We start from the raw sequence: 72,089 nt of genomic DNA on the forward strand, positions 1-72,089 counted from the left end.
ACACTTACAGCAACCTGAAGCAGAGTTGCCTCAGGCAATCTCAGATCCATGAGAATAAATAGCTGATATTTTAAGCTACTGAATTTTCAGATGGGTTATTTATTTATTTATTTGTTTATTGTGTGTGTGAGGAAGATTAGCCCTGAGCTAACATCAGATGCCAGTCCTCCTCTTTTTGCTGAGTAAGATTGGCCCTGGGCTAACATTCGTGCCCATCTTCCTCTACTTTATATGGGATGCCGCCACAGCATGGCTTGACAAGTGGTGCATAGGTGCATGCCTGGGATTTGAACCTGTGAACCCAGGGCCACCAAAGCAGAGCATGCTCACTTAACTGCTGTGCCACCGGGCCCGCCCCCAGATGGTTTATTTTTTTAATCAGGAAAACTATCAATATTTTGCAAAGAAATGTGTTCCAAACAGTGACTTTTCCTAAAGAAGTGAATTTATTTTAAATGAAAAAAAATTTCCTACATGAAAGATCAAAGTTTCCTTTAATAGATGACTTACACTGCATTGATGATTTAACAGTGTACAAACAAGGATCATAGGTTTTTTTAAATTAAGACTGAAAGATCAACGTAAATACCAGTGGTGGGTGGGTGGGTGGGAGAGTGTTTTATAGCCCAAACTCCAATATTCCAGCTCTATGTCCTGTCCTGCTATTATAATTTGTAAAAATCTTAACTACACTGTGATTTGAGTTTTTGTAACTTCAATGATGTGTTAGAGGACAATGAGTCTTGGTTTGAAGAATTTGTTGTATCCAAAGGCAGGAATAGTACTCGACTATGGTGATTAAATACATAAAATGATTCCTTAATGTGTCAAATATCTTATTTTTTAGTTCTGAAGTGGCATTCATGTCTTTAAGCTCCCCTGCAATATGAACTACAACAGAACAGGTGACTGCAAAGTCCAGAAGTGTGTGAAGAACTATAGGTATTGGCAGTGATTCATCTCTTTTTAAAAAGTATATATATTTACTTATTTTTATAATGCAAAGCAGATTTATTTGAATGCACAACAAGGAGGATTAGGATACCAGATAAAAAGAAAAGCAGTCTTCAGGCAAATGGAGATCACGCCTTTTAAGTAGCTGACTTTGAGACATACTATAATGGGAAGACTTGCTGTGCTGTTTTCAGAAGTTGAGTTTCTTCACCTGATGCCTCAGCAGGCTTTTCAAACAGGTCTTCCCACTGGACCAGCTCTTCTATTTCCTTCTCATCAGCAATTTGGTATTCCAGACAGTCCATGTTCTTCATCTGTTCACCCAGGAACTCTCCCAGGAAATCTAAGAGATTAGTTTCACTGTTCTCAGAAGCCAAGCTCTTCAGGTCCTACAGGACCTTGCTTAACATGTTCTCCAACTGCAGAGCAGACTTTAGGGTGTGTATGCCACTGAGAGTTCTCTGTCAGGCCTCTTAATAACCAAAGGCAGACACTACCTTCGCGTTTTCTTAGCCATCTTAGGAATTGCTTTGCACGTTCCCTCTTGACCTCAGCCTGCTCCTCGAACAATGTGGCAAAAGAAGTATTTCCATCTCCTTGTCATAATAAGAGGCCATGGATAAATAAACATCACTGACGTACAGCTCATTAGATGCTACTTGATTAATAGCAGCCTTACAGTCTTCAAGGAGGGGGCCCTGGAACTGGGATTCAGGTGGTCTGTTATTGCGGCAATAGCTAGCTCTTGCAATTATGTTGTTCAAATCTTCTATATCCTTCCTATTATTCATTTCTTTTTTCCTATTAATTTAATTCACAGAAATGCATTTGGTCATTGCATTTATCAATGTGTCAAAATGTTATCTTTCTATAGATTTTATATTGGCTCAACTGTGTTTCAAATTTGTTACAAAAATTTTCAGATATACTGGAAAGTTGAAAGAATTTTACATTGAACACTCATATATTCACCACCACGATTCCATAACTAACATTCTAATCTACTTGTATTTCTGACGTATTTATCATACATAAATTCTTCTAGCCATCCATTACCCATTTATTTGACACGTCTCAAACTAATTTGCAGATATCAGTATACTTTTCCTAAATATTTCAACATCTAGAGTTCAATATTTGTTTATTTTCTTTTTGTATAAAATTTACATATAATGAAATATATAAACATATTTTTATATATTTATATATATTTATATATTTTATATATTTAAATATATTTGTATATTTACATATTTAGTGTACATTTGCTGAATTTTAACAAACACTAACACCTATATCAAATTCTTACCAAGATATAGAAGCTCAATGTCAGTCTAGAAAGTCAACTCCTGACTTCACCCTCCGACACTCACTGTTCTGATTTTATGCATTATAGATTTATCTGCCTGTTCTAGAACTTGATATGAAAGGAATCATAGAGTATATATCCTTTATACAAAGCTTCTTTCACTCAGAATAAAGTTTTTGAGACTCATCCCCATTGTGGGTATACCAATAGTCCATTCCTTTTAATTGCTAAGTAGTAGTATGTTCTTTTTTATCTTTTTTGATAAACTTTGCCTTTTTATTTGTTTACTTAGTTTGCTAACATTTAATGGAATTATTGATATTCATAGTTTTAGGTCTATCATTTTTCTATGGGTTTTCTGTTTGTACTGTCTGTTTTTTGATGCTCTATTTCATTTTTCCTTTTTTTTTGGATTGAACGTGTTTTAGAATTCTGTTTTAACTATATATCTACTTTTAAGTTGTACACCCTTTTTTGTTATATTTTTAGAGATTACTTTAGGGATTAAAATATGCATCCTGGAATTTTCTTAGTCTAATTAGATATTATATTGTTGCTGGTTCCACTTTGATAACTTGTGTTTGAATCAAATGATTTTTTCTAGCATAATTATTTGAGTGAGGTTTTCCTGAAGGATGGGCCAGTGTTATGTTCCAGGCTGGTGAAAAATATTTTTGGTCTCCAGATTGGTGTGTGTGAGAAGTTTATTAGCTTTTACTTATCCAAAATTATTGAGGTTAGCAACTGGCAGGCAGCTCGCAATGACGTGAAGTGCCTTGCGTCTCTCCATGGACTAACCTGCAGTGTAGATTGTCTGTGCAATTCCTCATTCATCCTTCTCCATTTTTTCCTCAAAACAGAGCCAGGCCCAAGGAAGCTCCCCCATCAGCCCAGGCACCCTGCTGCTATTTTTGCAAACAAGAAACTACTGCTTTTGAATCTCAATTGCTCCATCTACTTAAGAATATGCTGCATTTATTGCTTTTTAATTGAGTTTTACAACCAAAAAGGTCCTCTTTCTTTATCTCTACTGGTCTTCACTGTTTACACAATCCTCTCTCCTAGTGAATAATTCAGGTTTGCTTGCTGATACATCTGAGATTTTATTTATTTTTATTTATTTTAAAATGGACTTTATGTTTCTATTTCTTACCCTCTTCGTTGCCTCTGGATAATTGTCAAGAAAAAGAGGGAGATACTGATTATACTCAGCCATACTAAACACAAAATTCACCCTCCCAGTAACTTTCTTTCCTCTTGTTTTATTTTCTTTATTGCATGTATCCCTATTTAAAATTTATGTATTTTTTAAATTTCTGTCACCCCTACTTGAAAGTAAACTCAACAAAAATAGCAGTTTTGACTGTCTTGATCATTTCTGCATCTGCAGTGCGTAGAATATCTCCTGACATTATAATTAACAAATATTTGTTGAAATAATAGCAGTTCAGCAGGAAATATCTGTTTAAAACCTATATTTTCACCTACGCATGACTAATTTTTCCTAAAAACATGATTCACTTCCAGTTGGTCACACGAGCTATAGGTCTAAGGAGTTTACATAAGTTTATTTTTAATGTGATACACACACAACAATAAAAACACTCATGATTTCTGTGAAATTTCTGTGAATTCACAGAAATCATGAGATCGTATAAGGCAAGACTTTTAAAAGAATCAAGTTGCATTGGATTTAATAAAAATATTAAGTAATGGAATGGGTTTATATGGATAAGACAAAACTCATTAAAGTGGTCTGGGAATAATGGAAGTTTGGAAAATACGACCTTGATTCATATATTTAAACAAGACATGACTAGGCCATACCAGACTGGGACTGGAAATCAGGTGGTCTTTTCTTAATCATTCAAAGTGCAATGACTTCAGTCTCCTACCTGGCCAGACAGCCTTTCCCCATGACTTCTCTTTCCAGAGATCCCTGATCAGCCCCGTCCCTGCTGCTGTTTCCCTACTGCCCCAGCCAGGAGAGTGGGAACTCACACGGGCTCTTAAGGCAGCCTCACACTGTCGACCTAAAGAAGACACGCAGGAGGAAGATGGCGGGTGTTGTGCTTGTTTTAATTGGGTTTAGTTTCTTTTTTAAAGGAATAGCAGGCTTGAGAAGGGTCGGCAGAGATGCGTTGGATTTTGAATACGTTTCTAATTTTTTTTCTCTGCTTTCCCTTCGGGCACAGATTCTTTCTCAAGATGAGACTTGCTCTCAGATATCTCTGCTAAGGACGTGCATTTGAAGCTTCTCCCACACTTTATTCCACACCTCCTTCTTTTCCCCGCAAGGATAAATTATTTATCTGAATAGTCACATTTCAGGATAATGACTGTGATTACCTAAAAGGCTTACCAAAGAGCTCTGCCTTCAGGCGTCGAGAAGACCTGTTAATAATAAAGCTGTGCTTAATTTCTTACTTCTTGATGTTCCTTGTGTGTGGAGCTCTCTTAGAAAATCTCCAGGATATCCAGCTAAACAATCCAGAGAGCAGCACTAATTCTAATAAAACTCATGGTGAGTTATAGAATAATAATAGTAACTATCAATGTAAACAAAAATTACTATTTATTGAATGCTTGCTGTGTGTTGGCGATTGTGCTATATACTTTTACATGCAATATATCATTTAAATATACGATCCTTATGTTAAGCCTATGAGGATATTGCTTTTCCTGGTTTACAGAACAATAATTTGAGGTAAAGAGAGATTAAATGAGTTTTCAAAGTCACATAGACAGTGAACATTGAACTCAGGGGTCATCTAACTCAAAAATTGAGGTTCTTTACCATGTGTTAGGAATGAAATGCTTTGAAAACTTTAAATGAATATCAATTATAAGGGGGTGTGATAGTTAATTTTATGTGTCAACTTGGGTAGGCTATGGTGTGCAGTTATTTGTTCAAACACTAGTGTTAGATGTTGCTGTGAAGGTATTTTGTAGATGTGAGTAACGTCTACAATCAGCTGACTTGAAGTAAAAGAGATTACCCTTGATAACGTGGACGGGGCTCACTCAATCAGTTGAAGGCCTTTAGAGGGAAAACCAAGGTTTCCAGGGGAAGAAGAAATTCGGCCACAAGACTAATATAGAAATCCTGCCTGAGTTTCTAGTTCACCATCCTGCCTTACAAATTTCAGACTCAAGGCTATAATATCAACTACTGCCTGAATTTCCTTCTTGCTGGACTGCCCTGGGAATTTCAGACTTGCCAGTCCCCACAGTTGTGTGAGCTAATTCCATAAAATAAACGTCTATAGGATATATACATATATTCTATTGGTTCTTCAGGGTCCTGAAGAACCCTGACTGATATAGGGGGCATTCACACCTACCCTAACTTACATCATATGCACAGCTAACACTCAAGGCAAGGTGTAGATCAAAAACCTGCTTGAAATAGCTGCCATAACAGAACCCATAAGTGATATCTTCTTATGTTACGTGTTGACTCATGCTGGCCATTGTAAACCAAAGAAACTTCTTCATGCATACTTTCAGAAATCCTAGGCTCTTCTATTCCTTGAAACTACACATGCCTTTAAGATTCTAGGCAACTTTAAGGATATCACCTTAGATTTCAAAGGATAAATAAAACTCCCCTGGACCACTCCCATTGTTCCAAGGCTCCACACACACAGGCTCCCAAATTCTTCTTGATTGAGGTAGATTCAGTTGTCTTTGATGAAACCTCATTTGAGTACCCCAGGAGAGGTATTTAAGTATTGTACATTTTACTTTCCTAGATGGTCTTTAAATTCCCTGCCCTTCTAGAGATTCTGAGGATCTATGAGGAATCTTTGTAATGATTTGTTGGGGTTTGAAGAAATCCACTCCTCCTTTTTCCTTCTTAAGTTCTGAACTAATTAGATTGACTATAAAATACAGGACACTCAGTTGATTTAAATTTCAAGTAAGGAATGAGTAATTTTTTTAGCATAAATATGTCTCAAATATTGAATGAGACATACTTATACCTTAAAAAATTGTCATTTATTTGAAATTCAAATTTCACTGTTTGCTGTACTTTTCCTAAATCTGGCAACACTTACTAGTAATTGAGATATAAAATTACAGAGTAAATCAAGCAGGAGATAGAACAACCCATTTGCTATTGATATAATAATCAATAATATTGATAAAATAATAATTTCTAGAGTTTTGACTTTAATTTTGATAAGAATGCTATAATAAATTATAGTCATAAAAACCAATTTAAAGAACTTTGGCTTTTCCAGGTTGCATAGTTCAACAGACATTTTACCTAGAGCTGGTGAGGTTTGATGACAGATAACACTTTTTTAACTTAAAAAATAATAATTTTAAAAAATGGAAATTGTATAGAACATAAAGAAAAATGGTATCATCCATAATTTTAACACATATGGGTAAACATTATTAGCATCTTGGTGTATTTCCCTCCAGTCTTGTATGTGTGGGTGTGCATATGTGCATGTATGTACATTTACACAGAATGGGATATAGATATGCTAGGGAGAGTGAAGAATTGGTTACATATTCCCTCTGTTGCCTTCTGTCAATCTCTCCTGCTCTAAAATTTATCATGTTTATTAATTTTTCTTCCCTAATACCTGAGTCACTGGCATATCGGGACTTTAAAAAGAAAGACTTCTCAAATGAAGGAAGGGCAGGCTCTTATGAAATGTTGAGTCAGAGAAGAGTGAGGGAAACTCAACAACAATCACTCACTGAGTGGCTAGAATTCTGCTTCACACAACCGTGTGTTCAGTAAGCGGTACCAGCTCAAGGGCTGACACAAGACATAGTGAATAATCACCAGTACCAAGTACTGTTTCCACCAATAGACACTTTGACCACACGAGGAAACCATGATCCAGGTAGTTTTCCTGCATTTTACTTGGATCTGATGTATTTCTATGCTGATTCAACTCAATGAAACTAAATGGCCTGAAGGGCCACACAATATAAATTTTGAAACTATATATATGTTTTTTATTCAACATACATTGATTAGAGCCCTCCTTTGTTCCAGAGACAGAGCTAGACAGTGGATATCCAAAGGAGGAAAAATACAACATGGTTTTTGCCGCCATGGAATTCCAGTTTTGTGGAAATTAAATTTGATAATAAATAAACACAAAATATTGAATAAGAAATATGGAAAAATAAAGCAGGTGCTATGGAGAATAATAATAAGAATTTTAGTTTGGGGGAGTCAGTGAGGCCTCTCTGAGACATAACTGGTGGTGCTGTTTTGAGAGAGGGAGGAAAGTACATGTAAGATAAAAGGGAGCTACAGAGGTGAAGAACCCAAAATGGGAAAGAACTTGGTGTATTGGAGGCAGTGAAAGACTAACGTGACTGAATCTTCGGTGAGAAGGGAACATGGGAGAATAAGATAAGGTTGGAAAGGCTATAGGCCATATCACAAAATATATTACAGCTACATTAATGATTTTTTATTTAATTCTAAGCACAAGAGTCATTGCTTTGTTGTAGATATCACTAATGTTATCAGAATATTTTTCTTAATAATAACAGTATAAAATGATGCACTGTAGACAGCTTAAAGAAACTCAGACCAATGCATTAAGTAGAAATATAAATTCTATAGTCCTTTAAATGGAAAAGTTCCCTAGTTGTCATAAACAGATTGTCTATATTTTCTCTTGTAAAAGACAAGCATTTCTGATTCTTTGAGGCATTTGCTTAGTATTTTAAATCATAATAAAAAGACTAAATAGAATTAAATCTTTAGGTTTGGTGTCCATATTATGCAACGTGCCATATAGTTGCTTTTATAAATACTCCATTAGTTATTAATAAACTTACTAAAATCCCATTCTAAGTCTCTTTCTTAGGTATATTTGTTTTCTTTTTTATTATCTAACTATATTTTTGTTAATGATTTTGGCAATTATATGTTAAAAAACTGAAGTCAAAAATGATTATAACTAGGGAAACCTATGAGATGAGAGAAAAATTTAGTAGCAATTTATAAAATCTGTATTGAATGCTATCTCAAGCTGCAAACACCAGAGTAAAATTAAGGCATAGAAAGAGTAGAAGTTGGACGATGTTTTGGGATCAGAATCAAGCTTGGAGCAAAAAGCCTATTCACCTACACCAGACGTGAAGGCCAAGATGGAAAATATATCATCTTGTAAGCAAGTACATGAATTAACTTATTCAATTCAGAACAAGTGATTTAACCAAGTTAGACAACATAAAGTAACTTCAGCCAAGAGAAGACTAGATATTAACTGTAACAGAGCCTACAAATATCAGCCAAGTTAAAAACTTGGGAGCAAAGTGTTAAGACTGCTGGCATTTATATGCATGTGTAGACCTTAAAAGTTAGAAGTCAGAAAATATTCTGCAGTAAGAACACTATAAACATACTGTGTAATACAGTTCTCTGTTCTGATAAAAGCCTCTTTTGATTTCAAATGTTTTCCTTGAGCAAATATTTGCTAAAGGAGACAGAATTTCTTGACTATGTATATAACGTACACAGTGTGTGGGTATTCCTGCAGATGAATGCAGGAACCCGTCCATAACTAGAAGTCATAATAGTGGGAGGGGTGGTACCCACAATAATATTTACCTCATTTTAAAACATGGTCTGTCTTTAACAGTATGATACTGTATGTTTAGTCTAGGTTCTTACTATATCAGGAGAATTCCATAAGGCATATACCCCAAGTACAGTGCCTGGAATATAGTAGGTATGTAAAAAATAAGGCAATTTAGTGAGTGAATTAATATGTTAATCTTTTTTATTGTGGTGAAATGAAAAGACTGAATATTTATTTTTTTAGATTTTTTTTTTTTTTTATTTATTCAGTTTTTTCCCCCCAAAGCCCCAGTAGATAGTTGCATGTCATAGGTTCACATCCTTCTAGTTGCTGTACGTGGGACTCGGCCTCACGTTGGACGGAGAAGTGGTGCCTCGGGGCGCTCCCGGGATCCGAACCCGGGCCGCCAGCATCAGAGCGCGCGCACTTAACCGCTAAGCCACGGAGCCGGCCCAGAATATTTATTTTTTTAGAATAGTTTTAGGTTTACAGAAAAATTGAGCAGATGGTACAGAGATTCCCATGTTGCCATTTCATCCCCCATACACATTTCCTTTATTATTAATATCTTGCATTAGTGTGGAACATTTTTTAGAACTAAGGAACTAATATTAATACATTACTATTAATTAGAGTCCATAGTTTACATTAAAGTCCACTATTTGTGCTATACAGTTCTATGGATTTTGACAAATGCATAATGTCACATATCTATCATTACAGTATCATGCAGAGTAGTTTCCCTGCCCTAAAAATCTCCTATCCTTCACCTATTCAGTCCCACTCACTCTCTCTAAACACTTGGCAATCAATGATCTTTTTACTTTTTCCATAGTTTTGCCTTTTCCAGAATGTCATATGGTTGGAATCATGCAATATGCAGACTTTCAAGATTGCCTCTTTTCATTTAGCAATATGTATTTAATTTTCCTCCCTGTTTTTATGGCTTGAGAGCTCATTTTTTAAAATTTTTGAATAATGCTTCATTGTATGGATATACCACTGTTTATCCATTCACTTTTGAAGGATATCTGGATTGCTTCCAGATTTTGGTGATTACGAATAAAACTGCTACAAACAGAATATTCCCAATTCCTCCATCCCGCATCTTATAACATTGCTGTCATTCATTTTACTTGTCCATATGCTATAATCACCTAAGACATTATTGCTATTATTATTTTAAACAAACCATTATCTATTAAATAAAAAATAAGAAAAATAAAAGATTTTATTTAATCTTCATTTATTCCTTTTCTTATGCTGTTCCTTTCTTTATGTAGATGTAAGTTTCTGACATATATCATTCTTCTCTCTAAAGAACTTGTTTTAATACTTCCTGTAAGGCACATCTGCTGGCGACAAATTTCCTCAGTTTATGTTGGCCTGAAAAAGCCTTTATCTCTCCTTCACTTTTTAAAGATATATTCAATGAACACATAATTCTAGGATTTGGGTTCTGAAGTTTCCCCCAACACTTTAAATGTTTCACACCATTCTCTTCTTGCTTGCATGGTTTCTGAATAGAAGTCTAACGTAATTCGTATTCTTGTTCCTCTAAAGGTACGTTTCCTCCACCATTTAAGGATTCTTTCAAGATTTTCTCTGTCTTTGGTTTTCTGCAGTTTGTGTATAATATACCTGGTTGTAGATTTTTTGATATTAATCTTTCCTGTTTTCCTTTAAGTTTCCTGGATCTGTAGTTTGGTGTTTGTCAATAATTTTGGAAAATTCTATTAATGTTATTTCAAATATTTCTTCTGCTTCTTTTTGTCTTTCTTCTCCTCATGTTTTCATGATACATATGTCGCATCTTTTGCAATTCTTCTACATTTCTTGATATTCTTTCTTTAAAATTTTTTTCACTCTTTGCATTTCACTTTTGGAAGTTTCTATTGGCATATCTTTAGGCTCATTGATTCTGTGTCATGCCCATCACAGGCATTCTTCATTTCTATTACAGTGCCTCTCATTTCTAGAATTTCCTTTTGTCTCTTTCTTAGAATTTCTATCTCTCTGCTTATATTACCCATCTGTTCTTGCTAGTTGTCTACTTTTTCCATTAGAGTCCTTAACAGATTAATCATAATTGTTTTAAATACTTTACCTGATAATTACAAAATCTATGTCATATCTGAATCACACTCAGATACTTGCTTTGTCTTTTCAGACTGGTGTTTTTCTTATCTTTTAGCATGCCTTGTAATTTTTTGTTGAATGCTCGGCATGATGTATTGGGCTATAGGCACTTTAGGCTTTTAGTGTGAGATTTTATGTTTACCTGGTTAGGAGTTGGGTTGTGTTTAATGTTTGCCATAGCTGTAGTGCCAGAGCTTCAGTTTTCTCTAGTTTGCTTGCTGGACCTTTTCTTTCTATTGCCTTTGAGTTTCCTTAAGAACTCCTTCTTAAATAGAATCTGTGTCTTAAAACTCTCTCAGCTGTAATCTGTTATTTTTATATTGAAGCCATGTTGATGTGGTGGTAGGAAGTCGGGGACAGTAAGCATTCTATATTCTTTTGATTAAATCTCAGGTTTTTAGTGGACCTTAGTCCCTGGGATTTGATCTCCAGAAGCAGTCTTTAGCCCTTTTTCCCCTCTCTCTCTTTGTGTGAGACTAAAAGGCTAGCAGAGGTCAGAGTTGACTGATTATCTTTCCTTCAAGTCAGATAGGGCATTGGTAGAGTAGCTTCCCATTGGGCAGGCCTTTGTTAATTTTCCGTTGGTCATATTGCAAAGTATTTACTAAAAACAGTAGAAGAGTGGCAGGATTAAGAAAATATACAGAAAAGAATAAAATAACATTAACTAGAGTGAAAAATGATGGAGATGGAAAAAAGCAAAATGAGTTTCAATGCATCATAATTATTATTTCAGAAAAATGATTACAATGGATTAAACAGAAATAAAAATTTAAAGGTATGAAGAGATTTGTGCTGAAATTAAGAATAGTAATCAATCTGGAAGTCAAAAATGTACCTTCTTCTTCTGGAACAATTGATGTGGAACTGTAATGGCCAAGCCATCATTTGGTGATGTTACCAAGGTTCAAAGTTTAGAAAACATATTATGAGCCTCCAGAGAGGAAAAGCAAGTGACCTAAACAGTGGAAAATAATTAAGCTGGCTTCAGACTTTTCCATTGCAGCCTTTAGTGCCAGAAGACAATGAAGCAATGTCTCAATGTTCTAAGAAAAATGTGACCTAACAATATCCTCCCAAAAAATTTCTCCTTAGAGTAAAAAGTTCACAGGCATTTTCAAATATATAAGGACTCAGAGAATCCAGCACATATGAGATCTTTTGGAAAACAAAAATTGGAAGTGAAAACAGCTAAAAAAGAGTTGTATCAAATTTGTACAAAAATGAGCCAGATGTGTGAAAAAAGAATAGATCATCTGTATTAAATATCATTGTATCTATATCTAAGGTTAAACCTCAGGGACACAGTATTGTTATAATGGGACAAAGAATGGTCTGGATCCAGATCTTTATATTATAATTTCAGCTCTGACACATTTTAGGTGTATAATCTTGGGCAAATTAATAATAGTAACTATTTCATAATGTTATTATGAAGACTAAATGTGTTATGACATGTAAATAAAAGTACAGGAGACATTATAACCCCTTGAAATATCTTAGCTAAAGTAAGCTAACAAACAGTGTGTATTCAGATAATAGGAAAAATTGTTATCATTCTCTGCAAAGTAAAAACATAACAATATTAGATAGTGGGGAGAAGTGTAAATGTAAATAAGTACCTATAAATTTGAAACATTTTAAAATGATTTAACTCAATATTTTTCATAATTGTTAATCTTTCAATAGATAATTTTGAACTAATATTTTTTGTGGTGAAATCTCTATCTGACCTTCACCAATTCCTTCACTTAAAATTCAGTAAATTTTTCTGATATTAAACACAAGTAGAGTTAAATATTTTAAATAAAATATATTATAACATATTTTGTAATATTATTTATATCTATATCATCTCTTTTTTATCTTTAGATATGCAGAGATAACATTTTGAGTAATAAGCATTTGTATGATTATTTTCCTTTTTTCTCAAAACTTAATTATAGTCCTTGAATTTTTATAATGATGAATATGTATAATATATTCCATGATAATAAGCTTTGTAAAGAGATGCAACGCAAAAAAGGCAGGTAAAATGTAAAAATTCAAAGCTCAAATTAGGATAAAATAAGCATTAACAGTGTCTATAATTGTTATTTTAATTATTACTAATTAATCATGAGTAATGTGAAAATGATACAGAAAACATAGTATACCATAAGCTATACATGAGGCAGAGATTTAATACTATCATAGCATCTTGTTTATCAAAGATGTGTTGATATCTTACTATTCACTTGGAAGACAGATAAGAATCAGAAATTGAGCAAAAGAAGCTTCAGCTCAACCAAATTGGTTTCAGAAAGTCCATGCACTAAAGTTAAAGACTTTTATACTCATGATCATTCATTCTTCTTTTACTAGTCTCTGCTGGGAAGCACCCTTGACTCCTTTTTCAGTCCGTTGCAGGCTCACAGATAAAGCATTTGGCCAAAGGCCTAAGTCAGTTCATTAATTTATTCAACAAATGATTTTTGAATGCTTACTATGTGCTATGGACTAGAAATGCAACAACAAATAAAATAGAGAAACCAAGTTTTTGTGGAGATAGCATTCTGGTGGAGAAAATAAACTAATAGTTTATGCAATAATATAGATAGTTATAAGTGTTAAGTTATGAAGAAGTTGGTCCTCTTTTAGAAAGAGTCGTCAGGGAAAGACTAACTGAAGAAGTAACGTTTGAACGGAGCCTCGAATGAGGTGAGGATTTAGCCAAATAGATACTGAATTCTCGACACCATTGTTTTTTGGTTTTTGGGGTTGTTTTGAGTGATGAGCATGTGATTTCATCAGAATTAATAGCACAAAGGGAAATCTTTTCTCAAGTTATTAAAACAAAGAATTCCCCTCTTCCTCCCTGGATTTTAACCTGAAATCATGTAAGATATGGAGCAGATGTAGCCACCTCCTCTGTTTGGAAGCCTACTGAGAATGATGTCAACCAAAAGGAAGTTTTCTGGAAAGAGAGAAACTTGTATTTTTCAGTTACTTGGGTCAACGAATTCCCTTTTTCCTAAGTCAGTTTGATTTTTGGTTTTCTACACTTCTATCCAGAGGGAGTCCTAAATGGTATGGAAACTCAGATCCTTATCAAAAGTCTGTACATATATCTTTCTATGTGACACAAAAAGTCTTAGCAGCAAATAAACATAAAACCTGGCTGCAACAGGCCCAAGGGCAATGGCTTGAAAAGCGTCACTGAATAGCTTGGCAGTTAGCTGGAATAGAAAAATGTAAACAATGTAATAAAAAAATAGAGAAAGGACATAATTTAGCATGTTAACCAAGAACCAGTTATCATAAGTGCAAATAGTCCTATGTATCTTAATTAGAATAGCCCAAGCAAATCATAATGGTTTATTAAGTAATTATTTATTATTTTGACTTACTGAGTATTTGCTTCATGCAATCAATTGTTAATTGATTCATTCATTCAATGAACACTGAGCACGAATTGTGGGCCAAGGACTATTTTAGACACTAAGGATACAACTGTGAATATGACCGGTAAAGTTTATGTATCATGGGGTTAAAATTCACCTGGGAGAGACACATATAAGAACAGAAAAGTATAACAACAGATCATGGCAAGTGCTATGGAAGAACAACTGTGATGAGGCATTATAGTGTAATGGGAAGGAAGAGGGTCTGCTCTGATGGGGAGGGGGCCAGGGAAAGCCCTTTTGATATTTATGCAGAAAGATTAACAGTTTATAAAATGAGCCAGCTGTTCTAAAATGAGGACAACAATACCTAGTGCAACATTTTGGGGAAACAATGACCTGGTATGATCCAAGGACAGAAAGATCATCCCAATGACTGTAGCAGAGTGACTGAGGGAGACGTGCTTGATCTAAGCTTGGAGAAGTAGTAGGCTCTAGCTGATGGGGAGCTTTTTGGCACATGGCTCAGGAGTTTTACTTTTATTCAAAGAGAAATATGAATCTATGGCATGTTTTCAATGAAAAGAACATAGAGTTTTAGGTAGTATTTCCATTTTAAATGATCTCTGGCTGGTGTTTGGAGAACGAATGATAGAAGCACAGAAGAGGAAGCAGGGAGACCCAGTAGTATGCTTTATTGGTATCCAGGTGAGAGGATGGTAGACTGAGACATATTTGAAGTAGACCTGACTTCTTTTGACAGATTAGATGGGGGGAAAACATTAGGGAAATGGGAGAAATCTACAATAATTTTAAGGTTTTGGGCTGGAGCCAACTAGAGAGATGTGATCCTGTTTAATAAAACTCAAAGAGTAGACAAAATCTAGGGTGGGTCCAAAAGCTGTTATTTTAGGCATATTATGATTTTCCCGTGACATGTCCAAGTGAAGATGTCAAGTTCTAAGTAGTCAATGGCATGTGAGAATCTGCAGCTCAGAGTGAACTGTGAGGACTGGGGACGTAAAGCTGGAAGACAAACATAAGGTGGCGGTTCAGTGTTAGTGGTTGAGAACTTGGGCTCTGCTGCCAGACTGCGTCAGCTTTGATTTTGGCTCTGCCTCTTGCTAGCTGAAGTCATTTAACCTCTCTGGACCTTAATTTCCTCTCTCACAAGTGAGGATAATAAACAATGCCAGGTGCATAGTGAGCATTCAAAATGTTAGTTATTAAAATTATTCCTGTTTTTGTTGTAATTATAGCATAGAAACAGATGAGGTTACCCAAGGGGAAAGGATAAATAGAGAAAAGATGAATCATTAAACTAAAACCTGAGGTACTCTAAAATTTAGAGTGGAAAAAGAGGTGGCTGACAAAGATACTGAGAAGGCTTAGCCCATTGGGTAAGAGGAAAACCACATTGAAACCAAGTAGGCTGCTAGGACAGCAATTAAGACAAAGCCAGAAAATTACTCATACAGAGCCCAAACGGCAGTGGAATGAAGAGTGAATAGGAACAGAGCAAGAAGAAACAGCCAAATCATACCACTTGTTTGAGAAATTTTTCTGTAAAAGGAGACATAGAAATGGAACAGTAGTAGAACGAAAATGTGGAGTCTAAAGACCATTATTTTGTAAAGATAAGTCGTAATTTCAGAAGTCAAAATTGAAGGATTTGTAGAATGAATCAAGTCTGCAGATACATTTTTGGACCCTACAGTGTTTTAAAATAATTTGATTTTGAATTTCTTTAGATTTAGCATGTGCTCTCCCAGATTCTACTGTAGCCATCACTTTCTATTGACATTCATTTAGTTCACTAGTGTTGTGTAGAATGCCTGTCTGACTTTTGCCCAGGGCATAAGTATCTGTACATGGAATTGACCTCATAGAGAAGAGAGATATTGAGAGGGAGGAGATAATTAAGGAAATATAGACCTTGAAAACAGGAAAGGCAATAAAATCCTGGGCATCATTTGGAGAATTGACTTTTAACTTCTTGCACTGTCACAGAAGGGGAAACAGAGAAGATGTATATAAGTGCAGGTGGATTTGATAGTGAAAGTTAATTGAGTAGTTCTCTGATGACTTCTACCATGGCTCTGATGACTTTTCAGTGAGGAGAAAAGGAACACAGGAGGTTTGAGGACAGAGGAAATGTTATAAAGTAGTCGTCTTAGAATGCTGGAAAGAGAATCAACATCAGAAACGTAGTATAGCTTCTGGCCTGGGTGGAAGCCTATCTTTAAGAATTTAAAGTGACACCAATCATCATTGTGTGTGATTTTGACTAGTAATATACAGCTGCTCAGATGCAGGAGAGGACAGAGTTGGCAGTTGAGTTCAACCAAAGTTGAGGTTTTCCCAGGTGAGTATGATGGAAGGAAAAAGAGCAGAAAGTGCTTGAAAGGGAGTAAATATGAAAATGGTCCATCAAATCTAAAGGTAAGGAAGGATCTGAAGATAGGAGATTTAATGAATAGTGAAAAAGTGATGAAGTCTATGGAATGAAAGTCTCATGAGGCAAAAAAAAAATTATAACAGTACTCCACTAGTAGGGTTATGTAATATCTGGTGATAACAAGCTAGAGGGTATGCCCATGGTGGTAGGTGGGTAGGAATGTGGTAACGTTACTATACATGAGAAGGTACAGCAACTACTGGGTCGCCATGACAGATACATCATGCACGTGGAGGCTGGCATCACTGAGAATGATGACGGGGTAGGAGTAGAGGGTATGAGTGAGCCAGCAAAGAAAGTCATCAGCTACAAGAGGCTTGACTAGGAGATCAAGCAGTCGATGACAGGGAAGAGGTTGTAGATATGTAAGCCAAATGTCATGAGTTCCAGAATGGATGAAGTTTCTGAAAGAGTAAAGAGAAGAAATCATTTGGAAGAGAAAATGTAGAGCAAGAAAAATCCCTCCATCTTTGAATTAGGTAAGCGAAGAAGAAAAAGTAACCACCATTTGAAAGGACTGGAGTGGAAAACCTTTGTGAGGAGACAGCCAGATTCTTTTAAGGTCAAGGAAGCAGAGGGAAATTTTTGAAAGAAACTGAGGACACAGGAGAGTTTGAAGATTGCAGATCAGGCGTGAAAGATTCTGGAGGAGGTGATTTGATAAGATTAGGGGATACAGGCTGCCCAGTGGATGTGGGTTTATGGTGATGCCAGAAGACCTGGAGTTTTGGACTTGTACTCATGAGTAGGTCGCTGCGGCAACAAGGGAATTCTTCCTAAGAAGTTAGGTAACCGTTTCAGGCAATAGCTTCATTCCTTACAATCAGTGGGATGGGATATCTACACCCTCCTGTAGCTCTTAACTGACGTGGCCTTTTGGGGCTGGGGACAAGGGCAGGCAGCAGCAGACTGTAAGAGTGACTGTTCCTCTGCTCATCACTGCTACAGAACAGAGAGAAGGTAATCATTAAAATAAGACCATTCTGTTTAAGATTAATTCTCTTTAAGCAAGCAGGATAGCATTTAATTAATTTTGTGAAGAGGTGTAGCCAAAAGAATTTGTAAAATGTTTTGGGGCTTAAAGGGATAAAGCCATAAAGCCTCACTTACTAGCTAGTGCAACTAGTTAGAATAACTGATCCCCTGAGGGTGTCTGGTAACTGACCTCAGGCTCTATTTAGAAAATTATCATGAAACTCAAAGATATTTACCAAGGATAAGAAGGGCTGGAACTGGTAATTAATCCTTTCTCACTGGTCAATGGAGATTAGGTCCTCATGAGAGTGTTAGAAATTTGAGCTCCCACAGTTCAAAACAGATTTTGAAATATTGGAGAGGGTCCAAATAAGATGAAGAGAAATGACTTCAAAAATTGCCCATTTTTATAAAGAAGGGTAAAAGGCTTATTTAATTGGAAGGAGACTCAGGAAAGATAATTTCTGCTTTCAATCTATATTAAGATAAATAATCTGGTTATTAAATTGTCACGAAACAACTGCATTAGTAGAGAGTGTTCTGAAGCCTAAGGAAGACAGCACTTAAACACCAATAACTCACTAAAGGATAGTGTGAAAATGTTATTTCTGGAAATAGAGTCTTACAGGTTCAGCTAGAGACTTCCAGAAAGTGAAAGACTAGGTAGGTCCCACTTCTCTGTCACCTGACAATGTGCACAGAGTACTAGATTAAATAATGCAGGAACGGAAAAAAATATTAGATATTTTCATGGATTTTATGTTCATCTATTTTTATTCTAAAGCATCTGAAAGAGCCTCAAAATAAGTGACAAACAACCCTAGAATCTAAGGAACTGCTCTAGAGATATTACTGCCTTTTTACCTTCACCAATATCCCTCAGACGAGCTCAGTAACATCTGGCGACTTGACCCAATTTGGTTTTCTCTTTGTTTGTGTCACATATGACAGTGGATAATTTAACATCTGAGTGTTAGTTTACCCATCTGTGAATAGTGATATTCACTCTGAATGAAAATGTGTTGAGAGAACTAACAATATATAAAGTCATCTAACACACAGTGTGGGGCATTGCTGCTAACGAGAGCCAGCTAGGAGCTCAGGTTCAGGCCTCTTTTCAACAATGCCTCTGAAAGTCGGAGGCTGCAAGCATGCCAAGAATTTCCTACCTCCGAGATGGCCTCTGTACTGTTTGAGAGGTCTTCATAGACGTCATTCTTTACCCAGTATCACTGCTTCCATTACAAATAAAACTGGTCCCAAGAAAAAGAATGCACACTGAGAACCAATCATTTGGAAGCAGGTCTGGATGATCAGCATAGTGACTGAGAGTACTTTGAATAGATGGGCAAAGAAGCTTTGAGGGGAGGAAGGCGAGGGGGAAGGCGAAAGGGCAGTGAGAGTTCTGAAGACAGATTTTCTTCTCCATCATGTTTGCCCAGAACCAAGCCGGCTTTCAAAATTCAATACAGCTATTCTTCTGGCCATGGAGGAAAATTCTCCATGCACAGGGTAGAACCAGACTCCTAGATTTATGGAAAGCATACCAGAATACAAGATGCAAGTTTCATCTTTCTCTAGAATTCTTGCAGAGTGAATGAAAGTACAAAATGGAAATTTAATACAAATGTATTTTCTCTCCATACTTGTAATAAAACTCAGTTTCACAAACCACGTCAGGTACCAAGACCCTAAAACAAATCTTATATTCTGGGGGAAATTTTTTCTTATGTAATTTGATTTGTTTGGCTCTGATAGATAAAAGAAAAAGGAGCCTTTTTAAAAAAAACACTCAGATCATATTTATGCATTATTTCTGGACATAGTTTTTTTTATGAATGTTCACACAAAAGGTTCATTGTTTCATTGCTCTCAAAGCATTCCAAACAATCAAAATAATTTGGAAATTTCTTTTTTCACTTACCTAACATTAAACAGGTAAGGCTTTTGCAACATTTACTGAATTCCAGTTGACATTAATGGAAAGCGAAGAAAGCAATTCAAGACGAGCAAAGTTTAGGAAAATCATTTCTTATTAGAATACTTCTGAACTATCCACCTATAGTATCACCATATACGTTAACTTTTTTTTCTCAATTGGTGAATTGTTATAGACGAGATATATTAAAACCAACTTTTTCCATTTAAAAATTTGAAAATGACTCACTGGCAATTATAACTCTTTTAACATAATTTCAAGAGCTTTATATACCATGTAATTTGGATTCTACTGCTAAATTTGAGTGACTATAAAGTAATTTGGGGCTTTTATAGACTGAGAAGCATGTCTCAAGGTTAGCTTTTCCAAACAGAAAATTGAGTGTTATAAATTCCACCTCCCACAGACCAGAATTCACAACCATTGGTCAGGGGCAAATACCACTGGCTCTGCATCCTCAGTCACTTCGTGCTATTTCATCAAGTAGGAGCCAAAGGTAAGTTTTTACACTTGCTTTCTTCTTGGGTTAGAGACTTTTTTTTCCTACTATAACAACCTTTAAAAAAATAATTCAACTTGCTTTAATATCTCATGGTGAACGATGATTCAATGGATTTGGTTTAATTTTGCTATTTTTATATTTGCATTATTCTTGGAAAATCCAAAATTCTGAATTAGCTTAGGAATTAATAACAAACAGCAAAATAGTTGATCTTAATAGTCATGACAGATACCAATAAAATTATAGTAGTTTCCAATATGTTCCTTACATCAAGCGCCCCGACAGAGACCATAGTCTTTGCTGGTATAGACAGGCACTATTGATTGATATTGATGATTATGCAAGAAAAGAAAATGGTGAGGTTTCAGGTGTTTAAAAATATACTGATGATCATATGGAATTATGCATTTAGAATGTCTTTTGAAGCTATACATTTTAAAGTTTTATATAAGCATACATTTTTAAAATATAATGAAATGGTGTAAAATGGATAACAAATTCAAAGTTTCAACAAAGACTACATTAAATATTAATATAATTTCTTGAAGAAAGGAACATACTTTTTTTAACTAAACATAGATAGATGTTCTTCATATTTCTGTGGTTCACACAGACTGCCCTTTTGCAGATAGCTTTAAGGGATACGCCAAATGCAAGTAAACTCTAATATGTAGACATTTGTAATCAAATATAGAGAGTGAAGTGAGAACAAGAATCAGCAAGTGCATAATTTCTTTGAACAATGAAAGTTGCCAGAAACGTACAAGGAAAATATTTTTTTATAGGTTAGTGGTGGCCACTGTTAATATTTCCCACTTGAATATGGGAGAGGGGTTTCTGGAAGATTTGCAAATCACACAGTTTTGTGAAGTAGGACTTTGTGGGTAATTGCATAGAACAGTTCCAAATCTGCCATCCTGCAAAGATCTCTGCAAAGGCAAGTAAAATAGAGGCTTAGTTTATCTACTGTGAATAGAAAATTTACTTGAAGAAAGCATAGGAAGGGATAGAAAGGAGCTCCTTGTTCTGCTTCTTATTCTCAGAGGAATTTCATATCCTTCTGCCTAAACCTGCTTCATAAAGACTTTCTTTCAAGTAACTGAGGGTCATTTTGTCTGCCAGTGCGTTCAAGTTTAAAAGTAATATTTATATGAATTTTCTTTTATACGTGTGCATAGGTACAAACACCACATACACTGTTCTTAAAGTAAACCCCAGAAGTATATACAAATTACAAAACCTTTAAAACTATACATGCTTGATAAAAGGTTTTACAAATACTTTGCTTCATCAATAAATGATCACTAGGTTACATTTTTAATAAGCCCAACTTAAATGTCTAAAATTAAACATGAGAGGTTTTTTTTCCTAAACTAAACTGTATTCAAAGGAGTACATACAGAACTACAATCATTAAAATTTTAAGATCTTGACTGAAACCAAAAAAAGCATGGAGCTATCATGGAAAATAAGAATTGTGCTTTTTAAAAACTTACAAAACAGAAGATGGCTCTAATCCCACATCTGTGCAGATTCTCCTCTAAGAGAATCTTGCCAAATAGTGGCTTTTAGACATGTATTCCTATTGATTATGAGTTTAAACCTTAGATAGCTATTAAGAATTGAAATAAAACAATAAATACTAAAGGAAAAATAATTTTCTTTTCTGCTTCATTTAGTTAAGAACAAGTTTTTTAAAATATTGCATGAAATATTAATTTATGTACATATTAAATTACAGATGTATTAATGATACCCAGAGGCAACTTTACCCAGAGGCAACAAAAAAGTAACAGGAAAAAACAACACTTTGTTATTTTGTCTGGAAAAAACTCTAGGCTTGAATGTGCAAAAAACACTAATGAGTCCTAGTTGTATCACTAGCCAACTCTGTCTTGGTTTCCTCATCTCTAAAATGGTGTGACAGTTGTAGTGATCATCAGAATCATCCTCACCATCATCGTCATCATCATTCTTACATCCAAGAGTTGATGAAAGAATCTTAATGCTTAGGAAATGGTAAAACTCTTAGGTAACGTAAAGGCTTTTGTGAATAAGTGTATCACAATCTTTCTGCATCTCATTTTCTCCATATTTCACTATAAAATAAAATCAATTTCACTGGAATTACAATATCTACTGTAAAAATGTGGATAGGTTTGTGAATTAACTTGAACATCTGGTATCAATGGTCCTCAGAAGCCATACAATTTCATGTGTTATGTTTATAAATTATCCATGTAAAGAAAGCTACCAACCAGTTTGAGTTTCTCAGTGTTGACATTGATTTATCATTCTTATTTGGTGCAAACTATTCATAAGTTAAAATCAATTAAATATTTATGCTTTTTAATATCTTATGATTAGGAAAGTTTTAAAAATGAAAACATTAGCAGGACTGGTTCTGGGACTTGTCATCTTTGATGCTGCTGTGACTGCTCCAACTCTAGAGCCCATCAACTATGACTCGGAAACCTACGATGCCACCTCGGAAGACCTGAATAATTTATACAACTATGAAAACGTACCTAACGGTCAAGCTGAGGTAACTGGTTCTTCCCACTGTTGAGACTTTTAAAAGCATTGTATCGGGCATTAGTGGAGTTTGTTCTCTTCAAATAGATTTTTGTTTATTTATAACTAGAGATGTTCTATCTTAATAATTTCATATGAACCTTTTCTCCAGAACATGCTCAATCCGTTGGAGGTTAACATTAGAACACTCTTTTGCTTTCTTACAGTTCACTTCCTTTTTTTTTATCTCCTCACAGAATTGAAAAAAAAAAGTTCCTATCAAGTTAGAATGAGATAATTAGAGGAAAAGGCAATCAATAAGGAAAAGAAGAGTTAAAATAATACCCATGCAATAATAAGGAAGTTTTGGAGAAAGGAAAATGATATGAGATAAAAATAAATTAGAAGAAAATAAAAAGAATGCAGAGAAAGGACAATGTGTGGAACTCCACTACATTCCAAGAGTGAATGTGTTTTCCTAAGTAACTGATTATCTCTCAACAGTAATGTAGGCATTGGCAAGGTTATAGCCCATTACATAAATCTGATATGACATGTTCCTAATTAAATGCCAGGCTTTTTACATAACCAAAGGATGCAGACTAATTTTTCTGAATCAGAAAACAAACAGACCTTGAAATGCTGGAGTGTAATTAATGTACAACATTGACAAAAACTAATTAAGTAGAAATAAACCAAAAGGGAAATTACATCACCTTTACAAGACTGTTTTGGGCAGTCTTTCAAGTGTAAATTTTATTAGAATAACTACTTGTGATGACCAGTGAAATGAACATTCAGACAAAACTATATATTTAAATTGTATGGAACTTGGATATATCTTTATTAAGATAGTAAACATTCTCATCACTATTTATGTTGCCTTATGAAATACAAGAATCAGATTTTCGGAATACATTAGCTTTTAGAAGTCTCCCCACCCTATTTTTCTCCTCATTTCTCTCTCTTTCTCCCTTGCTCTCTAGCTCCCTCTCTCTCTCACTCCCTCTGTGTCCTCCCCTCTCTCTTTCTCTCTTTTTAGTAAAGTTTCAGGCTTGACAACATATTTTCTTCGGCATATTTGGTTGTGATGCTGTTTTCTAAGTTTTTATTAATATTCACTACCTGAGTCATTCCACTGTATGGCTTGTTATGTTAGGGAATTTGCTGTTGAGAATTTGTGGTCATTAACACTGATCTTGCTCTATGTGACTTCTAGATCTCCAGCCTAATGCATCAATGGAGAGTATAAGAAGGAAATTTTCCAGTGCTTAACCCGTCTTCCCTGCTCCTTTTTCCATCTTGTATAAATATAAAAAAAAAAAAAACTTAGTGCATATTTGCATTTACCTACAAAATTAAACATTTCAGTTTAAACTTACTTGTCATTCCTCCAAAAAATTTTGTTTTTCCCCTGAGGAAGATTAGCCTTGAGCTAACATTTGTGCCAATCTTTCTCCACTTTATATGTGGGTCACTATTGCAGTATGGCTGACAAGTGGTGTAGGTCCATGCCTGGGATCCAAACCCTTGAACCTGGGCCACTGAAGTGGAACACACTGAACTTAACCACTACACCACAGGGCCAGCCCCTAAAAAATATTTTATAGGATTAAAGAGGTTTGATGATTACCATAAGTGAATCCTCTATTTTGAGTCAGGCTAGTGAATGGATTCAAGGGACTGCTTATTGCCTTCAGAAGACCAAATGTACAACAGAAAGAATACTGTTTGAGACCAAGCTGCCCTAGCCAAAATTGTGAAGGATATGAGCTTTGTCTGCAGCCCTCTTTTAAGCCATTCCTTGCTGTCAGAATCCTTTTTACTCCCCAGGAGGCTCTGGACATTCTCATGAGATTCTAAAGTTTTTCCTGGCATCAAGAAATTTAAACTAATAAATATGTCTATTTAAAGATGATTTAGTACAGAATCTTTCCTCAGTACTTGCGTATTCTGGAATAGCCACCTTCCTGCAAGGTACCAAACGCGTGGCATTGTATCCTTATACACCCCAGGGCTTTACCTCATGGAAACATCTATAATTTTCCACAGAATTCTTTTAAACTGGCCTAGCCAAACTCAGAATCCTTAATGACTGAGGGCTCAAGAACGCTACTAATAATCTCTTGTGATTGACTGAAATATATGTCATCCCTGATTTAACAATCCTTTATGGGGAAGTCATCATCTGAAAACTGGTTTATAGATAGGTGATAGATATAGATATACATACACATACACATGAAGATGTGTTATAATGAAAAAATAACACATTTGAAAACATAAATCATACATAATTAAAAAGAAATATTTACAAGGTTGGTCCAGTAGCAAAAACCAATCAACCAACCCACTCACCCACCACACATGAAAAAAGAAATCCAAAAACAATATGATAGAGTAAACAAGATGACATGAGGAACAAAATTCAGAAGAACTTGAGCTCAGATCTTAATAAATTATTACTATAAATTGCTTTACAAACAAAGAGCTAGTATATATTTTATTGGAAGATATGCAATAAAGCCAATAGATCCAATCATGTGAATGGATTCTAGAATATAGTTACTCATGACATGAATTTCTTGACTGCAGCTTTGAAGTTCAGAGTCTGGTAACTCCTGATAAGTTTATTTATCTCAGGTCAGTTGTTCCAGATATTCTTGATCCTATGTGACACTTTCTGAGTGAACACTGATAACACACCCATATAGAGTAGTTGATGGAAAAATTTATGGTAAATGAAGCATATGGAGAATGGCGGGATCAGGTTTTTCAGTTTTTTTTATTCTCAATGCCGAGAGCATGGTTCTGCCTATTTTAGCTTAGAATTTATTTCTTCTATAGAAAAGACAACCTTATACTCTAAAATTGTAAATTTATGGGCTAACTGAACAATGCTTCTAAAATATATGTCAGTTTCTTTCTTATAAATTCCAAGACTTGGCATCTTAGGCCAATGTAGCAGACTCTTTGGTCTAGGCTTTGACTTATTAATCTTTAAGGCCTTTGACATATGTGGTAGGCATAATTCTAAGATGTCTCCTAACAGATCCATCCCGTGGTGTGTCCATGCCCTTTATAATCCTTAACATCATGAATATATGGGATTTCATTCTTGTAATTAGGTTATGTTATATGGCACAGCTAATTTAAAAAGGGAGATTAGCCTGACCTAAACTCATGAGCCCTTTGAATCAGTGTGTTGAGGTCAGGACAAAGTTCGAAGCATGGGAAAAATTCATTGTAAGGGAAACTGTCTGTTGCTGATTTTAAAGATGGATAGGTCCATGTAGCAAGGAGTGCAGAAAACCTCTAGTTGCTGGGAGAAGTTGACAGCCAGCAAGTATATGGAGACCTCAGGCCTCTAGACACAAGAAATCTAGAGTTTCACATGAGATCACAGCCCCGGCCATCACCTTGGTTTTGGCCTTGTGACACCCTGAGCAGAGAACCCAGGCAGGCCATCCCTGGGCTCTGACCCACAGAAACTGTGAGCTAAAAAATACCTATAATTTTAAGCTGCTAAGTTTACAGCAATTTGTTATACAGCAATAGAAAACTAATACAGTATGTAACAACTTAAACTTTTTTTCTGAAAACCAAATTTGAATTATAATGATGCAAGGCTTACATTTGTGAGTCTAGTGATTTATCTAGTTAACGAGCCAGACCATCCCCGATCCCCATGGGTAGAATCTCAATAGAGTTCTGTTGATTTCTATTGGTGGTAGTATATTCATTACCTCCTTAGTGGCTGGAAAAGGGTCATGAAAGTATTTCTGATTTTGAAAATTGTATGCAGTAATAGTATTCCAGACTGATGACTTATGTGATTTCTAATGATCTAGAATAACCAGGATCTGCCGGATTCTATGTTAGGAGCAGATTTTAGGCCCAGCAAGTTCATCATTGTGCTCTATATTACTCAGAAGACAAATTTATTGGTATAACATGAAGACCAAAATATAGGCTATAAGACTGAAATATAGACTTTTTGCTTCCTGATGAATAATGGCTAACCCTGATTGAAGACTTATTACATGTCGGAGACTGTTCTAGCCAGATCACATGTATTATCTCATTTATTTCTCTCAACAAATCTATGAAGTACCATTGTTACTCCCATGGACTAGATGAGGATATTGAGACAAGAGCAACTAAGTAACTTGACTAAGATTTCACAGTTATTAATGGTATATAATCATAGTAACGTTATCTTCTTTTATCAGAAAATAATTTCCAACAGGTTAATAAAATATTGTACTATCCTTCCTACATTTTCTACCATTTTCCAAATTGTCATTTTAACTTAATATTGTTTTTAGTTGAACTGAATGCCAGGTGCTCCAACACTCTTAAAAGAGAAAGAAAAGCATTCTTCTATGGGTGAATAATGTGAACTAGAAGTAACCCTTATAGACAACTGACTGTTATCTGATTACTGTGAGAATGAATGGCTTAAGACCAACTACTTCAAAAAATAATTATGGATAGGCATTCTCCAACATTTGTCTAAGCTATGGGCAACATATATCTCACATATTTGGTGGTCTAGGATCCAGGGAAACATTTTGCTATTTGCCTTAAAGAGTTCATCAGAAAACTACATAGTTCAAAACTTGGTATTCTTCGAGCGGCTTAACTTGAGATTGTGTTTTTAATCAAGGTAGGCATTTGGTGTTTCCATTTTCATGGTATAGTTTATGGGTTGTTGATTGTCCATTTCTCTTAGGCCTAAGAAAAACATTGACCCTGCCCACGAGTAAATTCTTTTGTCCAGAGAAGTACTCAGCAGCTGTATCAATATTTATGGAGGCTCTGCTGAAAGATATGAACTTCCATTCCTCCAGTAAAATTTCCTCAGTTCCATTTAGACAATTAGACTTTTCCTCGCCTATATTATCTTACTTTAGTCTTATATAATTACTTTTACTTAATTGCATCTGTGATGTCCCTGCATCTTTAGTAAACACCAAGGATGTTATACTACAGAGCCCTAGGGAGCACTTGATTGTATTTACTGTAGGATGGTGTGAAGGGCATTTACAATGATACCACACAATTCTCTTCCTGAGGATGTGGAGGAGAAATTTCTCTCAGGCCTCAGGGTCAGAATGGGTTGCAACTTGTAAGAAATTTGCTTATTTTCAGGGATCTACATTTTGTAACTAATTGTGTTTGTCACTTTACTCAGAAACATGGAGCCTAATTTTTTGCCTCATTCTTCCCTCATTTCATATTACTTCCCCCACCTTTATTTTCCTGTCAAACATTTTTTTTTTTTTTGGTGAGGAAGAGTCTCTCTGAGCTAACATCCATTGCCAATCTTCCTCCTTTCTGCTTGAGGAAGATTAGCCCTGAGCTAACACCTGTGCCAGTCTTCCTCTATTTGTGTGTGGGTTGCTGCCATAGCATGGCTGATGAGTGGTGTGGGTCCATGCCAGGGAACCAAACCTGAGAACCCAGGCAGCCGAAGCAGAGCGCACCAGACTTAACCACTACACCATGGGGCCAGTCACTATTTTCCTGTCATTCTAATCTTCTCATGTAGATTGTTTGAAGTATTACCATACATGCTTTTAAAACCACCTCATACACTTGCTGGAATAAGTTGGGGTATGCATTCATAAGTAAATAACAATAACAACTAATAAAGGAATAACAGTAATAATTGACCAGTAGGAAATTTCTTGAATGAAGGATGCTTTCCTTGCTATTACTCGCCATTGATCTTAGACCAATTTTTCTCTTTCATAGAGAAAATAAGTAGCTAGATTGTTTAAAATCATTCTTATAAATAAAACTACCATTGAAATAAATTACTTCTGCTTGAAAATAGCTTTTAGAGATGAAGAGGCTACAAGATTCATCAAAGGAATGAAAATTAAATTTAGTGGAGTTGTAAGAATGGGAGAGAACTCAATGAAGGAAATTGTGTGTAATAACTGAGCAATGGTTTCTTTTCACTTGCCGTCATGATAATATGGTGTCATGCAAAATCATTTTAGAATATATATGCCCCTAACACCAGAAACTACTTAAGTAGAATCAAACTAATTTTGGACTACTTGTAGAATCAACGTCTGCTTTAGATAATGATATATATAAAGGATTTTTAGTTAGGTTATATAAATATAATAAATTGATATAGAACTTTCTTTTTTGAGGAAAATTGGCCCTGCATTAACATCTGTTGCCAATCTTCTCTTTTTTTTTCCTTTTTTCTCCCCAAAGCCCTAGTACATATCACAGCTGTAGAGTTGTAGCTCTTCTATATTGGACACCGCCTCAGCATGGCTTGATGAGTGGTGAGTAGGTCAGCGCCCAGGATCTGAACCAGCGAACCCTGGGCCACCAAAGCAGAAAGTGCAAACTTAACTGCTGTGCCACTGGGCGGCCCCAATATAGAACTTTCTTAATGCTAATGGGTAACTTGTCTCTATTTGGAACACCCCCTCAGCATGGCTTGATGAGTGGTGAGTAGGTCCGTGCCCAGGATCTGAACCGGCGAACCCCGGGCCACCAAAGCAGAATGTGCAAACTTAACTGCTGTGCCACTGGGCGGTCCCAATATAGAACTTTCTTAATGCTAATGGGCAACTTGTCTCAAAAATCATCTCTGTATTTTCTGAACAAAAAGTAATTAAATTAGTAATATTTCTACTATTTATTTCCTCCAGTAACAAAAGACATGCAACACTTTTATCTTTGTATTCGGAATTATCTCTCACTTTGGCCAATTTATACAATATGTTTTAAAGTTTCAAACATATGGTTTGCATATAAAACCCTTTTTTATTGGAAGAAGAACTTTAACTCAGTCAGTCTGAATTAAATATTCTTTTTAGGATTTGGCAAAAAATAAAAGCTGATCTTCTTCATTTTCCCTCTTCAGTGAAGATGCTCTGGAGGAAGGGAGGGAAGAATTTGGCTGATGAGCTTTTAATATGGTTATTGATTGACTTTCCATATGCCTCTTTTAAAAACAGTGTTAAACCATTTGATTCTTATTTTAAGCTACTTGAAAATCTTAAAAAAATGAAGTAACAAATATATACAATTATGTAAGCTCATCAGGAAACAAAAGAACACTGATAGTCTTTGCCAGTGACTTATTTGTATTTGTATTATACCTTATTTATGAGACCACAAACGTAAGTTAATTCTCATAACTATCATTGAAATGAGATATTATTCTATTATTATTATTATTAATAAGAACAACTGAGGATCAGAATTCTTCCCAAGGTTACTCAGCTACTAAGTTTCAGAGTAAAATTTAAACCAGATTCTTTTAATGCCAAACCAGAGAGACTTTAGCACTAAAAGTCTCCATTATTTTCCTGCTTCTTCTCTTTAATCCTTACTTCTTTTAGTAAACATTGGGTCCAATGTTGAGGTTTCTTTTCTGTGAATTTAAGTAACTTGATTATTAGGAATCAGAAAAATGGAATTTTCAAGTGATTATAATTAACACACTATCTACGCGTCTCTCTTAGCTGTCACAGTATTTGAGGGAGCAAGAGGTGAAATGATCCCTCTGATCTAAAAGCTGCTTTGTGAGAAATATGAGGATTGAGCAATCTTTGCCAATTTTTTTTTGCCACATTTCTTCTTCATCCATTTTCAAGATAAAATAGAAAATAAGATATAGCTTTCATGCCAGTGTTCATGGTCACATTCTTTTAGATAATTAATATGGATCACTTAAATCAATTTGAGCACCAGACTAATGTTTAGAGCAGAATTTCACTGTGCTTAACATATCTACATACCAGTATGTGAAACTCATGAGAATATTCTTTAGTAACCCAGGCTGAACAGCTTGGAGCCTTTTAACACCTTTGGAAACCAACTGTTGACATAACAGTAATAACAAAGCATAGCTTCAAGATTTATTATCAACTTTGTAAGACAATTTGGGAGAAAGATAAATTTAAAATTCTGTTTTGATTACCAAAACCTTAGGCTGAGCTAGAGTAAAAATCCAAACAACATTCTGGATTTCAAATACTTAAAAAAAAAAAAAAAAGGAGACATCTATAATTTAAACACTATCTGCTGAAGAACTGGGCTTACTGGTTAGGAAAAGATTGGCAGAGTGCGGATCCTACACTAAGCAAATGAATGGATGAGGATGTTTGCTTTGCAATCTGGTTTTGCCTGGATACTTAAACCATGAACACACACTCTACAGAGAATGGTGGGAGAAACCACTAGCTTTGGGTGTTGCTCTTGTATACACCCAGTTCAGCTTTGGGAGGTGGTTTGTCACAGTGTTGAGTGACATGGGCTCTGGAGTCAGACTCCCTTGTGTGAGTCCCAGGTCTGTCACACCAACTGTATGGCCTTGGACAGTCATACAGCTCCTCTGAGCTTCACTTTCCTACTTATAAGATACCTTGTGAGGATTAAATTAGATAAACTTGTTAACTGTTGAACTTAAAGCCTAGCACATAGCAAATGTTCAATAAGTGTTAGCTTTACCTTCAAATCACTCATTGAATCAACAGCCACTGAAGCTCAGGCACTGGTGATCAGGGAAGCCTTCAAGGAAGGGATGAGATTGGGACTGTAATGAAGGCTAGCTCCATTGGGCATCAGTTCACTTTAGATCCACTTACCAGTCTTTTGCTGAGAGCCTGGAACTGGGGCAGGTAAATTATACCAAGTTCCTTCCTGTCCCTCAGTACCTCCCAGTATAGTCGTCTATAAACACACAATTTCAACACAATAGAAGAAGTGAAGAAAGGTAAATATCAACAAGATCTCTAGTTATCTATTGGGACATAAGGTTTCTATGAGATCAGTCACAAAATACATATGCCGAGAAATTAAGTCCCCAAACCTGTCATCAGTTGTAGACCTGACAGTAAAACTGAGATATAAGTTATTTTACTTGTGTGTTTATCTACTACCTTTTCTGAACAGTTTTTAAGACTAGTTACATGAATAAATGTTATAATGTGTACAGAAATAGATATATACACATATAATAAATATAAATATAGATAAAAATATCTCTATATAATAGTATATCTCACAAAATAATTTATAAAAATATGTAATATAGAGTACATTGTGTTATATTCTCCACAATATCATCTCATATATTACTAATTATGTGTTACATTACATTATGGTATGAAAAATGTAAATTAAGAAAGTGAGGCAAAGAAAAAATAAGTTTAGAACATAATATGAAGCCAGGAGTCAGGTACATGAAAGTGCATATTATTTTGTATTATAACACACACAGATACATATACTATTGACGTTTTTCTAGGCAATATGTATTAGGTTTTAAGGGACCTCAGACACGCTCCTCCTATGCCCTACCTAACTTCAGAATCAGCTGAGAGACAGAAATGGGACTCAGAAAAATAGAGTTCAAAATATCCCCTTTATTACTGATAAAGGTTAAGTTGAAATATATGACTTAGGTGTGAAGCAACTACGGGCTTCCTAATATAAAATTTCAGAAATAGACTATGCCATCAGTCTCAGGCAATGGTGGTTGACCACCAGTCCTCAGAACAGCACTTGATCCAGTAAATCTTGGTCCATGGAGGGACAAAACAGAATGTATGCTCTTGACAGGCAGGCAATTCCCCTCAAAGGGAAGATGAACTACCCAGCCTAGTTCCTTCTCCCACTCACCAATTAGCCTAGTCATTCTTCCTTTCTCGGGAGGAGGGAGTAAAGGAGCCAACAGAGGAGGCACCCACTCCTCAGGATAGTGGGCTCTCAAGCCATTAGGCTTAACCATAAAGTTTAAAAGGCTCTTCTCTTTGAGAAAATCAGCCTATTTTTAGGACAGTCATGCTCCCACCTTCATGAGACCTACCCTCATGCCAACCATCACTCTTAGGCGTCCTCTGGCAGAATGTAGATTTTGACTCCAGAAACTCTGAAATGGATCCAAGAACATTAATGACTTTATCTCAAAGGGCTCTCTGTACCTGGGATTGAAATCTCACTCTCAGGTCTATGTTTTACCTCAAATTATATCAAAGCACATTACCTAATAATAGAGCTTCTGAGAAGTTCTGCAATGAAATTAAATACTCCACTAGTACAATTCCAGAAACATAAGATGGCATAAATTTGTATATAGCTCCCCTACTTCTTTGAAGTTTTTGAGAAAAAATAAAAGACTACAGATTAGCGTCCCTTGCAAATTAAAGTCTAAACTTATTTAAATTCCAAGAGATTATAGTGCAAAATCAAAATTGCTTGCTTTATGATTTAAAAGTCCAAAGAATATGCAGTCCAAATTTTCCCTTTCTTAATTCCTTTTGCCTCATCTCAGCTAGATGGATTCTTAGGGCTTGGGTCAAGCTGGATTCTTTCAGTAACTACAACCTGAGTGGACTCTTCCAAATACAGATATAGTTTCTTCAAAGGCACATAAACTATTAATTCATTACCAAGTCTCCTGTGACCTTGATATTTAAAGAGAACGAAGCATTAACTGCACACACAATATTATCACAACACTGATCCTAACCCCCATCAAATTTAAAGAACAAGTTAATCCTGAGTCCCTAAAATAGTTATTCTAGGCAAATGTATATTCCCCAAACCGGTATATAGTGTTGCCAGAGACCCAAGAAGAGACTTGGTGGTACCTGAGAAGTCAGAAGATGGAAGAAATCTTGGTTTGCCTCATCCAGATGTAGATCAGCTTATGTTCACTGTCTTTAGTCTGTGAACTTTGGGCTTAAACACAGTTTGGAGAAATCTCCCACTAGGAGTTAAATTCTGGCACTGTTTTACCATTATTAGAGCAGCTGTTCTCAAAGTGTAGTTCCTGAACTGGCAACTTCAGCATCACCTGGGAGCTGGTTAGAGACATAAATTCTTAGGTCCCACTCCAGACCTAATGAATCAGAAACTCCAGAGGGAGGCCCCGCCATCAGTCATTGAACAAACTCTCCAGGTCATTCCGCTGCCTCTATGGTATGAGTAGCACTGAACTCGGAAACATCCCTTAATGTAATATCTCTTCTCTCAGAATAGCATTTGAGATATTCCTGTTTTCTAGCACAGCTTTTAAACAGACAATGGTGGCGGGCCCAGTCACCAGGCCTACCTGAAGCTTCTCTCTCTTTCTTTCCGCATACTCAAGGCTTTTGAATTCCCCTTTTCCTGCTAAGCCCTGGTTTTCTGACCCAGATGCTTCATTGAGTGTGTGTTCTGTCAAGTGACAGAATCTTTGTGAGTGAGAACTTTCCGCCAGGGGGTTCTCCAGACTGGAAGCTATGCCCCCAAGTGGCTTCTACCCTTGCTTCCTCCGAAGGAATTCAAGAAATCTGCCTCCTGGAGTGTTTCCCCCTCTTCTCCATGTTTTTTTTTTTTTTAGCTGGAGAATTAACCTCAGCAGATTCCTGTACTGAAGCTGTTGTTGATGATTCTGAAGGCTGTGGCCCCTGGGAGCCCAGTGAAAAACAATCCTTCTACTATAGTCTCATCAAGACGTTACTCAGTATTCCAAACTTCCAGGACTTAATGAGCATTTCTGTCTCCTACATCCCCTTGTGCAGAATAAGTTTCCCCTCTAGTGTGGTGGTTCTTAACTTGACCATATATTTGAATCTTCCCTAAGTTTGTAAAAATTCTAATGCCTGAGCCACACCCCAGACTGTTGAAATCAGAATGTCTGCGGGTGGGACCCAGACATGGTGTTTGACTTCCCTCAGCTACTCTTTCAGTGTGAGTCAGTTACTATTTTTGTTTAACCAGTTTAATATGCTTTTTAATTTGGTCACTTCTCTAGTACTGTGTGCTAAATCAGTGCCTTTTCCTTTTTTTTCTGGTTAAGATTGTTGTTTTTCTAACATGTTCCTCTAGATTTCGTCTCGTGGCACATTCCATAGAGATAGATAGAAAGTCAGTAAATTATAAATCTGCCAAAAGTAACATTGTTCAAAAAAATTTTGGAAACCTTCATATTTCTCAGTTGGATAATCCCATCCTGGATGTGTTCTCCCTCAGTATTAATTTCTAACCCAGGATTGGACTTGACCTGTTATTGTCCTGCCTCATCCTCCTTTAATATGCCTACTTTTTACTGGATCTTCCCTAATTCCACAAAGTTCTCATTCTAACACTCCTAGGGCAAGTTATGGTAAACACTGTCTTGAGTTTGCTAGGGACAGAGAGACTTACACTGTGTTTATTAAAGTTCACACACACAAGCATTTAAATAATTCAAGAATTACTGCTTGGTAATGTTGTCATCCATCAAGTTGTACGATACTGGCTGGTGATGTCAATGACTCAGTATAAGATGCAGATAGGTGGGCTCTAAAGGATAGTCACAACGACATCATGACAATCTCTTTGCTAACATTCAATGTGGGCCTTAAAGAGGTAAATAATATGTATGCAGATATACATTATACACTCTATTTCTTAACACTTATTAGAAGAAGAACAAAGAAAATATATCTAAAAGGTATTGAGGCTGGATCAAGTCTTTTGTAAGTTTGTTCTCTTTGAAGTTATGATATCAAAACTCTGATTAAAGACATAAATGTAAAAGAAATCGAATCTAGGGCATTTAAGACAAAAATCCTTCTACTATATTGAATTATAACATTCACTGAACATTGAATCAGTACATTTTGGTACTGAGAGACAAAAAGAAAAATCATAGAGTCAAATATTGCCAAAGCCAATTAACTACCATTCAGCAGCCATCTCCTATTGGCAAGATGATTTATATCATGCTAATGACTGCAAAAACTTAGGATAGTCAACAAATTTAGAGATTTTTGATCCCTTGGAAAACAGCCTTTCCCTTGCCTTGTGCTATCATAAAGCTGACTTACCTAGAGTCCTTTGTTCTGGTTCTATGTTCATATTTTGATTATAATTAGTTTCCCAAGTGAGACTACAGAGACTACAGAGAATACAGTGGTGGTAAAGAGGATTCAAGTTAGCATTCTGGTTTAGTATAGTCTTTGAATTTGTTTCAAGTAATTCTACCCCTAAGAGATAAAGTCAGGCTTCCAAATTTGTAAAATTTTGTAAGGCTTTACCACAGATACTGGACGGTAGAAAAAATTTTAATGTAATAATTCTCTCTTTCAAAGGCAATTGGCTAGTAGCTGGTCCTCCTTAGAACATTCTCTGTCAATGCAGACTTTCCTATTCAAAATGACTATAATTACCATCGGATAATATATACATCATCATCATCATCATCATCATGGCGTAGCAGTTTTATGCAAAGAAGTTCTACATATTAAAAGGCAGGGCTTATTATACTTTGTGCCTCAATAAAGTCTGTGTTAGAAGGAATAATTTGCTTTGTGTTAGGATGGGAAAGACTGAAACTTAAAAAAAAATACTAAATTACTCCATCATAAAATAAAGAGCTCAAGTTTGGAAGGTTCCAAATATCTTGGTTTTCCGTCCAACTTCTTTGTTTTCAATTACAATGATTGACTCTCTCCTCCTACCCCCATCCTCATGAGATTACTGATTTCAGCCCACACTAAATTGTCCTTCTGGCATCCTCACTTGGGGAACAAGGGCAGTGAGGGGAAAGGGAATATGAACTGACTTTGCTATTAGATAATGTTTCTAAAACCTTTGCCAAAGTTCTCTACAATATTATTTGGAGACACTGAATTAGAACTAGATGATACATTTTGTAAGAACTAAGATACTGGAAACCTATTAAGTTTCTGGAGCCTAAGGGGACAATGGTGAAGGGAGTGCTGAATCAACTGGGATAAAACTGAGGCAAAAAATCTTTCTGGCAACTACAAGTGGAATATTGTCATTTTCTGACAACAAGAAAAGGAAATGAGAAAATAAACACATGAACAAAGAAAAAAATACTGAGGTCCCAGTAGAGACATCGACTAGAGAGAGTATGATTAAATGAAACCTTCAAATCTTCACCTCTTGTTTCTCTTGCACTGAATTTTTCACTTAAACATTACATTGAATACAAAGAAGCATTACCATTTAGATTCATGAATTTATGAAAAATAACCATCCGTTAGGATTGATTTTTAAAAAACTAAGACAGCATTTATATGTTTTCATAAATGCGTATATATATCCTAGCAAGTCAATATCAAATGTTAGGATTATTTTATGCTGTTTTGATGTAAACAAAAAGCCATTGACTAATTTTGATATTTGACTGGCAGACAATTATTCATTATATAGATTTATTAATTTTGACTTAAGTTAATAAAATATTGAGATTTAAAAATAAATAAATTAAAATAATGGTGAATTCACTCAAATTTGGTGGTATAATATTTCAGTAAATACTACACCAGATAACCAAGATCAAAGAACAATTGTTTATGAAAGAGAAATCAGAGGCTAGGGAGACAAAAAAAAGTGCATTCATTTTTTTCTAATGTCAATGATATGTGCTAGGTAAATCAACCCATAACAATATTAAAAATTCTTCCCTTAGTATAATTAGGAGATGTATAAGAAAACAAAAATTGAAAATATCTATATTAGGGCAAGTTACATTAGCAGCTGTAACAAACAAAAGCCCAGTGGCTTAACACAATAAAAATTTATATCTTGCTGACATAACTTCTTACGCAGGTCAACAGGTTTACTGTCTTCCAAGTGGTTATTCAGGGATTCTAACTTATTTCATGCTAGAACTTCGCCATCTTCACCTTGGGAGTTCAAGGTCACACTGGTATCTTCTGTTGACAGATTGAGAGAAGAGAAAGACTGTGGAGAAAGTATACTTGCTCTTCACTGATTCGGACCAGATGTGGCACATTACTTCCTCTCCCATTCAGTTGGCTAGAACCAGCTACATGACCTACTCTAGATTCAAAGAAAGTAGAAAATATATTTTAGCTGAATGCCCAGGAGGCAAATGAAACAGTTTGGTGAATACATGGAATTGTCTTAGCCATCATGTTTAATTAACCAGGCTAAAGTTTCATTCTGATATAATACTTATTTCCCACAAAAGTGAAAGAAAATTATAAGAAATACTGCTTGGATTTTACAATCCAATTACATCAACGTTATGTGATATTCTTCATATTTGTCAATTTCAGGCGAAGATTAAAAGATGAACTGACTGCCAAGTGCTCCCACAGGGCTAGATGGCCTTGGTATGGTCTTCAGCTTTCAGGTTCAGCAACTGACAAACATAATCAGTCACGATCAGATCAGATTGTAGGTTAATGAATGACGCCAAGGAAAAATTACATGAGCCTTACCATATAAACAAGAAAAGCCATTTATGAGTTTGTAATGTGAATAGTCATTTCCCAGTGATGATAATGCTCACTCTCCCTATCCAGAGCCCCTTTTTCTCAGAATGAAGGTACCTAAGAAGATAGATTACTCAGCAGAATTTTATTTGGCTGAGTACAGAATCAAAATTAAGGAAACTGAGCAGTCCTTTGGCAGGGCTGGTTAGATTCAAATCCTAACCTTACTACTTAGCAGCTGTGTAACCTCAGGCAACTTATTTAGTCCTCCCACCTCCCATCCTCCATTTACAAATTTATCAAATGTGCACGATTATTGTACTGTCTACATAGGGTTGTTCTGAGACTGACGTGAGAATCAACGGAAAGATCATAGCAGTTTCTTAAATGTAGTGAGTATTCGGTTCATGCCAGTTATTTTCATATAGCCCATGATAAGGTCCAGTGAAATCTCTCTTCTCCAGGTTATAGATGATCTCTTTAGTGACTGTATTGTTTATGTTAAACAAATTTAATATTTGTCTCCTCCAAACAGTGCTGGCCACAATTCTTCCCTGAATTCGATTTTTCTAGGCTATCTTCTTCAGTTTACTTTTCTTTCTTAGCTGTATTATCATCATCACTAATGAGTCAAGAGTCAAGAAGCTGCTCCTAAGGGCTGGGAGGAGTGGTCTCATCTTGCTGTTCATTTTTAAGAGCAATTTTACATCATGAGAAGAATGTAATGTAACTTCAGTTTCTTGGGTGGGGAGCTCACCATGACTATCCCTGACCCTATGTATATCTACACTAAAATCTGCAATATTTTTCCTATTCTAATAGAAATAATTCTATCTTCATTCTTCAATGAATATCAACGAATCAACCAGGATTTCAGTGTATACATTCTTTCTCTTTCTTCAACAATTTACTGTACTGTCCTATTTCTCAATTGGACATGCAAGCAAAGGAAAGAGTAATAAAATTTTTCCCATCTCTGCCTAAGTTGGGATGTTAAGTCAAAATTGTAGGGAGTATAGATAAAGAGGATATGAAGAAAGTTGAGGGACACCTGGGTGTCAGGACTGGTTAACTGATCACTTTGAGTTAACATGTAACTCAGGAGGTGTCATTACATTCTGTAATCCAGGGAGCACCATTCGCATGGAATGACAAATGAATAGTGCCTCTCAGAATTGTGCAACTGAGTGGCTCTGACTTTGGGTGTATATTTCCATCATTTCCTCAAATATAGAATATACCTAACCAACATCTTTGGATCAGCAGTAGATTCAAAACCAGTTTCATCAAATGAAGTCAAAGCACATCTGCTTTAGTTTCCTTTCACAATATGTTTGCACCTATAATGAAGGTCTACTGGCAGACGTGGAGATGTCCAAGCCATGACCAATCTCTTTTCACACCTGCTCTCTCGTGCACTTTTAGTATGTTAAAATATTTTGTTACTCTGATATCCAAAACAACCCCTTAAAATATTAAAAGTTGCCATTGTTTACCTGTGCTGATTCAGCAGTATTGATCAGGAAGCCTATTAATTGCTAGGCACACTACTCCATGTGTACTCTCATCTTCCAGCAGGCTGGCCCCAGCCTGTTCACATGATGAATGAGCAGGATTCCTAAAGAGCAAATGGAAACATGTCATGTTTCTGGAGAACTACCCACAAAACTGACACATCAATACATTATGTTGACTAAAACAAATCAGAAGGCCAGTCTAAATTCAAAATTCAAGGGATGAGAAATTATCCTCTACTTATTGATTATAGGAGCTGAAAAGTCATATTGCAAAGGGGCATGGATCTAAGGAAGGAAATAATTGCAACAATTAAAAAAAAATGTACCGCAAACGCAATAGCAGATGTGCCAGTAAGAAGTACACAACGCTCTGAGAGGCACCAAACATGTTTGTCTAAGCCAGATAGATCATGAGAAGTTTCTCTAAGGATGTAAGACTTGAATTGGATACGAGGGATAAAGAAACAATTATAAGGAAACTTTGGGAGGTGTTGAATATGTCTGTTCCCTTCATTGTGGTGATGGCACCATGGATGTTTGCATATGTCCACACTCATCAAGTTGTACACATTAAATATGTGCAGTTCTTTGTATATCAATTGTGCCTTCAAAAAAGCTGTTAAAAAATAAAGTAAAATTGGAAAAAAAAAAAAGATGGAGAATGGAGGGAGTTCCAAGCAGAATTACTAGTGCATGCAAATGTCCTACAGAAGAAAGACCCTAAGCAACTAAATAGCCAGTGCAGCAAAAGAGCATAATTGGTATGAGATGGAGGAAGGGGACACCAGAAGGGCCAAACCATGAGGACCCTATAAGTAAAAGAGCTTTGAACTTATTCTAAAAACAGTAGTAAACATTTCCACGGCACTGACTATGTGTCGACATTATTCTAAGTGTTTTATGTGTATTAAGGTTTTCATCCTCACACAGCTGTACTATTTATACCAGGAATTTTACAGAGAAACTGGGTTCAGGGAGGTAAACTAATCTGCCCAAAGTCCCACAGCTAAGCTAGATTCAAACTCAGGTAGTCTCGATCCTTCCTCCAACCAATATGTTACAGCACTTCTGCTAGGCCATTGTTCTTGTGGTTATTAAGAACAATAAAAAGCCACTGAAGGATTTTAAGAGGGATTGACATGCTCAGTTTTGTCTTTTTAATAGTTTTTTCTCACTGCAGAGTGAATATATACTGGAGGAGATCCCAACTTCCTGTGAGTAGACGATTGCTGTATTTCAGACAAGAGAGGATAGTAACTTAGATTATGGTGAGGGCAGTAGACTTGGAGAAAAAATAATGGTATTGATAGATGTCTAGAAAATAATAATGACAGGAAAAATGGACAGTGGATCATAACTTAAATGTAATGCTTGGCATAGACATTCAGTCTGGTTGATTAGATAATTATAAAAACTGGCAAACCTATCATTTACAAATTCACTCACTCATTTAGTGAGCCTTTCATTCATTCATAAAGGTAGGTATCAAATCTGAGTAACTTGAATTCTTTCGTAGCATTCTTTCCATCACACATACATTACATCTTCATTGATTTCCTCATTGGAAATTTAGCTACAGATTAAGTGCTGAGATTAAAAAATATTGAAATATCAAAAAATAAAACACATTGTTTTATTGATTTATACGCAATGCTTAACAGCAGCAAATGGTTTGTGGCTGTCCTAAACAAGTATGGTGTGCATGTTCAACAAGAAGTCTGTACTGAAGGGATTCAGTGGCAGACGAGGCGATCAGGAGGAAGTGTGACTGTTGTTTCTGAACACACTATTTTCCCATACTTTTACTCTAAAATTAAGAAAAATAAATTAAGTAGACTTAATGGTAGCAATGTGATTACATTGATCATTTAGATGGATTTTTTGCTAAGGAAAGCATGGATTTGATTAAAATTATTTTTAACATAATGTTATTGTCACTTAAAATAGTGCCGAGTACTTTTGTAAAGAGATTTTTCTATGGACAGCTCTGCTAATTATCAGAGAATGAAGGTCTCAAATCGTTTGTAGCATTATTAATAACAACATAAATATTTCTGTTAAAAGTCTCAGTCCACATAACCCGGGACAAGAAATGTAACTGAATCATTTTCCACTGAGAGTCCTTATTTCTCCAGGGAGCAAAAACTTTGAGACACTTCAGGGTCATTTCAACCCCCTTCACTCCAAGATTGTATTGAGGTGCTGGGTTGCTTATATGGAGTTGAGGCTGTGCAGGGTGCAGACGCTGAGGCAGGCCTGAGGACTCCTTTCTTGGCACTATTACCTCTCCAGGCTGACATCTGCTGAGACCTCACTCTACCCAGGTCTCTCTCTGTGGACTCTGCATTTGTCATCTCTGGTATAGGTATACTCTTCCATGGACATGGAATGTGCTCCTAAGCACAGTCTATCACGACATAAATTATCTATAGTTCCAAGACCAGGTAAACAAAAGAATAGAAATGGACAACTTACTGCAAACCAATCAACGCAAAAATGTATACTGCTGGCACAAGGTCTAAGAAGATATGCAAGTACAGTAATGACTAAGCTCAAGGTCATATGTAGGAGTGACCCTTTGTATTATGTTTTTAAACTTTAGGGAAATATAATGAACAGATTAAAAAGTCAATTCAGTAGGAAGTAAGTCAAAGTAAAATAAGGAGGTAAAGGAAAACGAATGGAGGAAAACTCTGAAAGAATTAATATTTATATCAGAGGCTCAGTTATATTTGTATTTGAGTGTTACCAATTGTAGCTTGAGAAAAAGGGGCGGGGATGCTTTTTGGCCATTTGTGTTTACACCCCAAATTTAGGTTTCTGCAGCATAAGCATAAAAGTCTGCCACAAGGAGAGCCAGGTAGACATCTCTGGCTAGATGTCTTTGCATGCATTGCCTCAAAACACATGACAGGATGAAAATTGTTAAAAGAGGAAAAAAGACAGAAGCCTAAATCACTTCTATTCAATAGTGCGAATAAATGTTTCTGCAATGCGAAAAGTTCTCCACGCACAGTACTTTGAGGTTACAGTTCTGCAATTTTGCTGAACTGAGAAGGCATTTCTTTCCCTTGGTTTTAACAGTTGTTCAGCATTCACATTTTATTAGCAAGTAAGCATGAACAAAACAGTTTCTGATAAACACAAAAGCTGTTTTGCCTCATTATCTTGGATGACAAGTGAGATCTTACAGCTTCACATCAAATCAGTGGAAAAACAATTTTCTGTAAAAAGTATGTGCAAACATTTTTCCTGCAAAGCTAAAGATTCAAGGCAATGTGTCTGGAATGTGTTTCTCCCTTTAGGCTGCCTCCATTCCATGAAACATCTGTCTCAATTTCCGCTCTTCCTGGAGCCTCCTTTTGGTCTCTCTGCAAATCCATTACTTCTGAATCTGCCTCATTCTGACCCTACAGATGGAAACCGTATGTCTGTCTCCTTAAGGAAGTGTGCCCAATCTTCTCAAGTGGAGATTTCTGGCCAATTTTTATAATATCTTCATGTTGGCTTCCTAACGCTCCAAATACAGTATGATTTGCTTTTGGTTTGATTTCAATGCATTAAAGTAAACATTAACTTATTAACTGATTCTTCTCAGCAAAATCTCTAAAATTAAGTATAGAGCTGTGAATTAGATATACTTTGGACAAGCAAATTTGTTTTTTCTACACTTATAAGTACTTGTTGATTGTCTATTATGCTATAGCCTTGAGGTACAAAGATAAAAGACATAACTCAGAGCGTACCACTTAGTAGGCTTGGAAAGGTAGAAAACTGATGGAACCCACACAACACAGTGTAGGAAGGGCTGAAATGGAGACACTTTACAGAAGCACAGAGGGAAACACAATTCAGAAATGTAAACTGACGAAAGAAAGTGTAGTGTTTCTTTAAAAGGATAATTTTTATTTGTGAAGCAATGTATTCAAATTTATCAAAAGTGACATTAAAAAACGTGTATCTTTAAAATGTTATGGTTATCTGAAACATCTATCTAAAACATCCAGAAAATATCTGGCCCAATTATGTGCTTATTTAACACGTGAAAGTAATAGTTTGCATGTCATTTTGACATTAAATAAGTTAGAAAGTGATTTGTGCATTTTTTTTTTTTTTTTTTTTGCTTTGTTAGTGAGAGCAAATAAACAAGAGGGTGGAAAGAAGCAAGAGGGCTTATCAGAGTGGTCAAAAGAGAATCTGGGATTTCTGGGGATGCCATAAGGAGACTAGGCCCCAAAGTTGGGTCCTGCCTCTTGCCAACTCTGTTGTCTTGAGCAGATTTCCTGCTCAATCTTACAAGTCCTTCGGGGAGGTAGACCTTTACTAACTACCAAAAAGGAACAGACATTGAGACAAGGGAAAGGAGTGGAGAGTGAGGGGTTGTTCTAAATGCAAACAATACTCTTAGAGGCAACAACCTCATTACTTAAAATATGCAAGTAAGGAGAAAAGCAAGTATAACCTAAAATATAATTTCCGAAAAAATCTTTGAGTATTTTTTCAATCTATGAATGCCTCCTATTGTCAAAGCTCTCAAAAAAGTCAATTTTAAAGGTCAAATATTGTTGGTAATACTTATTTAAAATAATATTGAAAATATATGAGAAATGGCATATCATAATCAAATCGTATAGCTTTTATGTGTCCATAAATTTTATTTTAGTAGAAATACTTTTCAGTAAAATACAATTAGAGGAAGTATAAGTTGTTGTAAAGGAACAGAATATTTGAATCTAGGAAACCAAGGATTAAAAGGACTAGAACATACACATCAACTTCTAATTGGTTATTATCTTCAAGGGGAGTGGAATTAAGACTGCAGGGTGAAGGGGACTTTTGGATTTTACTCTGCACATTTCTGGATTAATTTGACTCTTTCACAAAAATAATGCATTCTTGTAAGACTATGGATTTAGAAAACAATAAATGAGGTGTTTTCTTTTAAAATCTATGAAATAAACATATCAAGAGGTTTAAAAGAGAAAGAAGACCAAAAAAAAGGCATTGGAAACTGTTACTAAGATTTGAGAAACAAAATTAATTAAAAACAACAATAGCAGTAATTAGAACCACACGTGCCCTCCCAAGCAAGCAGCCCAGCTACAGTGTTGAACTTCAGAGCAGGAGTGACCTCTTGTGGCAAAGATGGATACATTTTAACGTTGTGTCACTGGCACAGGGGGTGATTGAGAAGGTTGCCTGATGAAATTCTGCTTCTTTTTCAGGCTGGACTAGCGACAGTGATGCCTTCCGGGAACAGAGAGCTCCTCACCCCGCCCTCACAGCCAGAGGAGACCGAGGAGGAGGAGGAGGAGTCCACCCCCAGGCTGATTGATGGCTCCTCCCCACAGGAGCCCGAATTTCCCGGGGTTCTGGGCCCACACACCAATGAAGGTCAGGTCCATCAAAGCTGAATTGTAATTAAATCCACTTGTTCATTCCTCAAAACTGCCAAGCTCCAAGGCTGCGGGGAACCCTCATGACCCAAGGAGCAAGTTTTGGAATAGGCTATGTTTAAAGGAGGAGATACACATGTATTTTGTATTCAATATAAAGCAATTTTAATAATTCAGCTTTGGTCTGATGGAAGTGATCAAATAACCAAAGATTTGAGATGGAAATATTTGCCTGGCATCATTACTCAAAATCTTTGTGGTAGAATGCACTTCTATAATAAATGATATTCTGTTAGCAAAATCAGAATCTATGTCTGAGATCAGACCACAGCAGTTCAAGGAGATAAGGTGGTGATGGATGATGATGATGATGATGAGGATGGTAATAGTAAAAATAGTTTACATTGACTGAGCTATCTGTGGGCCATAATGCTTAGCACTTCACATTATCTCATTTGACTATTGCAACCTCCCTGTGAAGGTGTTATTATTATTCTTTCCATTATTCCCGAGGAAACTGGCAGAAAAAGGGTAGGAACTTGACAGATATCACATAACTATTAGTTTCACACACTGGATGTGAAGCTAGCCTGTTCTGATTCTTGTCTGTGTACTTATTGGAAAACAGGCTTCTTCTCATTTAGTCCTAAGGAAGCAGCAGAGAGAGGAAAAGAGAGGAAAGCATTCCATATCATATGGCCTGAAGGTGGTCTAAACCAGAGTCTTTTAGTTAATGAGAAGGAATTCCTGGTGCTAAATAAGATTCTGTGATTTGTCTATATTTCTTGTTGGAATCTGTCAGTGTTAACCTTTGGAATACTCTTGTGGACTCACACCAGAATACTCATGCACACATGGAGAATGGCATAGTGAGGGGGGTGTAGAAAAAATGAGTAGGCTTCCCACTGCAAAGGTTCAGCTACTCTGGAGTGTCTCTGTACTCTAAGTTCTGGACATAGAAAACTTATTTTAAAATGACCACTGTTCCCACGGATATTTCTGTCTAGTACAGGGAGACAGACATGTAAACAAATTTAGAGGCAATAATGTGGTACAAGTAATATGAGAAAAGTCTGAACAGAACATACTGAGACAACAAGAGAGAGAGAAGAGCATTCAAATCCTGGCATTGCCACTTGCTGGATACACAGTCTTGAGCGAGGCAGTCAACATTTTTTTTTGCCTTAGTTTCCTCATCTAAAAACTGGGATAATAAATAATAGATCTTACCTCATAGAGTTGTTATAAGGATTCAATGAATGAATTTAGTGCCTGGTCCATAGTAAACATAATAAATGTTAGTTATTCTCATTATTCTGTTGTTGAGAGAAGAGTGTATCCTTCTTTTTACTCTAAACAAGTTTTTCAGAGTACAATATAGTATTGTTAACTATAGGCGCTATGTTGTACAGCAGAACTCTAGAACTTACTCATTTTGCATAACTGAAACTTTACACCCATTGAACAACAACTCTCTATTTCCCCCTCCCCTAGCCCCTGGTAACCACCAATCTACTCTCTGCTTCTATGAGTTTTCAACTGTTCACCACTACGTAATGTAGTTGTCATTTATGAAATGCTGCCAATACGCCAGCCACTGAAGTGCTTTATGTACATTCACTCTTTGTAGAGGCACAACAACACTATACACTAGGTGTTGTTATCTCCACTGTATAAATAAGAAAACTGAAACTCCAACGTACTATAAAAGCTGTCCAAGATTACGGAGGTGGTACGTGGGGGTGCTGGAATGCAAATGGAGACCACTAAATCCTCATCCTTAATGAACACATCATATTCTTTCCAGATAGTACACTTTCTATGGAGTAGTAGAACACTCAACAAACAGAACCAGGGAGATATACACACAATGAGAAGGAAATGTAAGTACCTAGGAGAAAACCCTCAGAATGGGGAAATTAAATATCTCCAGAACATTACTTACTTTTAAGTAATTTCAGATGCTTCACAAGTTGACTGATCTGGCATCATTACCTGTACTAGGGGTCTTTCAGCTGAGCCAGGAACAACAGAAAAGCATAATGTCCAATCTTTTTCAAAGTTTTAGTCAAAATTATGGCTCAATAATATCAGTTTTGAAACAATATAAAAAAACCTATAAGTCTTAAAAAATTTTGTCTCTACAGTAGTCTGAGAGTGAGTAATGAAGTTAAAAGTTTAATTTGCATTTTAATTTCCAGAGAAGAAGCATCACCAGAAATTCTAAACTTTAAAATTAAATTTAAATCTTATAAATTTATGAAAGTTAAAGAGTTTGGAAATACTTAGAACATTAAAAATCAAAGTATCATATTATTTTACTATGAATACAAATTTCTAAAAATAATATTCTGAAGCCTCATAAAGTAGGCTTGAGTTATGAGAGGAAAAACTAGAATTAAATTATAACTGGTGTGAATATATATAATTACCCTACGCAAATACTGCTAAATTAGCACAGTCATGAATATATAAAGGAATCAAATGCCTTACTTTCTAAAAATTTTATGATAAGTGGCAAATATCAATTTATAATGATTGGATAAATTAGCAAGTATTAAATATTTTACAGCTCCCCCTTACAAATTTTTTTCCTAGATTTCCATTCTTAAAATAGTTTTCGTTCTGAAGTTGTTACAGTAAATGATTTTCCTGTTTAATGACAGCAATTAGACCTTAGTAGGTGCATTAGTAGTTCTTGATCACAAACCACAAATGGATCCTTCAACTAAGGTGACCAAATGTCCCAGTTTGAGTGGGAGTGAGGGGTTCCCAAAATAGGGGACTTTCAATGACAGAGGACTTTCCAAACCAGGAAAGTCTCAGCTAAGTCAGGATGAGTCGATTTTGAGCAATCCCAAGAAAGTCCTCCCATCTCTTTCTTCTGTCCCTCTCATGGCTGCTTCACTTCCTCCATGCATCTCACATCTCACAACCCTTCCTCTCCTCCTCCCTTTACTCCTCAAGCTCATCAGAAAGCTTAGCCTCCTATTTCACGAAGAAAATGCAATCATCCCATTGGCAGCTTTTTGGTCTTTCTGTTTTCAGACATATAATTTACGAACACCTACATCCATGCACCTTATCTCCCTCTCCTCCTATTACAACAGAGGGACTGTCTGTCCTCCCACATGTGGGATGTTAACTCTTCCCACTATGCTTTGTGTTCCATTTCCTACTGCCTTCTCAGGATCCTTTTTATATTCAACCTCTTCTCCTTCAGATCCTTTTCTTCACGTCTCTCCCACTTTAGTCAATTTCCCTCATCATGCACACCATCGATACATTTCCTATAGTTATCACCATCTCTCTTTCCTCCTTCTTCACAGTCAGACATCTCAATAGCATTGTTTCTATTTGCTGTAACTATTTCCTCACCTCCAACTTCCTCCTTAATTGGCTGCAATCTGGCTTCCAGCCTCATCACTCCATAGCTCTTACTGAAGTCTATAACCACCACAATAACTAATCCAAGACACATTTTTCAGTCCTGAACTTCCCTGACATATCAGCAGCCTTAGATGGTTTTCTGTTCCCTTTTCCTCCAAACTCTTTCTCCACTTGGCCTCCATAATATTGCCCCATCTTATTTTCCTTCCTTCCTTCTGGTCATTGCTTTTCTATCTCCCTTAAAAGCTCACTGTCCTCTATGTGACCACTAATCCGAGAGTGAAAGAGGGGTAAGGGTGTGTGTGTATGTGTGTGTATGATAGATAGATAGAGAGAGATTAATATGTTGGGCTATAATCCAGCGTCACAAATACCTTTTGGATCTGTTGCCTTTTCTATCACCATTTCCCTAGCCAAGCAACCACCATCTTTTATCTAGACAACAACTCATTCCACTCTGCCCACTGGCCCTCCTTCAATCTTCCACCACACCTTCAAGCACGATGATATCTTAACATGCAAATCAAATCATGTAATACCACTGCCCATCCTTAGAATAAGGAACAAAACCTGTAACACAGCCTGTAAGGCCCGTGCATGTTATGCCCCACACATTCCAATGCTCTCTGCGCTGTAGCTACGTGGACCATCTTTCAGTCCCTCCAAAGTGAAGGGACTTGATGCATGCTGCTTCCACTGCCTGCATACTCTTCCCTCCCACCTGCATAGTCAACTCCTTCTCTTCCTGCAGATCTCAACTCAATTTTCACCTCCTCAGAGAACCATGACTCTCAGACTGGATCAAATTCCCCTATTTTATGCTCATATGATATTTCATGACATTTACCACAGTCATCATTTTATTTATTTGTGTAATCAACATTCATCTTACATAGCAGATCATAAAACAGAACTGTGTCTCGTTGTGCTCACCACTGTTTCACCAGCTAGCACAGTGCCATTTACATAAAAAGGATTCAATAAATTACATATTGACTGAATTAATATTAATGATTATTGCCTTACCTTTTTCTTGAAGCAGATTTTGTTTCAGTGGAGTGTTTATATATTGAACTAAAGAACTAATAAAATATGGTATGTGATGTTTTAAATTTATAAAGACCACAATCTTAATATTTACATTTGCAAATAGAATTTCTAATAAATAGAAAAGCAACAACCATGCAGTATTCACTCAATAATTTAAAATAAAATTTTAGGGCCGGCCCCGTGGCTTAGCCGTTAAATGCGCGCGCTCCGCTGCTGGCGGCCTGGGTTCGGATCCGGGTGCGCACCGACATACCGCTTCTCCAGCCATGCTGAGGCTGCGTCCCACATACAGCAACTAGAAGGATGTGCAACTATGACATACAACTATCTGCTGGGGCTTTGGGGAAAAAAAACGAGGAAGATTGGCAATAGATGTTAGCTCAGAGCCAGTCTTCCTCAGCAAAAAGAGGAGGATTAGCATGGATGTTAGCTCAGGGCTGATCTTCCTCAAAAAAATAAATAAATAAAAATAAAAAATAAAAATAAAAACATAAAAAATAAAATAAAATTTTAAAACATTACAAAGAATATACTAATTATTGGGGCAGCTGTAATTGGTATATGTGACTTGAATGTTCTACACACAGAAAACTATATGAGAAAATGTGAAATATACCAGGATGGTCTGTATGAGACTCTAATCTTGCTTAACAAACATGCCTAATCACATTATTTGTTAGAAATTGCTTTTGTTAATTGCATGTAATTATTTGTCTCTATCTTTTAGACTTTCCGACCTGCCTTCTGTGTACCTGCATAAGTACCACCGTGTACTGTGATGACCATGAACTTGATGCTATCCCTCCGCTGCCCAAGAACACTGCTTATTTCTATTCCCGCTTTAACAGAATTAAAAAGATCAACAAGAATGATTTTGCAAGCCTAAGTATGAGTGACAGCACTAATATCCTTCTCTTCTTTACAGACTTTCCTAAGATTTTTGCCCTGTAAAATGTTGGTACTGAAAAGGAAACTTGAATATAAAATATGGCTCATAAATCAATTAGTTTTTCATATTTAAATATTTGAAGGTTTGTTTTAATTATGATAAAAGATGATGAATAATGAAAGGTCATTATGAAACTATGTAGTTATTGATATTTTCAAATAAACTATTTTTAACTAAATAAAAATCGTAAATATCATATTTTATAAGCTAGAACTCATTATCATGTTATGACATTAAGAGTAAAATGTCATGGTCACGTATTTACTAGAATTTGGCTTGTTTCAATAGACTTCCACTACAGCACAATTGCTTTATGACTGATGAATGCAAGCCGAAATTCTGACATTATAATTGTTGCCAATTTAAAAGAATTTTGGCACTTCTTTTCACAAAGTGTTTTAATCTCTTGAAAATTTCTTCTTAATAATTTTGTATTTTAATGCTAATGTATCTTTGACAATTAGAAAACACAACAATCTGCCGCCACTGAGGAAAATGTTTTAAATGGTAAATTTCAGACAAAGTTTATGAAGAATATAAGTCAAAGACTAGTTATTTTAGATAGAAGAAATTGTCACAATTTCTTTGCTAAAGTTACACTTTCTTATAAGTGCATAAATATGAACAGTATTTGGAAGAAACAATTAAATTCTAAAAAGTAGTTAGAAATTATTATTTCATTAACTGTCCATTGCTAATTAAATTCTTATTTAAATTTGCTTGTATGTGGGAAAATTTATATTCATATTTTTATGTGAGCAAAACATATTCAAGAATATTTAACTACGTCCATTTTTTCTTCTAGATGATTTAAGAAGGATTGATCTGACATCAAATTTAATATCTGAGATTGATGAAGATGCATTCAGAAAGCTGCCTCGACTCCGAGAGCTTGTCCTGCGTGACAACAAAATAAGGCAGCTCCCAGAATTGCCAACCACATTGACATTTATTGATATTAGCAACAATAGACTTGGAAGGAAAGGCATAAAGCAGGAAGCATTTAAAGTGAGTTTTAAGTCTGGATATGAAAGACTTTCATCTTCCCATTCCATTTGCTGTCAATGACTAGCCTTTTTATTTCTACAAAGGTATTCAATATGATGAGACTTAACTCTTAAAATTAACTTTACATCACTCTTTATCATGCTTTTGGGAAATACTTTGTTCTGGTATGATCTAAGGCTGATCAAGCACCAAGGACAGGAAGCAGAGCTGGCATAAGAAGTGGGTGGCTATCTGGGGCACCAATCTATAAGCTGCACCTGGAAATGGTGTACGCCAGATAATTTGTATTTAGCAAGAACTCCACTCAAGGAGAGCATTTCATGTGGTTAAAAGGATAAGTACTTGTGCAGGGTGTGAGTGGTGCCTTGAGGATAGAAGATTTCTAAATTACTTTGTAAGGAGGATGGATTCAGTTAATCTTAAGCAGTTTGTTTTCTAAGTGAAGGAAGCAAGTTTGGGGCAGTAGTGACTTGCTTAGAATAACAGCATAGAGTCTGAGAACGATAACCAGCCAGCTTTCTTACCCATTCTTACCCTGTTCAAGCTGCTCCTCTAAATATATGTTGAACAAATAAATTTAAAATACTGTTTGAAGTGACATCACATTACTTCCATGGAGGCTACAGGGGGTCATGTGGACTCATAACGTAACACTGGGCAATGATGAAAGTCCTGTCTCTCCACTAGCCCTCCTGTGACACGAGCCTGGTGGGCAAGGGAGTTAGTGCACCTCATTAGAGCCTGGCAAGGGTCAAAGTCTAGTCTCTCCACTCAGCGTTTGTTGGGATGGGTGCTGGTGAGTCACAGTTTGTCCTGTGGTATTTGGCTAGAGTAGATGTGTTATTGTCTAAATGTTTTCTGTCTGGCTAGGCTGCCCTTTTCCTGCTACTTGGGCTAGAGAGAACAGGCTTTTGTTGGGGAGAAATTCTTATTTCTCCATCCCTACAACATGAAGGAAATTCTTGCTATGCCTCACCAAAATCCTATTGTAGAGTGTCTTAAATGGGAAGTCACCGACTTGCTTAAATGGAGAAAGTTAGAGTGGATAGTTCCTCCAAGAGATTGAGAAATATGTTTCATTTCTATCAAGAGACATTTGCTTGCCATCAATTCTTCTAAAATTAATTTGAATTGTCTAGTAACTTAGAAAACTAGTCTGCCTCAACTTCACAAAACAAGACCTGGACGGGCATGTGTTATTTTACGAATAGTTGCATGAACAGGAAATGGAAAATACAACTGTGGCACCACTGATTTCTATTAAGCCTCTACATTGGGAATGTTTACAGGATATGTATGATCTCCATCATCTCTACCTCACCGATAACAACTTGGACCACATCCCTCTGCCACTTCCAGAAAATCTACGGGCCCTTCACCTCCAGGTAGGCTTCTACTAGTAAGGTATGCCCAACAGCTCCATGGAAGACAAAAGCACGGGAGGAAATCAGGACTCAAACAGCTGTTTATAATAGCGTGTCGACACACTGTGACAATTTTTCTTCTTTTTCTCCTCTCTCTCATTTTTGCTTTCTCTCAATCTGAGTACAAAGTATTTGTACATTCCTGACTATACTGGTTTATTTCTGATAACCTTAGTCTTTATTTTCATTCTTTGCCAAATCATAATGCATCTTTTCGGCATACAAAGATTCTTTCGACAAAAAGAAAAATTGAGGGCCGGCCCTGTGGCTTGGTGGTTAAGTGCGCGCGCTGCGATGCTGGTGGCCCGGGTTCGGATCCCGGGTGCGCATCGAGGCACCACTTCTCCGTTCATCCTGAGGCCGAGTCCCACATACAGCAACTAGAAGGATGTGCAGCTACGACACACAACTATCCACTGGGGCTTTGGGGGGAAAAATAAAATAAATAAAATCTTTAAAAAAAAAAAAAAAGAAAAATTGAAAGCATCATCTGCTGAAGAAGTGTATAAGGATTAGAAATGGAAGAGAAAAAGAGAGAAAGAAAAATCTAATTTGATTTTAGCTTTCAGGGGAAAAATGTCAATTTTAGCTTTTGATGTTAGGTTTTATGTATTGAATTAAATTCAATTCTAGAACATTCCTATCTGCTGAGAGATGACAGACTTCCATCTCTCTGGATTAAGAAAATGCAGTCTTTTCTAAACATATTTGAAAGTCTGCGTTATTTTAAATTCCATTAAGCTACATATTATCTTTGAAGTAATAAATGGAAACACATTTTCAAAAATGTTATGATCTAATATTTTCTAAACATATTTCATTTAAATATATTAAAAATATGCTCAATTAAAATAAACATTTTCAGTTATTAAAACAAAGAAAGATAAATTACTTATTTCAGATGTAAGTTTTGGTCTACAGCTGTAATCAATTTTCTGTAATAATTTCATCTGTTCTGTGGAATAAATCTGTAGAGAACACATCCATTGTGTGCTCAGAGAAATAACATCATAGTGTAATATTACAGTCTTCTAGCAGAAAAAGTGCAAACCATCACAAGAAGTGATTTTGCTATGTGAGAGCAGGTCTCTGATTCCTATGTTTTCCTCTGTGGATTCTGTAAATATTTACATCTGTGTCTTTTCTTTTATTCCTGTTAATATATATCTTTCCATACTTTTTTGGTGTCTCTTTGCATATATCTGTCTTCGACGCCTGGCTCTTTTGAGAGATTTATTTTCTGGCTGTGTTCACTTCCTTAATATACATGTCCTTTCTAGTTCTCATCGTGTTTCTGGATGTCTCTCTCAGTCTCTGTTTTTCTGGGGGCAAATTTTTATGTATCTAAGGATTTCTTGCCTTGTTTATGACTGGAGGAGGATTTTCAAGGGAATCCTCAAGGAAAGTTTGGATATGTTTTCCAATTCTAAATTAAATTTTATTACTGTTGTCTGTGATGATATTGACTCTACAAAGTAACCAGTTCTCTGATCTCATATTTAAACACAATGTGCTTGTATATATGAGATTTTTTTTGAGGTAATTGGCATTACACTCCTTATTCTAACGTTTAAAAGGCATTAAGTGCACCTTTTAAAATATTTCTCTTTCATGACCACCTCACCAAAATCCACCATAATACTGTTTTTAATTTACATTGTCTTCAATTTATATTTATTTCTAATGCACATAGAAAAATCCCCCTTTTTGATTCATTTGAAAAATTTTTACCAACATATAGTATAGTAGTAAGGAATACCAGCTCTGGCAAAAGCAGATTCCCTGAGCTAAAATTCTACTTCCAACACTACTGAATGATTGGACAAATATCTGAACATCCTTGCATTTCAGTTTTAGTCATAAGTAATTCACTAAACTATTTGAACAAATAAATGAGTTGAGCAATGTGGCAGGTTATAAAATCAATATAAAATATCAGTTGTATTTCTATACATTAGCAATGAACTAAACCCCAATGGGATACCACTTCATACCTGCTTGGTTGGCTAAAATAAAGGAGATAGAAAATTGCAAGTGTTGCTCAGGATGCAGAGAAAATTGGAACTGTCATACATTGTTGGAAGAAATGTCAAATGGTGCAACTACTTTGGAAAACAGTTCAACGGGTCCTTAGAATGTTAAACATAGAGTTAGAATACGACCCAGTAATTCAACTCCTAGGTATATACCCAAGAGAATTGAAAACATATGTGCAAACAAAATTTGTACACAAATGTTCACAGAAGCATTATTCATGAGAGCCAAAAAGTAGAAACAATTCAAATTCCTATTAACTGATGAATGGATAAACAAAAATGTGGTATACCCATACAATGGAATATTATTGGGCAATAAAAAAGAAAGAAGTACTGATACATGCTACAACATGTATGAACTTTGAAAATACAATTCTAAGTGGAAGAACCCAGTCACAAAAGATGATATATTGTATGATTCCGTTTATGTGAAATGTTCAGAATGGGAAAATCCATAGAAACAGAAAATAGTTTAGAAGCTGCCAGAGGGTAGAGGTAGGGAAAAATGGGGAATTACGGCTAACATCTATGGGATTTCTTTGGAGGATGTTTAAAATGTTCTGAAATTAAATTGTGATGCTTATACAAGTCTGTGAATATATTGAAAACCACTGAACTATACACTTAAAATGGGTGAATTTTATGGTATGTGAAATATATTCAATAAAACTATCTTTAAAAATCTAATTCTGGGCCCTGCTTATCTCCCTGATATTTTCTCACTCTCTCCCTCACTTTACTTTAGCCATGTTGACTTTTTTCCCATTCTTGAATGTGCCATGCTAATTACTCAGAATCTGAACTTGTGTTCTCTCTACCTGGGATAGTCTTACCTTGGCTCTTTCCCTGCTCGTGTCTTCTTGTCATTCCATTCTCAGCTCTATTGCTATCTCTTAAGACAACTTTTCACAGCCACTATCCTTTCTTCAGAGTTCTCATCATTTTGGAAATAACTTTTTTTCTTTAAATTTGTTTTTTTACCTTCTTATCTTACATTCCCTTTACTGACATATAAGCTCCATCAGGGCAAGCACGTGTCTTTTTGTTAATTGATTTATCCCCATTGCCTAGAAAGTGCTTGATGTATAATAATCACATAACATGCATTTTTGGATGAGAGAAGGAACAAAAGAATAAAAACAGGGGTGAGCAATTGGACTATGTTATAATCAATACTAAGGGTACGTTATATCTTGTCATAAAATATTTTCATCTTTTTCAGAATAACAACATTCTGGAGATGCATGAAGATACCTTCTGCAACGTTAAAAATTTGACTTATATTCGAAAGGCCCTAGAGGACATTCGACTGGATGGAAACCCTATCAACCTCAGCAAAACTCCTCAAGCGTACATGTGCCTACCTCGCTTGCCTATTGGGAGTCTTGTCTAATTTCAGATAGCGGTTAGCATCATGATGCCTACTATAACAAAACAATTCTCAGGCTCTCTTCATAAACAAAACTCAGCATGATGCTTTCAAATTGTGTTCTGAAAGATACATGATTACATAAAATACAGCTAAAAGTTTTAAGATATGATGGCAATTTCATAATCTAAGAAAAACACCAGATGAAACCGGAATAAACCAAAAGATGTACAGAAAGAGCAAAACTAAATGATAAAAAATATTTCACAGATATTCTTATAAATCACATGTAACTTGCAGATTTTAGGGATTCATATCCTGTATAACTTCAAATCAAGCATATAATAAGGAAAAATTAAAAATAAACACTTTAGGTATATTGCCAAGATTTAGATATTTTTAATTAAACTTTTCTATTCCTTTTTTTTTTCACTAAAGCATGTTTCTGTTTCTGAATTCACTAAATAAAATGAAGAAAAGAATAAAAATATTTGAAAATTACAATGGCCTTGTGGGAAAATATTCATTATAATCACAGCATGCAAATAAATATAGCAATAATATACATAGTTTCAGTTTTTGAATAATAATATTTTATCATCTTAAAGACCTGTCAAATCATTTTAGACCTTTGCTAAACTGACCAGTTACTTGGCATATTTCTATGCCTGTGAAAAAAATAAAATTTAGGAAATGGAACATATAGACAATGATAGATAACCACACTAGGGAAGAAGTTAAGGAATACCTTCTAAGGAAAGTGGATCTTTCTGAAGTGTACAATCATAATACAGGCACATGGTTAAAAACTGAAAGATAACAAAAGAAAATACAATGAAAGGTGATTTTCCTTCCAGATGCAAATCCCAAATTCCACTCCCTAGAAATAAATAGGCAATGGTTTCTTGCATACCTTTATGAAGTTTTAATTTCCCCTTTTTTTACAAATGTATATGTGTATGTGCTACATGTATATACATTTCACCATTACATATGTACGTATACATGTAAACATAGATTTTTAAGTACAAAAGGTGATCATTATTCTGAACTTTGCTTGTTTCACTTAAAAATATTTCTTGGTGATTTTCCATATCAGCACATACAGCTCTACTGATTCTGAAAACCACAATCAGCCCATTACACTGATGTACATTTTATTTTTTCTATTTACACTAAAATTGCAAAGAATATCCTTGCCTGAACATAAATATCTTTGTGTACATGTGAGAATACATTTATGGATAAATGCATGGAAGTACAATTCCGGGTCAAAGTGTATATTATTTTAAATTTTAATAAATATTATTAAAATGCCCTTCAAAGATACTGCACCCACTTACACTTTCACCAACAGTGTAGGAGAGCGCATGATTCTTTACAACCTCACCAAGATGGCTTAATATCAAACTTTTTCATGATTGCATAATTTATTTCTGAATTAACATATTAAAGTAAAAAAGTGAGACAATTAATTGCCAAGACATCTCCAACATTTAAAAACACACAATACATATTTTTATTTTCAACTATCTCTTTCAGGTAAATATATTTCCTCATCTAAATTATCTGAATTTTTTCTCATCGCTCCATATCATTCATCATATGCCATTATTTGTAGACGCTACAGCTAAATATAGAATTTCTGGAGTGTAACAATTAAAGAGAATTGTTCTAATGTGTCTCCACGTAAATTAATAAGCATTTCCTTGTTTCAATTTAAAAGTATAAACATCAATATGTCATTAATAACAAGAAGTATGTTAATTTGCTTGAGACCAAAAAGTATGTTAATTTGCTTGAGACCAATGCAGGAAAACCAATCATCATTTAGTCATAATTTGTGAACCCCAAAGTTTAAAGACTTAAAATAGAATAACCATTAAGCCATCAAGTGCTATAATCTGATGATATTTAAAAATTGATTGAAAGAGTTTTTGTTCTGACTTTTTAGATACATTATCTCGTGACTACATTATCACGAATCAGACTAAAAGTAGAATTTAATTCTACCATTGTATCTCTATATCAGTTTTCTACGGCTGCCTAAAAAATATTGCCACAAAATTAGGAGTTTAAACAGCACCCATTTATTATCTCACAGTTTGTGTAGGTCAGAAGTCCTTCACGACTCAATTGGGTTCTCTGTTTCGGATTTCACAAGACAGCAAATGTTGTTGTCTGGGCTCTTCCTGGAAGGTATGGGAAATTATCCACCTCTAAGCTCATTCAGTTTATTGGAAGACTTTGTTCCTTGCGGTTGTTGGACTAAAGTCCCCAATTCCTGGCTGTTAGCCAAGGGCCCATCTCATCTTCCAGAGGATGCCCACATTCATCACATGGCCCCTTCCATCTTCAAAGCCAGCAACGGTGTATTGAATCCTACTTGTACTTCTAATCCCATTGATTTTCTCTTCTGCTGCCATCCTGAGAAAACTCTGCTTTAAAAGTGCTTATTTGATAGAGTCATGCCCACCTGGATAATCTCCATATTTTAAGGTCAACTGATTTGGGACTTTAATTACATCTGCAAAATTTTTAACAGCAGTACCAAGATGAATGTCTGAATAAGCAGAGAGCAGAGATCTTGGAGAGCAATCTTTAAAATTCTGCCTACCACTGTCTCCAAATCCTAGCAGTATTAAGCAAATGGTGACACACCATAGACTATGACCTTCTTTCTCTACCCTTAAATCTTCCTAGAAGTACATAGAAAATATTGGCTGTAGCATTGATAATAATGAAACATTAGTGACATTAATGAAGTCATTTTACTATTATATTTCTAAAATGAAATGGTTATTCTCCATGTGGACAAAGAAACAGACTAACAGTGTCACTGACTTTTCTAGTTCTGTTATGCCAACAAGGCAGCCAAGCGGACAATTTGGTTTTGATTCATTTGTCATAGTTGAAGAAAAAGAACTACATCGATCTTTAGCAAAATTCAAAGTTTTAGCAAAATTCTCACTGCTAACACATTTCTAAGTTATTTTTAACTTACAGATGTATTTTTTTAGTCAAAACTATCTTCTAGCATTACTTTTACTTGCATTCATGGGAAATATGGGAGGAAGTAACACAGAAGAAAGAAAAACCATCTGCTAGATCTTATCATGTGAACATTTGAATGAGGTTAAATGATTAACAGCGACAGTAGACGAATTGGTAGCTCATAGAATGTGCACAGTTATTATGACAACTTTGTAAGACGTTAATTTATTTAAAATATTAAGAGCTACAGAACACCATTGCTAGAAAGTAGATGATAAAATACAAGAGACCATAAGAGAGCATATCTCAGCCAGTAGTGTCAGAAAATCATTTTTAGGCTAGAGTTTAACTTTGAAGCATACTAAATGCTGTTTTAAAGTTAGTCCATAAATATACACACATTGTTATAATAGCAACCAATTCTTGGACATAAACTATGTACCAAACATCTACGAAGGTCTTCCCCATGTATTAATTCACAACATTCTAGGAGTTGGGGATAGCAATGACTATTCCAAGTTATGGATTAGAGAGAGTTTAAATAACTTGCCCTGGGTTAAGGGCTGACTCTGAAGTCCTGTCCTATTTCTCTCCACTGTTCTGCCTCAAATACCACAAATATGCCTTTTCCCTGGTTTGTAACACAAGAAAATGGTGTACAGACCAGACAGACAAACTATTATGGACTGAATGTCTGTGTCCCCTCAAAATTCATATGTTGAAGCCATAACCCTCAATGTGACAGTATTTGGAGATAGGGACTTTGGGATTTTAATTAGAGTTAGATGAGGTTATGAGGGTGGAGCCCTCATGATGGGATTAGTGGCCTTATAAGAAGAAAGAGATCTCACTCTGTGTGTGTGTGTGTGTGTGTTTGTTTGTGTGTGCACACATACATGCACTTGGTCGTCTACAAGCCAAGAAGAGAGCGCCCATCAGGAACCAAATCAGCTGAGATCTTAATCTTAAACTCCCCAGCCTCCAGAACTGTGAGAAACGAAATTCTATTGTTTAAGCCACTGGTCTACGGTATTATGTTACGGCAGCCTGAACAGACTAATATAGATGCCAAGCTTAGTATTATCTTTTTGTATGCCACAGTGACTTCCAAATGGCCAAGGAACTTTGAGTCATATTTTAAGAAACATTTCTGGGGTCCAGAGTAGCCTTCCAGGTACCCAGCCTCTGGAAGATCGGCAGAAGGATGGCTTGAGATGCTTAGGGCCACGAGGCTAAAGGGAGACTCCCAGCAAGCAGGGCTGACTTACCCATTAGGCACAGTAGGCACAGTGCCTGGGGCCCAGGAGAATTTTAGGACCTATGCAAATGTTTTAATTTTTTATTATTCAATTTTTTATTTTCAATAAAAAGAAAACATGATTATAATAGTAATCATAAACATACAATAAAGAATCTAGCCTGGAATATATTACTCTTTATAGCAACAAGACATGAACTATAATTTTTATTGTTTTTATGGAGGAAAGGGCCCCATGAAAGTTATAATGCCCTGCCCACACGAACATTATTGATGATCTCAGATCCCCTCATAAACGGCATAGAATACCTCTCTGTCCTCCCAGCCTTCTCTCAGTACACCAATACTGCAACACCATGAGGGGTGCGGAGTTGTAGCAAAAAAATGAAATGAAATAAAATACTGGGATGAAAAGAGCATTATTATGCAAACGTTGTGGGGCCAACTGACATTCTCACAGGTACTACGACTGCCTACTCAAAGGCTACTTTGCAGATGTAATTCACAATGAACTGTAGAAGGACCAAGTGTTTACTATAACCCTGAAAATGTTGTGATAACATTTTAGCATTCCTTCTAATTGTATCCTGTTTAAATGGCCATTTCAAAGGCCTCATATTCGTAATTGAAAGCTTTAAATCTAAAACCCCTGATTAAACGTAGTAGTTTTTTAATAATCTAACTTTTTTTTTTCCTATTCACTTGCTACACACATTTATTTTTCTCTAAATATTACAGGTTATTTTTCAAGGGAGAGAACACTGCATTCCATTGCCCTATAATATAGTTACTTTAAACTGTTTATAAGCAAACATTTCCATGTTAAAATTCCTAACTAATCATTACCAAGTACACATGTGTTTTTTTCAACACATGACTACAATTTGTTGTGCTAATCCTCTGAAAATCCTGAGATGTTATAGGATTAATAATATTTTCAAAGGGTGATAGCGAATAATACCTACACAGAGTACTATTATGAGTATAAAATTCACATCCTTACTTCTCTTGAAATCTGTAGAAACATTGTCTTGGCAGTTTTCTCATTACAAAGTTAACTTTGTCTTCATAATTTGCTTAAATCTTTCATAAATGGAAAAATACCACAGTGGTATTTCCTGATGCACAACACGCCTCACTAATTTGCAAAGTAACTCCACAACTTCCCAAATTATCAAAAGAAAGCAGTGAGTAATTTTGAATCCCTTTATCTCACTTTTGAAAAGCCAGGAGAGGCTTCATACCTTGTATTTTGCCTCTGGGACCACTAGAGGGCTCCTACCTTCCTGGTTCTCAGTTAACTGTACCTGAGTATCTTCAGGGTGGAAAAAGGCGTCTTTGAGAGTGCATAAAATGTGTTCTCTTTATATTATTTTTTGTATCCCATAACAATGCATTGGTTACAAAGATGAATCTAAAAATATTTGTTGTATTTCATTTCTCTGACCAAATATATCAGGTATACCCAATGTCTCTCCAAAGATTTTTAAGTTTAATTAGCTGAGGTTTGCTTTTTAAAAGCCGATTGAAAAGGGCTAAAATATAATAAATACGCCCAATTCCACTGCATCAGAATAAGTGGTAATTAATATTGGCAACTTGGAATAGTTTAAATATGGTATTTGTGATAAAATATACAAACAAAGTTTGTTTTGTATAGGGACTCCTGCTGACTGAATTTTGAACGAGTTACTACTGCCATCAAGTGTTAGAATTCATTCTTTTCAAGTCACACAAATGCACAAAAGCCAACACCAAGATTGCAGCGCGTTTTCAATTTCAGAGCATAATGTTCTGCATAACATAAAGCACAGCATAACCTATGTCATCATATGGCACTTAGAATTTCAAAATGCAACAATGCCATTAGACTCTCCCTAATAAGGTTGTAACTAGTTAATATGAAGAACATATTTACTAAATTTACTTGATATATGTGGCAAACAGGCTCTAAGGTGACCCCCAATGATTTCCTACCTCTTGGCATTCACCCCTCTGTGTAATCCTCTCTCCTTGAGTGCTGGTAGGACCTGGGCCTTGATTATAACCAATGAAATAAGACAAAGGTGATGGATGTCAAGTCCATAATTATGATACACATTCATGTGTGTGTGTATTCATCCTGCTAGGAAATACTAGGGAGATCACCTTGGCTAGCTTGATGGAGTGAGCAGCCACGTTAAGGAAGCCCATAGCAAGGATCTTTGGAACTGTTATTATCCCCTAGGACCTGTGGGTGGCCTCTAAACCTGAAGGCATCCTCCAGCCAACAGAGAGCTAAAAGGCAGGGCTCTCAGTTATACAGCCACGAGGAAACAAATTCTGCCAATAACATGAATAATCTTGGGAGCAAATTTTCCCAAATTGAGCTCCAGGATGAGAATCTAAACAGCCAGATGCCTTGATTACAGCCTGGTGAGTCCCTGAGCAGAGGATGTAACTAAGCTGTTCCTGGACCACTGACACTTGAAACTCTGAGATAAACGTATGTTGTTTTAAGTAACTAAGTTTCTGGGAATTTTTGTACAGCAATAATAGAAAACTATATAATGTATAAAAACATGATGTGTTGTATTTTAACACTGAATGAGAACATTTCATTTGGCAGTATTTAAAGAATATGGCTCAACTAAAAAATGTCTTTAGGGGCTGGGCTCGTGGCGTAGAGGTCAAGTTCAGCATGCTCCACTTCAGTGGCCCGGGTTCATGGGTTCAGATCCCAGGCTCGGACCTACACCACTCGTCAGCCATGCTATGGCGGCAACTCACATATAAAGTAGAGGAAGATTAGCACAGAGGTTAGCTCAGGGCTAATCTTCCTCAAGCAAAAAATGAGGAAGATTGGCAACTGATGTTAGCTCAGGGAAAATCTTCTTCAGGAAAAAAAAGAAAATGTATTTAAAAAATTCCTTAATTGCTTTCCTGTTGGTTGTGTTTAACATGTTCTGGTGATAATTTTCTTGGGTGATTTACCAGTACATGAACAATTTGTACTGTAATGTCAATCTACCGAAAAAACTAAAAACCATAAATGTAATTTGCTGCTTCTCTTAAGAAGAGAAAGAGTGAGGCAAGGCAATACAGCATTACTGTTTTTTAATAGGGAGAATGAATATGAAAGATATATATCTCACCATGGAAAAAGTGTATAAAGCCAGTAGTAATTGTATAAAGTTCACATCAACTGATAACAAATTGATGTTCTTGATTATCCATGAGTTAATCTTTTTTTAAAACAAAGAAGAAATTGATGGGAATTCCACTACAGAAACATGGTCAATTTCTATAGCTCTCAATTAAGACCTGATATTGTATATACTACATAGTTCCTTGGAAAAACAAATCTGGAATATCATCATTGCATTTGAGTTAAGCAGAGCAGGGGAAGAGGAACTGCCAAATGTGTGAGTCTACATCCAGAAAGGGACGCTAGAGGCTAAAAGCATCAACATTCTGTACTTTGAGTCAAGTAGACTTGTCTTCAGCAAACCACAGAGCAAATGAAATTGAATGAAGCCCATGGAGTCTACAGGTCCCATGGCAATGGTTGGAGTCCTGATCCAAGAACTCTGCCATACTGTTCTCAGTTTTCAACCAGCAATGCATAAATAACCTTTGCAAGCTTCAGGCTTTCCCACATTTTGCTTCTCCATTATTTAACGGAGGCTTGTATAGACTCAGGTCCCCAGGAGGTAGTGTTCCATTTTGCACAACTGCACTCACCACAGGAAGGTAATAAGGGGATATACCGTGGGACAGTTTTCTCTAGGATCAAGACTGGTAGTACCTCCTTAATGTTTCTAAAAAGTGGGACAAGAAAAGGATACAAGGGTGAGATGCCTATTTTTGCATCAGGCACAGGGTTAATTATCTTTACGTAGACTATATCAACTTTTTTAAAAGTCTTAAAGCATTTAAATATGATAATGATGATAGATAACATTTACTGAGTGCTCACCGGGTATCCGTACGAAGTGCTTTAATACAGTACCTTACTTAACCCTTAATAGGATCTTATGGAACCGGTGCCCATACTCATGGCATGAGTAAGGAACCACAGGCTTACAGAGATTAATAATTGGTGAGTTGAAGTTGAAGCATATCTATTTTTTTAATAGACTTGATTTTTTAGAGCAATTTTGGGTTCACAGCAAAATTGAGCAGAAGGCACAGAGATTTCTCACATCCTCCCTGCCCCTACTCATGCAGTGCCTACCCCATTATAAACACCCCCCACCAGAGTGGCACATTTGTTACAACTGATGAACCTACACTGAGACATCATCACCCAAAATCCATAGTTTACATTAGGGTTCACTCTTTGTGGTTTTTTTTTTTTTTTTGAGGAAGATTGGCCCTGAGCTAACATCTGTTGCCAATCTTCCTCTTTTTGTTTTCTCCCCAAAGCCCCAGTACATAGTTGTATAAACCAGTTGTAGGTCCTTTTAGTTCTTCTATGTGGGGCACTGTTTCAGCATGGTTTGATGATGGGTGAGTCGGTCCTCGCCAGGATCCAAACTGGCACACCCCAGGCCACCAAAGTGGAACCTGCAAACTTAAACTCCTACACCACCGGGCTGGCCCCTAGGGTTCACTCTTGATGTTGTACATTCTGTGGATTTGCATAAATGTATAATGACATGTATCCATCATATAATATTCAGAGTAGGTTTGCATCTATTTAAATCAAAACCCATATTCCTAACCATAACAGTATTAAGGATCCCAATATATATGCTATCTAGTCAATAAAGGGACAAAAGGAAAGACATAACGGGCATATTTGCATTCTCAAGAACCCACGGTACACATCCTGGTAACGGTCCTTCAATCAACAGGCATTTGCACGGTATCTTACCATCAGCAGAGTGCTTTTTCATACTGATTTCATTTACTCATCACAAGACCCCTATTTAAGGTGGGTGGGCAGTATAGTACAGCAATGCCATTACGAATTTGGGATCTGGGGTTCAACATGCCTAGGGTTAAATACTAGCCCTACAACCTTGGATAAATTAACCTCTCAGGTACCTAATCTGTGAGAGGAGGCAATAATGCCTACCTCACTGTGTAGGTGTTAGGATTATGCGCCATGAGCCCACCTGCACGCAGTAGGCACACGCAATAAACGTTTGCGGTCTTGTTTTATGTATGATGAACCACGGCTCCCTAGAGTTAGAAGACTAGGCATGGGCCACAAGGTAAGAAGTGGGGCCCAGTTTTCTGACTCTAGGAGCTTCCTCTTTATCGCCTTCTGCCCCCTAAAGATGTAAAGTTATCTCCACTCGACCGCGACCCCCCGAGGTTCAGCTTAAGGGCCATCTTCTATATCCCCATGCCTCCAGGTGGTACAAAGGGTTCAAATAAAGTCTCTCAAGAGCTTCCTGAGTTGGCAGGCACACACCCAGCCTCAGCCTCCCTTTGCCTGGCTCAAAAACTGCGTCACAAGCCCCCTGCGAACGTTCACAGGGCACCCTGTTCCGGCCGGATCCCCACCTCCCGCCACAGGGAGAACGACTTCAACTCCAATTGGCTGTCGCCCCGGGCAACCAAGGACGCGGTGGGCACGCGGCGGCTCTGGCCGGTATTTAAAGGCTGCCGCTGGCCGCCCCCCCCCCGAGTCTGGCCAGGACGGCGACGGTGAAGCACCTGGGTTGAGAGGGAGCCGCAGAGTAACGCGCCACCTCGGCCTCCCCGTCCCCAGCCCCGCCCTCGCCGAGGCGGGTGTGAGTGGGACCCGGGAGCAGGTCTCATTGCGCGTCGCCCACCAACGCCTTCCTCCCCCACCATCCTTACCCAGCCCCAGTCCCACCCAACCCACCTGGGCGGGTGAGACAACCCAAGTGCGAAGGACAAGAGATTCCGACAGAAGAGCGAGTGAGCGAGCCCGCGCAGAAGAGGGCCCCTCCCGGAGAGAAAGGCGTGAGCCCGGCGGCAGGCACGTGGCCCCGTGCACAGACAGCCTTTTCAGACCGTCGGCGCCGGCCAAACTGGACGGCAGCTTCTAGGACGCTTCCATTTAGATCTCTTGGAGCTCCCCGAACGATGACCCAGACCCTCAACCAAAGGGAGGACTCTCTTAACCTGGGCGCTGGGGGGGCATCCTCGACCCCGTTACGCACCTGGTCCTCCTGCCAGCGGAGGCGCAGAGGCGCTCCGATTTACAAGCGACGCCACCGCTACGGCCCCAAGGCCGAATATGAGCCCCAGAGGAAACAGCCGAAGCAAAAGCACGGCCCCGGCCCTTGGTTTCAACCACCCCGACGGCCTTATTGGGCCGTGTACTCTAACTGGGGGCGCTGGGGAGGGCCCTGGCGCCCACCCCCGGCGGGATTCCGGAAGCCCCCCTGCTGGGTGCAAGTGATCCGGGTGTACGGCCTGCAGCCGCTCTGCTTTTGCTGCTGCTCCTGCTGGCGCGGGCCCTGGAACCCCGGCTGGGCGAGGCCCCCCGGCAGGAATAAGCGCTGGGGCCGCAGGGGCCGCGGCCTGCGCCGCCACCCGCGCCGGCCCTCCCCGAAGAGGCCGCCTGCGGAGGTGAACACGCTGCTGCGGCCCGTCAGCCTGTCCGCGTGGCCCGCACCCGGGATGCGGGCGCCGCCCAACACCACCCAGTTCATCATGAACCAGATCTACGAGGACATGCGGCAGCAAGAGAAGCTGGAGCGCCAGCAGGAGGCGCTGCGGGCGCAGAAGGCCCGGGAGGGCGGCCTGGCCTCCCCGGCGGCCTCCTCTGGAAACGACGCGCCCCCCAACGGCGGCGAGGAAGACATGGAGCTGCGGGAAACTTCGTATAGCTATGCGCACAATCCTTTACTGGTGTTCACTCCTGACCCCAACGAGGAGAACCAGTCCCCCACCCTACAGCCGGTGGAGGAAGGAGAGGAGAAAAAGGATGATGAGGAGGAGTGTGACGAGGAGGAGTGTGATGAGGAGCAGGAAGAGGATGAGGAGGCTGAGGATGAAGAGGAGGTCGAAGAGGCTGACTCTGTGGAGGAAGAGGAGGAGAAGGAAGAAGAAGAAGAGGAGGAGACAGAAGAGGAAGAGGAGGGGCTGGAGGAGGATGAGCAGAGAGAGGAAGAGAATCACCTGCCTCTGAAAATGCCTTTATCAATCCTAGTGGGGACTGAAGAAGAGAGAGAGAACTTTATAAACTGTACTTATTTAAGCCCAGAACAGATAATTCCTGAAGTGCCACAGGAAGCTCTCTTCATGGTACAGGACATTAACTATTAGACATCAGGAAAGGGATTGAGGAACGGGATGGAACTGATTGAGGCTAAAGTGGCTTAGCAACTTATTAAAAACGAATTAAAAGGCCAGTTCCATTAATAAACATGTCTATGTTAACCCTTTCTTTGGCCATTATAAAAATGTTTAAAAATTGATGTGTTTGTGCGTGACTATGGGTGGGGGAGGGGGAGCTTTCAATTATAACTTAATAGGAAATGATTAAAGGCCAAATATTTTATTACTACAGTTTGAATAAAGAGGGGTGTTTTCCCCTCTTGGACACTTCAGAATTTTTCTTTTTAATTTGGCAATGCTGAAAAATGTTTCTTTTTGCAGCAAATGTATTCAACTTGTCTACTTAATGAAATCCACAGATATTTTGGCTGTTACATGCCTAAGCACATGGCATGGCTATTGAGTGTCTGTCAGTGCTCTTAACGTGACAACCGAAACCATTTTAAAAGGTCTATATATATTTTTTTTTACCTATTTTTCTATGTATATTTTCCACCTTCAGAGTTTGTTTTTGAGGGTGGTATTTTGGTAACCCCATTTGCAGTCTCTTCTGGCATTGCTCATTTATATTCCTTGTTCCACAGTGCTATCGATCTTCCTCAGAAGAACATGAAGTTGCTTCTGTGGAAATGGTTATCTGCCATGGCCTCAACAATCCATAAATCCATGCATGGAGAGGATTCCCCATGGTCAGACGTCAACTTGCACACCTAGTTAAAATCCAAGGTAACTGCAAACAGTTGAACATAGCTTACATTTTGAAGCCTCATTCTTGGATATACTCCCTGTCATGTTTACTGGAACCATAAAAATAGTTTTTGCAGATGGATTTCTTAAAAAGATTATTGGCCTTTTGGGATTGGAATATCTTATTTTATTTCTTTCCCAGTTTGTCTTCTTTATAAAGGAGAGTAAAACAAAGATGTGTAAGTGCAAGCCTGTGTGAGCTAGTTTCTAACGGCTAAACAGTTACCTATGGAGAATACATCGTTTGAAATAATAGCTTTTATTCAAACATTTTTAAGAAGTAATAATACATTTTCTCCTGGGCACTTAATTCTCATAACTTAATAAAATGTTCCATCCATAGCACATTTCCAGAATATCCTTAGATGAAGAAGTTGAAGCTGCTTTCTAAAAAATTACATCTTTTGACAAACTATACTTCCAAGTACAGTTTGAACCACAATTTAGTATTTATTTGGTGAAGAGAAGACTGTATGGTGATATCTGACCTGGATACTGATTTTTACTCATATATCCCAGTGTATTGTGGCTTTTGGGGTGATAAGCTTAAGCTGTTAAAAAATAAAAAATATGAGGCTGGCCCCATGGCCTAGTGGTTAAGTTTGGCGGGCTCTGCTTCAGCGGCCCGGGTTAGGTTCCTGGGCACAGACCTACACCACTTGGCGGCGGCCATGCTGTGGTGGCGACCCACATATGAAATAGACGAAGATTGGCACAGATGTTAGCTCAGGGCAAATCTTCCTCAGCAAAAAACAAATAATAATAATAATAATAATAAAGTGTTAAGAGAAAGTACCCCACTTTTCACTTATTATGATTTAAATATCAGACGTCTATTCAGCTAACTTCAGTGGCCAACAGGATGAACAGAAGAAGAGACACTAACACAAACATTGTAAGAATTTTAAAATGACACTAAACACTCCACATTACACCAATGAACAACCATTTAGTTGTACTCTAAGAAATCACTATTCTCTGCAAGATGCAATTTCTGAGTGACCTATAAAAATAGTTTAAAATTGGCCACCCATATGTGTTTCTAATGTTTATATGTAGGGGGAAGCCAGGCATCCTGCTTCTGATACTGGTCAATAAATCCTTACAAGTCATAGCCCAGAAATACTCGACCTGAGATACTCACATAATGACTAAGTCTTAAGTACGTTCCCTTTAAAGAAACCCTTTCATTGAGGATGGAATCTCTCACAATCGCATCTGGACAATTCTCAATTTATCCTTTCAAAAGATTCTACTTTTACATTAAAAAATTCAACACATTAATTGTCTCCACATGCACAGGGCATTGTCTGCTAGTCACTATGAGGCATGTAAACATGAGCAGTACCTCAGGAGTTCATTCTAGTTCATGAATCATTATTCAACAAATACTTACTGAACTACTAGGGGCCAAGAGCTGTGAATGGTGATGAGGATACTGTGGTGAATTAGCAAAATCCCTACTCGTGTTGCATTTAGTTTAGTAGAAAAGACAGACATTAAATGAAGAATTAGACAAATTAGTCATTGCAGGTATTCTACAGCAAATGCATCACTATGAGAGTGTGTGTCACAAAGGAACCCAAGAGGGAAGCTGGGGGTGTTTACTGTGGGCAGAGGGAGCTGTGAGGCTAACGGCTGAGAGCTGGAAGGAGCTTGGTGCCTTTGAGGAACTGAGGGCAGAAGGACCAGAGTGTCCTGAAGGAGCTGCCAATAAGAAGTGAATTAGGTAGACAGAAGCCATATTATCTGTTCATGTTTGTGCTGTCCATATCTTCTGAATAGACACCAGCAAAAATTAATGGAAGGAGAAAACAATTAGTCATCAATGATTCTCTCCATGATTTTTTCTTCTTTTTTTGAGAAAGATTAGCCCTGACCTAATATCCCATGCCAATCCTCCTCTTTTTGCCGAGGAAGATTGGCCCTGGGCTAACACCCATGCCTTTCTATGGGATGCCACCACAGTGTGGCTTGATAAGTGGTGTGTAGGTGCGCGCCTGGGATCTAAACCTGTGAACCCCAGGCCACTGAAGCAGACTATGCAAACTTAACCACTACGCCACCAGGCCGGCCCCATGAACTTATTTTTTTATTAGCCAGATCTTGTGACGGTCCCTTTACTGATCCTGAAGGCTGATATAGAATGATAAAATCATGTCGCGGGATGGTGGGATTGGCAATCCCAGTACACCTACTATACTTTTCAGAGACTTCCCCACCCACTCTTACGTAATGATGGGGTTCTGGGGATTGTTGCTCAGTGTGATGGGAGCACCAGAGTTCTCAGCTCCCGTGGAGAACCTCTGCACAGCTTGTTCAGTACAGCTTGATGATGGTTCCACAGTATAAGTGTTAGTATTGCTCAGAATGAACCCAGTCTTTAGTTTTAGAGGTAAGTGTACACTTGAAGAAAACACAATTTTTCAAAACAAGCTCATTATTACTCTTAATGTCATTTCAATCTTGAGGAGTCAACATAACGGTTAAGGAGGTGCCACTTCTTTCATGAATGGAGGTATTATTTCCTTTGAAAATTGTCAGAAAAATAACATTATAAATCATAAGATTTGAAGGCCTAGGTTTGATAAGAATCTTTGCTGTCTCTTCTCAGGTGTTTTTACATGTAGAGATTTTGGTATTTTCCTTTCCTAGTGATTGGCAGCACTTTTTGATTTATCTTTATTACTTTGTCTCCACGGTAACTTAAAGGGATTGTTTTTTTTTCCTGTGAAAATATTAGCCCTCTAAGGATGGTAAATACACCTGACATTTAGAGATCAACTCTGAATTCTGAGTATGGTTTCATAAAATTTTATAACATCTGCATATGGAGAAGACAGTAATTCCAACATATTTAGTTCCATTAAAATAAACACAAGAGATGAAATAACTAGTCTCCTGCCAGCTACACCAAACCTACAGAATCTGGGAAGAAAATGATACAAGTATCACCCCGTAGGTGGTCTTGAGGCAAGGGAGTGAGTAGGATAAGAAAACAGCTTCATTAGTTTAATTTTGATTTTAGCAACATAATACAATGATATATGCAGCTATGTTGTTTGTATTTAGACAGGTTCAAATTAATGTAATCACAATTGAAAATTACTCTTAATATTAATGCTTCCAAATCACTTTGGCCTTGATTATCTGTGTTTTTAAAGCAAAATCAGAATGCGGCTGTATCTTAGGTGTTCCAGTACTAGCATTGTTCTGCCTCTATCTACTTTCAGCCAGTTAATGGAACTTAACCTGACATCAAGGTCAGCTAATAGAAGAGAAGTGTTTGGGCATCTGTGTGTTGTCTGCTGCCTAAGAGACCTGGGGTGGTAGGCGCTTGCCTTGAGTCTTCTTCCTCAAACTCACTTGTCAATCTCCATTACCACTCAGGTCTATTGTGAAGACCAAATAACCCAACATTTAAGAAGAATTGCATTATAGACTGTAAATCACTGTTAATCATTATACACTAAACTACATTTTATGATCAAAATAAGCATCTCAATTTCTGAACATTAGATCAGTCTAGATTCACCAACAAGGCTCAGGAAATGTCATCTCATTTCAATTCTGTTGGACTGAGATATCCAGAGATTTTAGTTGTTACCACTGAACTAAGCATGAACCAACTTGTCCTGGAAATTCAGTTTTGGCTTTTGGTAAAATAGTGTGCAAATTCGGTGGTCTGGTGCCTTGATACTGAAAATGTGGTCCATGGACCAGCAGTATTGGCACTATCT

General features: G+C 36.9%; 2 protein-coding genes across 2 annotated transcripts; both read left to right on the top strand.

The window, feature by feature from the left end:
• Window positions 1–22,608: 22,608 nt before the first annotated feature.
• Window positions 22,609–56,537, top strand: EPYC (epiphycan). Its single transcript, XM_004417940.3, has 6 exons — window positions 22,609–22,773; window positions 44,709–44,877; window positions 50,047–50,205; window positions 51,074–51,276; window positions 52,566–52,661; window positions 55,959–56,537. The coding sequence occupies exons 1-6, from the start codon at window positions 22,609–22,611 to the stop codon at window positions 56,127–56,129; spliced, it is 963 nt and encodes a 320-aa protein (XP_004417997.1). The 3' UTR covers window positions 56,130–56,537.
• Window positions 56,538–66,350: 9,813 nt separating this feature from the next.
• Window positions 66,351–67,709, top strand: CCER1 (coiled-coil glutamate rich protein 1). The gene has a single exon (XM_004417939.3). It carries the CDS (start codon window positions 66,403–66,405, stop codon window positions 67,588–67,590), a length of 1,188 nt encoding a protein of 395 aa, XP_004417996.2. The 5' UTR covers window positions 66,351–66,402; the 3' UTR covers window positions 67,591–67,709.
• The last annotated feature ends 4,380 nt before the right edge of the window (window positions 67,710–72,089 follow it).

Source organism: Ceratotherium simum, chromosome 25 (assembly GCF_057802395.1).
Source record: "Ceratotherium simum simum isolate JZ-2026a chromosome 25, ASM5780239v1, whole genome shotgun sequence".
NCBI lineage: Eukaryota > Metazoa > Chordata > Mammalia > Perissodactyla > Rhinocerotidae > Ceratotherium > Ceratotherium simum.

Bases quoted from the DNA above. Each gene is read 5' to 3' on its own strand.
- EPYC (XM_004417940.3), top strand. From the start codon at position 22,609: ATGAAAACATTAGCAGGACTGGTTCTGGGACTTGTCATCTTTGATGCT. The intron at 44,878-50,046 runs GTCAGGTCCATC...TCTATCTTTTAG, and splicing joins GGGCCCACACACCAATGAAG to ACTTTCCGACCTGCCTTCTG. The intron at 50,206-51,073 runs GTATGAGTGACA...TTTTTCTTCTAG, and splicing joins GAATGATTTTGCAAGCCTAA to ATGATTTAAGAAGGATTGAT.
- CCER1 (XM_004417939.3), top strand. From the start codon at position 66,403: ATGACCCAGACCCTCAACCAAAGGGAGGACTCTCTTAACCTGGGCGCT.